Consider the following 72089-nt stretch of genomic DNA (forward strand, 5'->3'; position numbering starts at 1 on the left):
CTGCAAAATTTCAGATTGATCGGAGTACTGTAACTTGTGAAATGACTGAATTGCCCCTGACTGTTCATAGACCCTGTTTTATGGACAGTTTTCTGTCCTCTTCTAGATTTCGATATTTGACCCTGAAAATGTATAATTTGGCCTTGGAGGTCTTCATAAGAAATGTTGGTTTATGTTTTAGCTTCGTAACGCCATAAGATTTGTGTCCACCGGATAAGCGTAGTTTCACTTGTGATTAAAATGCCAAAAGGTGGCAGGAACTTGTTAAGTTAGAATTCCTTTTATTTGACCTGCTATTTGTAATTTAGGACTCCGACTTGAACAAGCCAATGAGGTACGATGGATGGTTCCTGAGCTGTGTTTGGGTGAGTGAACCTTAACTATTACTCCGAAAGTTACTTTTGAAATAATTCTTGCATTGGTTACACGACTGCATCTCATTGTGTATGTGTGTGTGCCATAACATTTTGGCTCCGATGAGATCTTGGGAAAATCTTGTGCTTAGAACCAATGTCTCCACTACTGTTTGCGCATTTCTTGGAGCACGATGGCTCCTTATACCTGTTTATCTGTTACTTGATCTAAGGGAGCGTTGGATATCTAAGTACAGGGATTTCACTGGCTTCAAAGAGCATCATACGTACATTTGATCGCTAGTTCATGATATCCATTAAATGCTTTATTGTGGAAAATATTTGATTACTGATTTTACTGTTCACTCGCTGAGCTTATAGCTCACCCCCAAATGTTTTTCTTCTCCCCACAGGGATCGAGGCCAAGGAAGCGCTTGTATTACGTTATATGTATGACCGGATGGCATGTAACTTGTATAGTTTAGATTTGGGTTCGTTTGTGTAATTGTTGGATTAGGGTGACTGTTTGGAAATTGGAATGGATGGATTATACCATGTACGATTTGAATTTGGATTGCCTCTTGTGTAATAGCTTAGTGTTAGGGTTTGTATTAATTGATTGGACTTGAATGGATGTACGTGTACATTCAGCTGCGTTTGTGATATGTAATTCTTGAAGGATTTAATGTAAAATACAAGATTTATATTATAATTTATTGGAGAACTGTAGTGATTGATCGAGTCCTGGCGAGAGCTGGGCAGGCGGCCCGTTGACCCCTCTGGTTCGCCTTAGGGGAAAATGGGGTCGTTACATTACTCATTTCCTTTATGGTATAATTGGAGATTATTACATGTGCTTAATACTTGGGAGTTTCTAGACTTTTATGATTATTACATGTGCTCAATTTTTTTGAAGATGTCAACGATCGAGTTCCTTGAACCTGTATAATTAGGAGCAAGAAAATTATTTTGAGTTTAAAGTAAACTTCAAGATTATGTTCATTTTCTTTTATCTTCATTTTTCATTTCTATGGGTTGAAATTAACTTGAAAGAACTATTTTAATATGTGTGATGCCCAGTGCTTTAAGATGCCTCCTTACAGTCCTGGAAGATACTTGTGATGGGTCACTCAAGGTATGCCAAGAGAGATTGTATGATAGATCATGATTCCCGGATGGCAACGAGCTAAGGGAGAAACCTAATGCTCTCTCCTTATAAGAAGAAAACTTCAACCAATCTTGGGAAAGCAGAGATATTCGAGCCATCAGAGGAGTCATTGATCCTTTGAATCTGGGTAAAGACAGACCAGCACTAATCTTATCATAGTAGTCCATTTTTTGTTAAAAGATTTTGTGTTTAGTTTATCTAACAACTTTGAATAGCTTGCTTGATGTGTAAGAAGAAAGGAAAGATAATCATCATGGACATCCGATGCTTTTGCAACATGAAATTTGCGCCTAACTAGGATTTTTTTGCCTTCTATTGGTAATTTTGGCAAGTCTAGCATTTTTATCTAGTTATTTGTGCTTTAAAATGTTGGTAGAATATAATTGTTGACTATTGTAATTTCATTCGAATTTCTCTCTTGTGTAAAATGTCTCTATAGAAAGATTGTGTGTACTGTATTAATTTGTCCATCCAAATAGGTGATAATTGAGTAAAAAGAAGGGAAAGATACTCATAATGGACTTTCTTCCTTCATCATTGCAAAATATTGTTTCTAATTGGTTCATTGCCTAATATTTGTCTTTAAATGGCTGTCTTGGTACTGTGGAATCCATTTTAGGATATCGTTCCCGGGGTAGCATCTTCAAAGTCCTTGCATTCTTCTAAAGTTGAAACTGAGAAGAAAGACACCAAGCAGAAAGCTACAAAGTAAGTTTCCTTGCCTCCCTTTTGTATGATTAATTGCTGTCTTTAAGGTATATTACAATTTATATAATTTAACTGTTTGTTGCAGCCATGTTTTTTGGGTGCTTGCTATAGAAAGTTGAACTTGCTTTCATTTGGAGAAGAAGCAGAAGAGGAGGAGAAGGAATTGGCTCATGTCAAGACCCAGATTAAGAGCATGGTTCAAAGTCGCGGTCGCGGTCATAGTCGCGGCCCAGAACGTTCCACATCGATCTCGATATATCAATCGCAGTCTCGCTGAGACGCAAATTTTTAAGCATTTAATATTTTAAAAATTGTTAATAATATAACAAAAAGTATGCTAAACAAAAATAATAAAAAAAGCAGAAGAAAATTTGTAAAATGTACTATTTTTATACATATTAAACACAATAAGTACTTTTAATCATTTAGTACAATGGCATCTAAAAAGAAATATATGACATCTAAAAATATCAAATATTAACTTTAATTATAAAGGTATTTTTATTTTATAAATATGCAACATAGTAATAATTAAAATTAGGATAAGAAATAACCTTTAATTAAATAATTTATAACATCACAAACCATCCGATTTGCACATTATGAGAAGATGCTCCAATATGTCATTTATGCAATATATATATGTGATATAAATATAAGTATTTTCAATTTCAAAAAAAAATGTAAATGTTATATTAACATACTTTGAAATGTCAACCTCTTTTCTTAAAACTAAAATGAATTTTACATTCTTTCATAGAACTAAATTCATTTATAATTGAATCAATGCTAAATTTTCTAGTAACTTTTTTCCTATGTACACAGTTAGATAGTCATTCAAGAAATTATCTTTCATTTTGTATTGGAATTTTGTCTTGATTATCTTCATAATTGGCAATGCCCCTTTTGTAGTTTTTTGATACAAGAAGAAGATTGAGAACAAATCTAATCAATAGGGCTAAGTTGTATATTTGTATATGGGCCAATAAAGTAATTATTATTTGTTTAGTTCATCGATAATTATGAATTGGGTCTTTTTATTATAATATATCAGATGGGATCAATTTATTATGGATCATCAAATTATATGTTTAATTTTTTGAAAGTTAAATAATTTGAACAATAAAAAATAAACAACTTTTTTTTGAAGAAAAAATAATTCAAAGGTAACTAATTCATATATATATATATATATATATACTTTCATTATATAAATTAAAATTATAAAAAATTAGGGAGAGCCAACTTTATTTTATACATATATTCACGTACTATGAATTAAAATTTTCAAAACTTAGAAGGGTCATGGCCCCCACTCACTCCCTCAACCCCCTTGGCTCCATCAGTGGGTGGATGAAGGGAGGGTAGGGTGGGGCAGTGTTGATGAAACACTGCATGAAAGTCAAAAGTAATAAAAATATATATATACACTTCCTTATACTATATAAGTATGAGTTTAGAGCAAAAATGGTTTTTGGATTTCAACCGCAAGGGTGGAGCTATTTTGAGAATATAAAAATATTTAAAGTGCAATTGGAGTATTGAATATGAGCCATTATATCTAATTTAGTTTTGTTGTAATTGCTTAGATGTCCTTTCAAACATTTAAACTTAGCGGTAAGTTTGATATATGACAGTATTCGATATCCGATTAAACATTGGGTACAACTGAATTCAGGTTGTGTTTTAGTGGAATTACATAAGAGCTCTTCTAATCATTTAATTGTATTAATATCCAAATCTCTTAATTTCCTAATGCCCATCTCATTAGTTATTTGCAAACTTATGATATATAGATGTTATTGGCAGAGGTGCCTGATATGAAAGAAGTTCGCCACCTGGTGTTCGCCATGGACGGGGAGAGTGCGGCTGGTCCGGACGGTTTCACAGGCAAGTTCTTCATGTTTGCATGGGATGTCATTGCTCAGGATATGCACAGAGCGATGGCGAGTTTCTTTTGTGGCAGTGAGCTGCCTAGGTTCATTACTTCCACTTCAATCGTGTTGCTTCCAAAAGTTTCGAATCCCCAAGATTTCTCAAAGTACTGATCGATTAGCCTCTGCAACTTCTTCAATAAACTGTTATCCAAAATTTTGGTGGGTCATCTGGCCTCGGTGGTGCCAAGAATTATCTCCCCCCAGCAATCGGGGTTTGTCAAAGGCTGCACTATAACGGACAACTATTTGTTGGCTCAGGAGCTGGTCTCGGGCATAGGCAAGAAGGCAAGAGGGGGGAATGTAGCATTGAAACTTGATATGACCAAGGCCTATGATCGGATGTCCTGGTGGCACATTATTTCCATGTTGCACGCATTTGGTTTTGGTGAGCGGTTTATTGACCTGGTCTGGAGGCTTATGTCGAACATCTGGTTTTCAATCATCATCAATGGTAAATCCCACGGGTATTTCAAATCTGGCAGGGGCTTACGTCAGGAGGATCCTTTGTCCCCAGTGCTTTTCATCATTGGTTCGGAGATGCTCTCGCAAGGTAGCAGAGTTTTGTAGGGTTTAAAATTCTAGCAAGATGCCCTGTCGTCACGCACCTGGCGTTTGCTAATGACGTGCTCATCTTTACGACTGGGTCTGCCGCTGCTTTAAAGCGCATTATGCAGGTGCTCAAGGCGTATCAGCAATCCTCGGGTCAACTGGTAAATGCTCAAAAGAGTGGCTACTTGGTCCATGAGGCGCTTCCATCAGCTCGAAGGAGGGTGATTGAGCGAGTTATACATTTCACTAGACTGTAATTTCCAATTCGCTATCTTGGCTTTCCTTTGTATACGGGTAGAAGCAAAGTTGCGTTCTTCGGAGAGGTGTGCCAGGCGGTCCTAGCTCGAATCATGTCTTGGAAGTCAAGGTTGATATCTCAGGGGAGGGAAGATAGTCCTGATAAAGCATGTGCTGTCGTCCATTCCGGTCGACTTACTTTCTGCTGCGGTATGTCCCGTCTCGGTCTTCAAGAGAATAGAGCAGGCATGTGCAAATTTTTTATGGAGTTCATCAGGGGAAAAGATGAAATTCCACTAAATCAGATTGTCTTAGTTGTGCCTCCCGGTTGAGAAGGGGGGAGTGGGTTTTAGGAGGCTCCAGGAGGTGTACTCGGCCTTCTTCTGTAAATTGTGGTGGAGTTTTCGAACTGGCACATCGCTCTGGGCAGAATTTATGCGAGCAAAGTACTGCAGGGGTCTTCATCCTTGCCAGGTGGAGCTGAGACAGTATGACTCGTTGACGTGGAGAAAAATGTTAAACATAAGTCGGCAAGTGGAACTAGCCATGGTATGGTTGGTGAACGGGGGGTCGTGTAATTTTTGGTATGACAACTGGCTGGATAGTGGAGCTCTATGTTTGAAAGCTATGGTGTACCCGGGCCTCACCTTCAAGGATTTCATGGAGATTAGGATGTCAATTTGCTTAGGCAACATGTTCCACAGGAGCTCATCTATCTGATACTATGACACCCAGTCCTATCAGGAGACTGCCGCGACGAGGTGATCTGGAGACTGACGACTTCAGGAAGATTCACATTAGCTTAGGCCTTTCATGAGGTCCGTCAGGCTTGAAACTCCTCTGTGATCCACTCTCAAGTTTGGCATCCTCAAATTACATTGAAAGTTTCCTTCTTCATGCTATGCTTGCTAGTGGGTAGGCTGCCTTTAACTGCCACTTTGTGGAGGGTGGGGGTCCAATTGGCCTCGAAGTGTCTGTGTTGCCAAGAGGGAGCAAATGAGTGGTTGAAGCATGTTTTCTCAGAAGGACAAGTTGCGAGGGGAGTTTGGAATTATTTTGGTCGGCTAGGTGGGGTTGTGTGCCGAGGCTCAACTCTACGGGCTTGGCTAACGGCTTGGTGGATGGCGTCGCCTAGGTTGGCGAAAAGATGGGTCCTTTGCTCTGTCTTTCCTAGTTTTATATGCTGGCACATCTGGAAGGCTTGGAATAAAGCATACTTTGACGGGAGCCAAATGCGAGTGGCGAAGGTTTGTCATGATGTGTTGTTAGACCCGATGGGGGTGAGGCTAAGTTTAATCAGAGACTTGGGGTGCAAATGTTTCTTCAGCTATATGAGTGGACTAATCATCTGCCATCTCGCTATAGTTTTCAGCTGGTGGGGTGGAAGGCGATGGGGGTTGGAATGCTAACGTTAAATACGGATAGATGCTCCAAAGGTAACCCGGGAGTGAGTGGGGATGGGGGAATACTTTGTGATGCATCGGGGTTTCCTATTTTTGCTTTCTCGGCATCATTCGGGGAAGCTTCGAGTCTGCGCGCAGAAGTATTGGCACTGGCTACGGGTCTCCGCTTGTGCCATCAAAAGGGGTTTACCAATGTCAGTAGTCAAGTCGATTCACTAGTCTTGGTTGGGATTCTTCATCGATAGCTACAGTGCCCGTGAGTGGTACGAAGGGAGGTCGAACAAATTTGGGGCATGGTTGCGGACGCAGCGCGGGTTACTCATTACTACAGAGACGCAAACAGGATGGCGGACAATCTGGATAATGTGGGCGCTTCTACTCGGGGCCAGGATCTCAACATTTATGACCAGTTCAGTGCAATTCCACGGTTGGCACGTGGGAAAATTCGCTTAGATAGGTCAGGTATACCTTCGGTCAGGAGGAGGAGGGTAGGCTAGCATAGGAGGATGATGTTTTAATCGGGAGTCTCGGACCTTATTTGTATCTGTGTTCGATCGTTTTGAATAAATAAAGGGGTTTTCGTTAAAAAAAAAAAAGAATGCCAATTAGTAGAGAAATTTGGTTTCTTGGCCGTTACCATAGTAACCCCATCTATTCAACTTCATTTCATTTACTTATAGCTTTGTTCCACCACAATCATGTAGCCTATTGAATTCGAATGTTGCTACATTAGCTACTCCTCTTCCCCATTTTGCAACACCTTTCTCAATAGGTATATTTTCTTTAGCCAATTGACTTTTTAGTTGTAAGAAATCTATAACCTTGCAAGTTATATGTGCAATATTTTTTTAGTATTTTAATTCAATTGTCCATGTTAGACACGCTTGATAGAGAGGAGATCACATTTGTTAATTGTTATTTGTGGTTTAAAATAAGTTTATCATCATAAATTTTTCCATTTATAGATTGCATCTACTTCTTTTGTTGTTTTAACCATTAGTTGCGGTGATTTTCAAATCGTTTGCTACTTTGTTGACGATTCCATTTAGACAATTTTTTCACTACATTTGATTTGTCAATATGTTTAACTATCTACTTAAAGCTATTTGGCTGCAAATCTAAAGTATGTATTTCATTACTTTTAATTGTTTTCTTGAATTGAGTGGACTAAGATGCTTTTGTACTTTTTTTGAGGTAATTATTCCTCTAAATTAGCATGTTAGTTGTTGTATATCTTTACAACTAGCTCAAAAACTGATATTTCTTTATTGTAACCCCTATCGAGAAGGAAATTCTTTGGTATATGTAATAAATAATACAATAAGTCATAATTGATTAATTGGTCAATATGGAGGTCTCATGATGATATGTCCTTAAAATCAATATAAATTCAATAATTTGGCTTGCAAGAACCAAAATTCCACTAGCAATGATTTCTTCAAGTATACTAATTGTTCAAATCTCATTTATATGACAAGATAATGTGGTGGATTACCCTCATATCAAGATCAAATTCAAACTAAACAGCAGATTTTAATATCCCTAAAGTGCATGAGCAGATATAAATAGATAATTTAATTCTACTAGGTTAGGCACAATGTGGTTGATCGTATTTTATAATTATGTTTCATTGCATATTATATTTTTTGACTCAATATGTAACTATGATTTTTCTGTTTAATATCACATAATGAAATTTTCATGCTTCAATTCTTATACAACAAAATACCAAATAATAATTATTAACCATTTTTAATTACAGGTACTAAACTCCTGCGCGTTGCGCTGGCTTTTCTCCCTAGTACTTAGAAGAGAAAAAGCTCATAAAAAGTCTTAGGAAAACAGCAGTAGTAGATGCAACTTGAACTATAAGATCTGCAATATCAATATCATGTCCACCTTCAACTAGACCCCAGCTGTCTATCTTTAGAAACACCATAAAGCAACAACAACTTGAGGTACTATGAATATTTGGAAGGGATGCAAGAGAATAAAACAAAACAACATAAACTAGAACCTGTAAATCTTTTTCTAGTCTAATAACCTCAATGGCTTTATCAATATTCAGTCTACCATGAAAGATTCCAATAACAATAACTAAAGATTGAGCACCGGCAGCAATTGCATTAATTGCAGCCAGTTCACAAGCATTTGTCTTTTTGAGCCAACTTTCAATGGCAGTTGTCGAACCTTCTTCCTGCTTACCATCAAAGAAACTGGAATATACAATAGGTTTACACCCAAACTCTGATTCCAACCATTTAAGCCACGAGTCTTCTCAACTTGACGTTCTACAAATTTTGTGGACAATTAAGAAACTCAGTAGTTTAAGCTTCTCTCTCCTATGAGAGCCTTTTCTCTCTCTACAAGAGCTTTTTCCCCTAATAGTTGGAGCGAAAAACCTTTTCAACTGTGCCAACTTTTTGAAACTTTCAAAAACCAAAAATCAGATCTTCCAGACAATCTTCGCACTAAAAGATACAATTGAACCAATCAACTTGAATCTGTCTTTACTCTCAAACAAGAACATGAGTTATTGCAGATGCATTTAATTTAGGAGCATTCCCAGACTTTAGGAAGTTCAGACATCTTAAAAGGAAGCAAAGTCCGGAGCTTGGAGTTTGGAACTTAACAACATGGATACTTGCAGCCATAAATGCTGACCTACTTAAAGCCAGGTTTCTCTACTCAGGTTACCTTCATTCTCATCTATTTTCACTGCATTCCTTTCATTTTTTCTTGTTTTTTCATTTCTTTAAATGTCTTCCAGGAAGGTATTTACCTAGAAGAAGGTGTTGATATGATAGCTAATCTGAACAAGCTTGGTTAGATCCTATTCATCCACTCTTAGAATTGGGATTCCTATAATAAATCATATTCCTACTATGTCGGAAGAGTTGATTGGGATCTTGCAAAAATTTGCTTTAAACAACCAAGAATGAAGTATCACTGACCTGCTGGGGAAAATTCGAGGGGACAAGGATGCCAATTTTACAGGGGTAAAAAACTTTGTGGCTAATGCTTGGGGTTACCCCAAAGACCTCAAAGTTATTGAGCTGGGGCCAAACTTTTTCCAGTTCGGTATAAAGGGGGAGGAGACCAGAGAAAGGATAGTTAATGGGGGTCCATGGATATTGGATAACTAGTTATTTGTGTTGAGCAAATGGTATGAGGGGATTGAGGATGACCCTAATGCCTTCAGAATAGCACCATTGTGGGTTCAGATGTGGAACCTTCCTATACACTGCATCTCCAAGGAGGTAGGAAAGAAAGTAGGTGCAGTGTTTAGGGAAGTAAGGGAGGTAGTAATCCCACAAACTGGAGGTAAAGAAGGGAAGCATTTAAGGTGCAGGTCATGGTTGACACCTCTCAACCTTTACTCCGTGGAACAACAATCAAAACGAATGGCACAATGAGATGGATTAAGTATGAAAGGTGCCCTGACTTTTGCTACACTTGTGGGATAATTGGCCACAGTGAAAAGGTCGCAAGACAAAGATAACAGTAGGAAATGGTTAGCAAGAGAACTAGTACGGGCCTTGGTTGAGAGTAAACAATGGGAAATCTTCACCTCAAAAGGAGTATAACAGCTACAGATCCCCTTCTAAAAGACAATACTGGGGAGTAGAAAATGGGGAATTGGTGAGAAAAGACCCTAAGGGGCAGGAATATGGATCTATTCCACAGTCCAAAGGGAAAAGAAAAAACAGGAAGGAAGCCATGAGGATGTAAACAGAATCAAGGAAAAAGTGGAATCTATCCCAAGAAAGTTGACTGAGAAACACCAGATACAAAGTTTGGTCAGTAATGAAAAAGAGGAAAGTAGCCATTCAATCTTTGGCAGTATGGAGAAAATACTAATTGAGGAAGTCCAGGAAGAAGTTCAGTTATCCAGCAAAAGCAAATTGTTGGAGCTCTTACAGGAAATGGAGAGTTGCAAATAGCTTGACCTCCAAGGACCTAATAAAGGTGACGAGGTAATGGTGGACTCACAATTGCAAGAACCAAACCAAAACCCTGTTCCAACTAGTCAAGAAGGAAGCTATTATAAGATTATCCCATGTGAGATACAAGGTCAACCAGCAAGTCAAAGTAGCAAAAACTCTCAACTAGAACATCATCAAAGGCAGGAAAGGAAAACAATAAGAGCAGCAAGGATACCAACAGGTAGGGAAAGAAAGGTTCTGCAACAGATTGATAGCAACTGTTTGAGCCAGACAGGAGTGACTAAGAGGAAACTGGAACTGGTGGATGAAAACATCACAGAAGCTGAGAACACTGAACATTTGCAGTAAGGGTGGAGGTCAAGACATAGAATTAGGACAAACTGAGGAAGGGGTGGGTGCCAGCCTGCACTGGCCCCCCAGTGATAAATGAAGATAATGGTGTGGAATTGTCAAGATGTCGGGAGCCTCTTAACAGTTCCCCATCTAAAGGAGTATAAGAAACTCCTCTCCCCAGATTTGATTTTCTTATGTGAAACCAAAAACAGAAAACAATATATGGAAAAAATTCAAAGGATCCTAAACTATTAACACAGTTACATAGTGGAAGCAATGGAGAGAGCAGGTGGAATGGTCCTATACTGGAATTCAAAAATCAAAGTAGTGCAAGTGCAACACACAGCTTTTACTATAGAGGCTCACATAGAGGATCAAGTCAATAACTGTGACTAGTGGATGGTTGGAATCTATGCAAGCTATGATGATTCAATAAGAAGACAACAGTGGTCAGCCATACAATGAAGGAAACACCTATGATGATCTTGATCCTTGTATTTTGATATTTACAAAATAATTGGATAATACTAATATCCTTTCAATAAGAAAACTTTTCAGCTCTGAAGCAATTTGATTCAAAGAATAATTGAAAGAAGATAAAGGAAGATGAAAGCTATCGGACACTCACAAAGACAATACCAGACATTCGATAGACAGTGCAGATTATATCGGACAGAGAACATCTTCACCGGACGTTCGATAGAATTGAGATGATCTTTCAAACTCTCTATCTACTATTGGACGCAAGCATCGGAAGTATCGGGCGTCCGATAGAATTGAGTTTATCCTTCAAACTCTCTGTCTACTATCGGACACAAGCAACGGTAGTACCGGACGTCCGATACTCCCAACGGCTAGTTGACTCTTCAACTACCTTCTATCCATCGGAAGCATTAATGAAGCACTTTCTTGGTCTCATATAAATAGAGTATGGTCAGAAACTTCAAACAACTTTTGCACACTGAAGATACAAAAGATATAGAGTAGTTTTAGTGAGAAAACACTCTCCAAAGAAGATTTGTAATCTTGGTGGTGTGAAGCTCATTGTAAACTTTTCATTTGTGAGTGAATACTTCAATAGTGTAGCTCTGTGAGGGTTGTCCTGAGGGATAGTAAAACTTCTTAACTTGACCCAGTGGAACTTGGGACAAGGAGGAAGTGACTCTTCCTTTGTACACAAGATTGGTTATATTTCATTAACTTGAAGAAGCTTGTTTGAATTGATCTTCAAGTTCAAGAGAAGCTTGATAGTCAATTGGTTTGCAATTCCTTTCTTCTCATTTACTTATTGTTATGTTGTGATCCTTAAATTGCTTATCTCTTCTACTTCTCTCAAGTGATATTGTTCCTTTATTGATTGATTCATTGGGTAATTACTTAGAAAAGAGGGTAAATTTCATATTGAGCAAAAAGTGCTTATAACTTGATTAGCTTTTTAATCAACCTAATTCACCCCTCCTCTTAGGTTGTCTTCAGACCTAACAACCTATGGGGCAGAAAAGCTGGGGATTTCAATGATATATGCTCCAATGAGAAGAAATTACGAGGAAGAATCAAAGAAGAGTGGACCTTCAATGACTTTAGAAACTTCATCAATGAAAATCAACCGATAGACATTGGGTGTGAAGGACAACCTTGGACCTGGAGCAATAATTGGGAGGGGGATGGTGAAATCAAACAAAGATTAGATAGAACACTCAATAGTGCACAATGGAACCAGAATTTTGAAAATGCTAAATGTACTCACGTTAAGACACATGCTTCTGATCACAGTGCTCTACTAGTCGATAATACCCCATTGGAAAGAAATAGAAGGAAGAGATTTTTCTTTGACAAGAGATGGCTTCAAAGGGATGGAATTTCAAATGTAATAAAGGAAGCTTGGAACAAGAGTGCTGAGGGTTCAAGAATGTTTCAGGTTAAGACAAAGGTGAGAAACTATAGAATAGCCCTCCTGAAATGGAGCAACAGAATCAATAAGAATTCCAGAAAAAGGATCAAGAACATCAAGGAGCAGTTGGACCAGATTAAAGGAGCATCACTAGAGAACAAAAGAAAGGAAAAGGCAATACTTAAAGTGCAACTGAGGGAAGTTTACAGGGATGAGGAAATGTTTTGGAGCCAAAAAGCTAGACTCAAATGGCTACAAGAAGGAAACAAGAATACTCATTTCTTTCATGCACAGGTGAATGGTAGGAGGAAGAATAATAGAATGCAAAAACTACCAAAGGAAGACGGGAGCTGGACAGAAACTAAGGCAGAACTAGGAGCTGAAATTGGTAACTACTACAGGCAACTTTTCACCAAATAAACTAATAGCAATCACGAGAGTTTAGATGGGATCCCAAAGTCTATTTCTGAAGACAAGAACTAGGATCTAATCAAGCCTGTAACAAAAAAGAATTAAACTAAAAGTTCAAAGGTCAAACGGATAATTTGGCCCCATATTTACAGCCTTCCTTCTCACCCAATCCCTTGATTTTAGCTAGATTTTTCTCCATCCTAATACAATCTAACAATGGTCATCGCTTGTCTTTTCATCATTCTCTGCATCATTGACTGTGCGTTTATCAAGAGCTTTTAGATTTGCTTCTAATCATGTTGTCCTATTTTTTTATTTTTAATTCACAGTCTAGTTGTGTTTGAATTTGCAGTTACAATTTTTTGCAGGCCCTAACAATGTTTTCGAGATAAAGTCTTATTCTCTTGTGCATTGAGAAATGGCCTTATATGATTTTTTCCTTTTTTGTTTAACTTTTTCAAGTAGAGTTTTTCTTAAGGGTGCTCAATTGACACTCATCAACCCACCTACATTTCACCTAATTTACCATGTATAGATGCACTCTAACAATTACCACCTTTCCTTGTATTTATACACTTTCTCTAATTAATCTTAATTTTTTTGAAAATCTAACACCTGAAATATATTTTAACGAGTGCCCATTTAGCACTCGTTAAATAGAACCTTTCAAGTAAGAGGCTACTCTATATTTGTGGAAGTTAATCATCCATTGAAAGGAAGATATTTGATAAGATATACAATAAAATGTAAATAGACTTTTGAAAGTGTTCCATTGGCTAAAATCTCTAATGTACTTCTATTTTCTCATTTGTGCCGGCTTTTTTTATAGGTTCAATGGTTTATGTTTTTAGTGACTCTATGTTTCTGTGGGTGAAGTACTCATAGAAGATGTAGACAAGTATTCTTCATCCTCTTTGCTTGCTATTGGTCAGAGTCACACACAAAAACTCTCCAGCAGCTGTAGTTGACAAGCACATACAATTCTATGTTGTATCTTCACTATAATCGTTCCAGAAAATTATCATGTACATAGCATGTAATAGTTCTTAATGGAGTTGACAGCTGTAGATGGAATTTTGTGTTGACATTTTCAATTATTGCATGAAAAATTCATATTTTTTGACTTTTATCACTACTAATAAAAGTTAATTTCCCTGATATAAATCCTATTGATTTATTGAGCAAACAATAAAATCATATCATAATATTTATGTACTAGAAGAGAATTAAGAAGCTATCATCTCAAAGCTTTTGGCTGATTTCCATTATTGCTAATCCCACTCTTTTTCTATCGATACTATACGCAACAAAATGATGAAGTTGTCGTTCAAAAAAATTAAACTACTATTGGGAAATTTGTTGCTTGAAATTCTAAGTAGAATAATGAACGTAGAGACAATGTCATATGCATTTTGTTTTGGTGAATATTTTGAACACTTCTGATCTTTAGTCAACCTATCAAATTGTGCACTTGTCTTCCTTCATTTTTTCTTTGCCATAGAAGTGCTCAGGATCTAGGGTTTGGTTATGACTGAAAAGATGAATACTGTGGAATCGAAAAAAAGTAATATGGCCTTACTGGTAATTAGGATTTCATGAAATGATTGAGTTCGAATGAAGTATATCATTAATTTTGTATTTTCTTTTTCTTTCTAAAGATAGTTTGGTAATTCAAGAAGATTTTTGTCATATACCTAAAATGCTTGGTAACTTAGGATATAGCATGGATTGCCAATGACAGAATGGCAAATGCCATTAGTCCTTAGCATCTTTTGTCTTTTTTAATTTATATATATACATATATATATATATATATACATATATATATATATATAAATATAACATACGTAGAAGCTCCAAAACAATAAATCATTGCAGTCCAATAGATTTGTGCATATTTTCTAACAATCATCTGATAAAAATGCTTAAAACTCAAAGAGAAATTTAGTTGTCATAGGAGATGTGAGAAATTCCAAAACTAGTAAATAATATGAAATCTCAATCTATCTATTGAGCAAATAGATATTAATGAATATGAAAAACATTAAATCTCGAAAACATCTTCCCTGCATCCAGGTGAATCACTATAACTCAAAAGATTTGTGCATGTTTTTAAAAATGACATTTGCTAAAAAATGATTGAAGCCCAAGGAGAAATTCAGCTAACATGGTAGATGTTAAAATTTTCAAATCTAGCAAACCATATGAAATCTCAAATCTCATAGAAAAAGAGAAAAAAAGGAAAAAATTTCTTACAAGGGAAATCCTAGGATAGAATAAAATTTTCACTAGAAAAAATTAGGAGAGAAGAAATACTTACCAAGAAATGCTAGCAAAGAAAATTCCTCGCTAGAGGGAATTTATTTTAAAAAAGCAAATAAAAGGTATAAAAAACGGTTCCCTCCTATGGAGAAAGATTAGATCTGAAGGCCATTTTCGTTAGAGGAGCCTTAAAGAGAAGAAAGAGAGAATGAATTTTAGAGAGAAATACACTAACACACAATTACTGAAATATTGGATTCCACAGATTAAATATTAGAAGATGTGCATTACAAACATATATCTTAATGACTTTCATGACATATGTTGTATCCAAAAACACATTTGTGAATTTTTACGCATATCAAGTGAAAATTATGCATGAAGTACGATTAATAAAATTATGCATATCAAGTGAATTTTTTTTTTTTAAAAACATGAATAAATGGGAAGACTAGGACGGACTTGGAAGTCTTTCCTTGACAGCTTCATTATGTCATAGACTTGTAGCATGAGCAACCCCTTGAAGACGTCCGAGGCTACTGTGACAACTTCTACAGTAAACACCATACGCAAATCATGCTCGAAATCATAGACCAACAAACAGTTCTTCATTTCTTGTGTTAGCAAAAAGAATCAATTTTCATCAGAGGATACAGTAGCAATCATGTATTAGCCAATAGTTCAATTTCAGTTGTATCAATTGGTTAGGTTTCTTGTTATAGCAGTTAGTTAGTGTTAGGCTCTGCGAGAGCCAAACTAGGGGAGAATTTAACCATGAGCTAGAATGGGAACCACAACCATGGACTTGACACCACATCCAACCCAAAATCTTAAGGCATTGGGCCTATGGATCATTCCCACTTATATGTTTCTCATTTTACTCATCTCTTTCCGATGTGGGATATTGATTCACACTTGATATCCCAACAATCTCCCCCTCAATTGTGAATCTCTTCCACATCGGATCTTTCTCCCTAGCCCATCCACTCCATCAAACCCACTTCAATTTGGAGTGTACGATTCTTGCTCAAGAGCCCACATGCCCTTGCCTTACTGCAGGTCTGCATGATTCTTTTTTTTTCCCTGCTCTTATAACCATCGGCTCTGATACCACTTGTTGGGCTCTGCGAGAGCCAAACTAGGGGAGAATTTAACCATGAGCTAGAATGGGAACCACAACCATGGGTTTGACACCACATCCAACCCAAAACCTTAAGGCATTGGGCCTATGGATCATTCCCACTTATATGTTCCTCATTTTACTCATCTCTTTCCGATGTGGGATATTGATTCACACTTGATATCCCAACAGTTAGATCCTACTAATGGAAGAGAGTATACTAGCCTATAAATAGCCATTGTATGAGGAAGTTGTAATCAGCAACGGAGTGAATGAAAGCCCCAATCCTTTTGCATTGAATATTCTTCCATCTCTGTTTCTTTCTTTCATCTTCTTCTTCCTTTCTTCATTCCCTATTATTCTTGCTTTTTGCTTCTTGCTTCTTGCTTCTTGCTTCTATCTCTTCCTTTCATTCTTTCAACAGTCTATCTAATTATTCTCAATAATGCCCATAGAGATAACTAAAATCCAATTGAAATCTTGAAAACTGTGTTCAATTGCATGTCAACCATCCTAAGTATTTAGAGTGCTTCACATGCCCTCAGCTAATGCATGTGCAGGCTACATTTATGCACAAGGTTAGCAGTCTTTATGAGACTAGAATGTCCAAGAACACTAGTTTATTCACGATTGCATCAACTAATTAAGATGTGGTGAACCAACTTAGGGTTATTTCATACTGATAGGAAAAGGAAAAAAAATAAAGTTTTAGTCCCTAGTGTTTCGCACTTGTGTGAATTTAGTCCTCTCCAATGTTTGGCACCAGTGTAATTTTGGTTCCTAACTTTCAGCAAAAATAAATATGGTTCCCAATATTTCCAATTGAAGCAAATTTAGTGTAATTGACGGATTTTCCCTAATTACTAACGAAATAATGTTATTTGCAGTCACATGTTCACTAGATTGAATTAAAAAAAGAGAATAAAAAAGCACCTGACTTTAGACAATAAGAATATTAACTTATGTGATGACACATGACTAATTAATTAACCACAAAAATGGAAATAAAATAAAGAAATTTGTGGTTAATCTTAAGGTTATTTTGTTCATCTACTATAATTGCAATTCTTCGTTCATTTGTTTGGTAGTGGTGGTAGTAGAGTACATGCTGGGAAACTAATGGGACAAAAAAACCAAGTTTTCTACTGGCGATTTTTCTATTATCTAGAGAGGTGATAGAGGGAAAAGTCAATCATCTGATCTCTTCTTGATTCCACAATTTTCAACACAGAAAAGTTGATAAAATTCCGTTCCCTCGACCACGATGACTGGAGTTTCGTGCTCATATGAATTGATGTTGCAATTGTAGCACAAATGATGAAAAAAAAGTAAAGAGTCCACACACAGAAGATGGCGTAGTGTTAAAAAAGGAAATAGCGCTGAAATGCAATTAGTAACGGTCAGGAACCCATACCACACGGTATCAGAATAAGTCAAGTGAACTTGCCAAGTCAATTTGAGGATGAGTGACTTTCTAATGTTGGGGTGGCTTTGCTCAGGGAAGGATCTATATATTGAAATATGGCCTCCTCCAAGAACACCAAAAAAAACTCATCATCCCAAAATTAAATAGTCATCACAGTCCAAAGTTTCCCCAGTGATGAAGCTTGTTCAAATGATACTTTTCGTGTTGACGGTGTCCTTGAAGCCAGCTATCACACCAGCAGCAACATACCCTCCTGTAGCCAAGGATGGCTGCATTGATACCTCTGGAAAAGTAAAGATCCCATACCCATTTGGCATGACACAAGATTGTTATCTTTGAGTCGAGATTTTCAGTCAATCCTAACTCCTCTTTAATCCTCCCATTCTAAGCATATATATTTTTTATTTTTTTTTAAATTTTTTTATAGTAGAAGAGGAATGAAATTTAAAAAGCGGGGGAAGAGAGGAGAGATTTCAACCCAAGCCCTCTAAATCTTGGAATCTCAATCCTAGGCCTCCGTTTGATAACTAGATTCAACATTTAAATTAAATAAGTTCAAATTTTAATATATTCAAACGCATTTGATAACAAAAATTAGAACTTTTGAATTAATTGAGTGGCACCAACTATTCTAGACAAAATTTACTCTAAAAAATAATTAATAAACTAACCACATATCAGTTAATATGATATACACTCAAATGCATCAAATATGGTATTTAACAATTTAATAATTTAATGAATTTCGCCTTCAGATTTCAAATTTCAATTTTATCAAATACACTCTAAGCAGACTAAAACCTCATCGGCCGAAGCACACATCGTAATTACTTTCATGACATACATTACATCCAAAAACACATTTATGATTTTTTTTCTCATATCAAGTGGAAAAAATTTATCGGTTCCCTTATTGTTTTTCACGTAAATAAATGGAAACAGTAGGGTGGACTTGAAAGTCTTCCCTTACAGAGTCTTTATGTCGTTAGCATAAGCAACCCCGTAAAGACGTGGACCCCATGGTCGTCAGAGACTAGTGTGAACAAATGCTCCTTTATATCTTGACTGCATTCATTTGAAGTTAACCGTCCTATTTGGGGTCTACAGAAGAAGTTTCAATGGTAAAATGCGTAGGCCTTTTGTGCGTTTACTGGCTAAGTCTTCCCTTTACTTGGAATGCCTATAAAACGTCCCTATTTGGGGTCTACAGAAGAAGCTTCAATCTTAAAATGCGTAGGCCTTCTTTGGGTTTACTAACCAAGTCTTCCCTATCGTAAGTATAAAGTCCTTAGAAGTGCACAATTAACAATTGCAACTCTCTTCCGTATAAGGAAACTTGCAACTCTCTTTGAAAAACAATTCCAATGGGCTTCAATCGGTTCATTTTACCGATGCTCTTGCATTTGGTAATTGCCTTAATGCTTTCTTCCGCTTCAACTTTGACACCCCCAACATTTCCTATAGCGATGCCCGGCTGCAAAGATCATTGTGGAAATGTAAGCATTCCATTTCCATTCGGTATTACGGAAGATTGTTACCTTAACAAATATTTTTTTATCAACTGCACCAACTCTTCAACCTCTGTCCCTCAAACAGTTCTGCAGAACGCAGTCGATGTCACAGAAATATCTCTGGAAGGTCAGGTACACCTTATGCAGGATATAGCATCTGATTGCTATGATAAAAACGGAAGTTTATTGGACAACATTTCACCATGGACGAGATTATCTAAACGCTTTACCTTCAGTAGTACAGCTAATAAATTCATTGTCGTTGGCTGTGATGCCTTGGCCTTAGTTAAAGGCTTTGGTCAAAACCGGAGCTACGCAACTGGATGTATCCCTTCCTGTGATTATAAGGAAGATGTAATTGATGGCTCTTGTTCTGGCATCGGTTGCTGCCAGACTGATATCCCACCAGGGGCATGGAATATTAATGTGAGCTTGACCAGTCTTAATAACCACACCAAGGTGTGGGATTTCAATCCTTGCAGCTACGCTTTTGTGGTCGAAGAGAAGGCTTTCAATTTTTCTGCAAGTAACCTCACCAACTTAAGCAATGATTTAAGTCTTCCCGTCGTGGTGGATTGGACCATTGAGGAGGGGTCATGTGAAGTTGCCCAAAGAAACACGACCTCTTATGCATGCTCTGGTAAAAACAGTCACTGTTACGAACCTTTTAAGGGGTTGGGATACCGTTGTTCTTGCGATCAAGGATACGAAGGCAACCCATATCTCCCTGATGGTTGCCAAGGTATGTGCGAAAATTTTGTTAAACTCGTCTAATTAACCAGTATGTATATGTGTGTTTCAATTCACATTTCAAATTATGCTTCTGCTTTCTATTTTTTATTGAATTCGACAGATATTAATGAATGCCAAGATCCAACTCTACACAATTGTACGAAGAATAGTGTTTGTCACAACACATTGGGCAACTACACATGTCCTTGTCTCAAAGGGTATCATGGTGATGGGAGAGGTGGAGATGGCTGCAGTCCTGACCAAATAAATTGGTCTATGATTGTTTCAGGTTAGTCTACACTTTGAAATGATTGGAGAAGCAAAGGAGAATTTATCACTATGGATTGAACCATCTCTTAAGTGGTGTGATAAATATGTGCTGTATCATGAGAGTATTAAAACAAAATGAAGATTTCTTGAAACCCGTTCCATTTGGTTTAAGATGGCAACTAATCATAGTATAAGAGAGAAAGAAACCTAATTCTTTTCTTTACCAGGTAGTGAAAGAACATGAAACTTGATAATCACTTGCAAAATTAGAGTCTTTAGCTGCAAAGCATCCGATAGATCTCATCATTTGCTAATTTTTCAGTCAAATTTGTCAACAGGTGTTGGCATAGGCACAGCAATTCTACTTTTCTGCTGCTTTTATTTGTGTTTGGAATTGAGGAAAAGAAGGGAAAACAGATTGAAGGAGGAGTTTTTCCGGAAAAATGGTGGATTAATGCTACAGCAACGACTGGCTCAAGAAGGAAGAAACACAAATGTTGCTAGAATTTTCACTCTTGAAGAACTACGAAAGGCAACCAATAATTTCGAGGAAACTCGAATTATTGGTCGTGGAGGATACGGCACAGTTTTCAAAGGAATCTTAGTAGACCATAATTCTTGTACTGTTGCCATTAAGAGGTCCAGAGAAGTTAACGAAAATCAAGTTGATCAATTTATTAATGAGGTGATTATGCTTTCCCAAGTTAATAGTAGAAATGTCGTTAAACTTCTAGGATGTTGCTTAGAGACGGAAGTGCCATTACTTGTTTATGAGTTCATCGACAATGGTACTCTCTCCGAGCATTTAAGCAGCACAACAAAATCACAGCATCTTTCTTGGAATATCCGATTAAGAATAGCATCAGAAATTGCTGGAGTTCTCTCATATTTGCACTCAGTAGCTTCACCACCGATTATCCATAGAGATATCAAATCGGCAAACATACTTCTAGATCAAAACTACACTGCAAAAGTCACAGACTTTGGAATATCAAAATTGGCTCCTTTAGATGAAAATCAAGTATCTACAATGGTGCAAGGAACATTTGGCTACTTGGACCCCGAGTACATGCTAACAGGATTGTTGACAGAGAAAAGTGATGTTTACAGCTTTGGGGTAGTTCTTATAGAGCTACTGACAAGTGAGAAGGCATTATCATTGGATAGAGTGGAGGAAGAGAAGTTTCTTGCGAATTACTTCATTTCTTCACTGAAAAGTGGTCACTTGGTCCAGGTTCTTGATCGCAACATTATGTTCGATGTAAGTATTGAGCTTTTGAAAGAAGTTGCAATGATTGCGAAATCTTGCTTGAGTATAAAAGGTGATGATAGACCATCTATGAAGAATATAGCAAGAGAACTTGAGGTATTGGAAATAAGAGCAAAGCAATCTCCAATTCAAGTTTCTAAGATTGATTTCACCGACACTGAGGCCTCCTTGCTTGGTATGCAATCAACAAAAGCATATATCGACAGTGGTGATTCTAGCTGCATACATACTGAGAGTCATAGCATAATGGAGCATATGATGGTACCAATTGCTGGTGGGAGATGAATGATAGGGTGTTCTGGAGCTGCAAGTTTCGACTTTCGAGTTCTGGTGCACTTCTTCATTTATTATTACGAGTTCCTCCTAGAAATGTCAAATGGAGTTGAATTTTCAGCAGTTTTCTTGCAATTAATTTTGATTGTGTGCGAGTAGATTATTTGATCCAAGGCCTCTCAAGTTGAATTGTAGTTCAGTTCTGCTGGGTAATGTAACTCTTACAATATTTAGTGTAAAATGGTATAAATTTGGTCTAAGCATAAATTTTGTCACTCATACGGCTGAGTTGGTGTAAAAATCACGATTAAATCAAAACCATATGAGTTTACACTGGAAGTTATAAGAATTAATCAACTGAACCTAACTACAGAGACCTCAACTTGAGGGCACCACTTCAGCAGATAATGATAATTATTTTTACATGACTGATTAAACAAATAAAAAGTGGTACTATTGAGATAAGGAGAATAAAAAGCACCAGCAACCTGTTGGATGCTGCACCTTCTCACTATTAGCCTAAACCTCCATTCCCGCTGTACTGATATGACAGCTTTCTCCTTGAAGTTTATTTATTGAAAGCTCTTAAAAATATCCAGAAAGCTCTTAACTAAATTAAAACTGATTTATATTGAATGAGTAGTGGAAATTGAGAACAAAAAAAAAAAACCCAATTGCAAGAGGTAGTGCCCAACCCAGTGAAGGACGTCTGGAGGGAAAAGATGAGGAAATTGCGAACTTTTGAAGTAGAAGAAAAATAAGGGGTTAGGTGCTGGGGCTAGTTACGGGAGGCAAAGGACGGGCAGGGGACAAAAAATAGAACTACTGGTACGAGGAAGATGGGCAGCGGATGTAGGGAAGGTGGCGATTTGTGGCAATGAATTGAGACGTTTCATAATATCATATTCTCAGGAGCACCGTAGCAAAACTTGTGCTACGGTTTTAAGATGTAGGCGGGATGTAGGCGGCGATTTATGGTTTTAAAATGTAAGAAAAAATCTAGTAAAGTTAACTCACAGGTAGGAAGAAGAATTTAGGAAAGGGATAATATGATCTCATCAAAATAAAAATGAGATAATGGAAGTGCAAATAACATTACTCAAAAAAAATTGCAGTTGTGTCAACAACTCCATCAAACATTTTTTTTGTAAATCTCAGAATCGTAAATTTGTTTTATGGCGTCACTAACATGAAAAGTCATTATAATTTAGACATATGTAGGGAGTAGAAAATTTCTATAATTTCTTAATATAGGGTATCATTTTTTCACTTTGCATCTTTCAATAAAGATACGCTTTATAGTTTAAATCATTTACACACAGCTACTATCCAAGGATCAAATATACTTTTAGATTAACTAATCGTTTTAGAGACAAATAGACAAATTAAGAGAAAAATGATATTAGAAGGTAATGTGCAAAAATGGCCATATCTTAAAGGGATTTATTGTAATTAACCCTTAGGAGTATCAATATCTTTTTGATATTTCCATTATGCAATATAGGAATTGACTAACAATTTAGGAGGTAAAGTGAAAAAAAAAATAACATTAAGGGATAAAGTGCAAAACTAGTTAGGCCTTAAGAGGAATATTTTTTAACCAACCCTATTTTTCAAGAGAATCATTAGTGATACCCTACTTAACCCTAGTTTGTTTTTATAATTGTATAGCTACATATTCTGTTTCGTAAATTTTGTGATAGGCTCCTATTGGCTGGAAGTTAACGTTGCAACCAAGTTGTAACCATTCTTTTCTTATCTTGATCAATTAATGATACATGGACTTACAAAAATGAGAAAATAGAAACCTTTCGTACATTTTGTGATAGGCTCCAACTGGCTGGAAGTTAACGCTGCAACCAAGTTATAACCATTCTTTTCTTATCTTGATCAATGACACATGGACTTACAAAAATGAAAAAATAGAAACCTTTGTATAATAGTTAGGTAACTAATCACGTGCGTGGAAATCCCTTGAGGTTTTTGTTTGTGTCATGGGACGAATTTGGCACAATAATACCAAGAGGAACTAGCTTCACATCCAGGATAAGAATAGGGAATTGTTCTTCTATATGGCTCTTGAATTAGGAGTTCACATGCCAGGCTAATGTAAGTTCTTGGAAAATAAAAAAAAACCAAAAGTTAAAGAAAAAAAAGTACTACTGCAGTGCATAAGATAGAAGTACTTGGAAACTTGAGAATCAACAACATATCAAAGGGTTTCACGTTTTTGCCTTGCATTTGTTTCTTTTTTCCTTTTAATGTTATTTTATTTTGTCAAATGAGTACAAAGCATCTAGGGTTTACTTATGAAGGGAAATCAGACAAAAATTATGGAATGGGCAAAAAAAATATATAAAAAAAACAGGCCTTTCCTGTAATTAGGATTTTGTCAAATAATGTTGCTATTATCAAGTGTATACTTGATTAGTAAAAGGTTGCCTTTTTACTTAAAAATAAAGTAGATAGTCTTATAATTCATCAAGCTTTCCGTTATACATCTAAAAAAGCCATCATCGTACAAACAGGATGTAGCATTCGACTGTCAAGACTGAGGGATAGACCTGGAAGTCTTCCCTTGGCAGTCTAATATTCTCTTGGAGCAAGGGCAACCCCTCGAAGACGTTGACGTCAAGGTCAGAAGCTACAGCGATAGCATCATGCATGGAACTCAACCACTTTGATTAATCAGGAAAATGCCCCAGATTTTGTTAGAGATTCTTGGGATGAAGAAGTTGATGACAAAAAGGGGGGAAAAAAAGGAAGTTATTTGAGAGATGTGTGTCTGACTAAGCACTTAATGTATTCCACTATTTTTTCTTCTATTTTATGGTCCTTAAAGATGAACAAGAGCTCGTTTGCTCTTGCTCTAGATGGGTAGAGAGTGAAATGTTTAGCACCTCATGTATCATCCAAGATGCCTTCAGTTTCATAGAGGTCTTCTTAGTTGTGTGGTTGTTGTCGGGAAAGAGTACACTGTACACTACTGCTGCCTATGCAAATAGTTTTTCCTGGCACTGTTGTCTTTTTGACTGCTTTCTAGATCTAAGAATTTGGGTTTATTACAAATTTTGATATTTAGATGGTCAATTGACATTAGGATTTTTTGGCTTTTCTAGATTTGTTTTGCATCTGGGTTATTGTTAGTTTCAGGTTTTCTCTATTGAAAATTAGCATTAAAACCACAGGGAAGAAATAGAGGAAAAGAGAACCTCAGAAATTGGATAATCAGATATTTCCAAGCTGACGAAATTACTACGATGAGTCAAGATTTATTCCTTTATTTCCTCTTGTGAAAAGGCAAACTCTGTCCTTTGGAGAATTCCCGATAATGGTGGCAATAGGATTGGAGATATCAGTGGTGGCAGATGACGGAAGAAGAAGAATAGGAAAACTAAAAAATAAAAAAAAAGGAAGGGAGAAAATGGGGTAAATTTTCATTTATATCCCTACTTTTCTGGTTTATAACAATTCCACATACATACTAATGAAGCGTGTCTCCACGTCCTTAAGACACCATCAATTTTTTGGATTATGTCATGGATTTTATTTAAGTAGGACAAAATTTTTAGTTTAGGGATTTAAATCTTCTATTTTGAAGTTCAGGAATTGAAGTGGAATTTTGTGTGTAATTTGAGGAGACAAAGTGAATTTATCCCGGGAACTTTAAAGGTAGGAAAAGACCAACTTTTCCATTGGCAATTTCTCATAGGACCAATTACACTTTGCAGCCGCTAACTTGTAGTTGATTTTCCCTTTGCATCATAAATTTTAATTTTAGATATATGGCGCTTCTAACTCTTGTATTTGTTAAATTTGAGCCCTGCCGTTAACATTATACGCAAAAGTAACGAAAAAGCATAGCCAATATGGGGACAAGAGGAGCAGCCACCATTCCCTCCCCTAAAATTTTAGAATTTTCTTTTGGCCCCAAAGAAATTTTGGAAAATTTCATTGAAAATCTTTTTCTTGTGCCCCCCACCCCTCCCTTAAATTTGAATAAAATTTCATTGCCCTCTCCCTTTAACTTTTGCTTCTTGACTCTTTAATTTTTTTTTTACTTGGCTATTACGTTAATTACTGTATGAAGTTCAACTTGTTATTAATTAATATTACATGCTGACTTGTTAAAACCATGTCTATTGTGCCAAGAAAAAATTGTTCAAAACTAAAGAGCGTACAACTTTAATTAATTATTTCATGTTTTAATTAGCCAAATTTTAAATTTAAGTACCTCTTCTTGCTTGCATTTGATCTTTTGCATGTGACTTTGAAACTAATAATCAAGTTTGTACATTTTGAAAAGTTCTCTTCTTAAACATATAAAATGAGTGTATACATATAATTAGCAATATTAAATGAGTATTTCGCACTTATATTTCGAGGTATGATTGCTTTTCAAAGTTTGAGATTAGAGAGAATAATCAAACTATTAAGTTTTGCACCTGAGATTGTAAGAATGGGAAGACATACGAATGAACAGTCGTTTTAATAAATAACTAATGCATATGTTGATTTAGTAATGAATATGCGATTTCTTATTGTGTTTCATACACTTAAGTTTATTTTTGCTTCGTTAAAATAATGTAGCGATAAAAGGATTAGAAAATTTGACAGCAAAATCAGGATTCGACTAAATGCATACTTAGTTCGATTATTAGAGATTTTATTATTTCTCAGATGTTAAGACACCATTTCACAGCAAAGTAACTACCCTTGCGTATAAAATGTTGCCACAATATAATTATGAAAATTCGTGGATCCGACCCCAGAACCATTCGAATGCTGAATGAGATCCATTTACGAATCCCCAGCAACAAAGAATCTGGCACCGAATTTCTTGAGCATTCTGACTTGAATTCGAATATGGATCTGATCCAGGATCCTTATGAGGCCTAGGCCGGATCTTCAATATAGAAGCCCATTGATTTTCTTAACATATCTCACATTTCCAACTGAATATCAGGAAGATAGCATTCTAAGCATATATCTTTTTTTTTAAAAAAAAAAATATTTTTTTTTGTACTGGGGGAGGGAGGAGATATTTGAACCCAAGCCCTCTAAATCTTGGGTCTTCAATCCTATGCTTACGTTTGATAACCCAATTTAGCAGTTAAACTAAATGAGTTCAGGTCTTTAATATGTTTAAATGCGTTTGAAAAAAAAATAGAACATCTGAATTAATTAAGTAATATTAAAATTTTTAGACAAAATTTGAAAATAAGTGATAAACTATCTACATATTACTTAATATGATATGCATTCAAATATATCAAATATAGTATTTAACAATTCAATAATTTAACGAATTCAGTCTTCAAATTATAAATCTGATATTTCAGTTTTATCAAATGCACTCTTAGCCACTAGACTAAAACTTCATCGGCCGAAGCGTATGTCTTAATTACTTGCATGACATACATTGCATCCAAAAACACATTTATGAATTTTTTCTCATATCAAGTGGAAAAAATTTATGGGTTCCCTTATTGTTTTTCACGTAAATAAATGGAAACAGCAGGGTGGACTTGAAAGTCTTCCCTTACAGAGTCTTTATGTCCTTAGCATAAGCAACCCCGCAAAGCCGTGGACCTCATGGTCGTCACAGACTAGTGTGACAGCTTCCCAGAAGATTATTGCCCAACAAATACACAAATCAAGCTCAAAATTATTGCCCAACAAATACTCCTTTATACCTTGACTGCAGTGGCCTTCTGTGCGTTTACTAACTAAGTCTTCCCTATCGTAAGTTTAAAGTCCTTAGAAGTGCACAATTAACAATTGCAACTCTCTGCTGGAAAGGAAACTTGCTTCTTTGAAAAACAATTCCAATGGGGTTCAATCGGTTCATTTTACCGATGCTCTTGCATTTGGTAATTGCCTTCATGCTCTCTTCCGCTTCAACTTTGACACCCCCAATGCAGAGGCCCCATTCTGGACCCAGACACGTGGCAGCCCAGGAATGGCCGAGCTGGGTCTTGGCCCTCAGACCCCTGGGAGCGGCCCCGGGCCGTACCGACTAGGGCTCCCAGGGGAGGCGAAGGTCCTCCCCGAAGAGGTCGGGGGTAATCCCCCTGAGTGCGGGATACTATCTATACTGGGCAAGTCCCGCGTCGTGCGGAGGTCGGGCTCCCTTGCAGGTATAAATAATAACACACATCCACTGTACAAGATACGCTCACTATTGACAATTTACTCTGGACAGTTACTACTTCCCGTGAACCTCACTCACCGGAAAACTAACTTGGCCGTCGGAGTGCCCTCGGGGACAACCCTCGGGCCCCCTTTGTTAGCTCATCCTTTCTGTTTTGCAGGCTTGGAGTCAGCTCTGCCATCAGCGACCCGAGCTGATCAGGTCAGCTCTCCTAGGGGAAGTCCCGTGCTTCTTCAGTTGGCGCCGTCTGTGTGAACGTAAGGTAAGTAAGATTGTGTTGATGGCCAGGACGCGATCCAAGCGCACGGCAGAGAGCACCGGCCCTGGGGGCGGTGAGGGGTTCCAGCAGAAAGAGGCTGGGGCGTCCCAGGGCGCCGGGGGCTCAGCCCTTTCAGGGGAGCGGAGGCAGCAGATCTTCCAGTTTGTGACGGAGAACCTCCCCATGCTGGAGGATATAATCCGGCAGGCGAAAAAGGGAGAGGGGGCTGGGGGTGCGCAGACCTCCAAGGCCAAGGGGAAGGAGAAGGAGTTACCCCCTGATCCTTCGGAGGATGAGTCGCGAGACCAACCTCCTAGGAGGAAGCGCCCCCGGACTCCTCCCCGCCCCCGAGCCTCGGTGGTCGGGGACAGCGAGAGGTATTCCCGCGACAGGTCCGCGAGGAGCCATCCCAGAGACCCCTCTCCGAGGAAGCCCACACGGAATGGGTTCGAGCGTTCCACGGCTCGGTCTGTCAAGAGCCGGCCCCGCGACCCCATTTATCTGGACCCTGCTCGGGATGAGCTCGAGCAGATCTTGAGGCCCCGGCCATACGAGGACAACTATGCAACCTCGCCTTTTACCCGGGAGATAGAGGACTACCCCCTACCCCGGAGGTTTAAGATCCCGAGCATCGAGATGTACGATGCCTCTACGGACCCAGAGGACCACCTCTCGGTCTTCTTGACGCATATGCGCCTGCAAACCGCCGTGGATGAGGTCCGCTGCAAGACCTTCCCCATGTTCCTAAAGGGGAAGGCGCGGCTCTGGTTCCAGGGGTTGAAACCGGGGTCTATACGGAGCTTTCCCGAGTTGGCTCGGCAGTTTGCAGCCCAGTTTGTCTCCTCGAAAGTCTACGCGAGGAACGCAACCCACCTGATGTCCATCAGACAGAGGCCTGAGGAGTCGCTGAGGAATTTCATGACCCGCTTCAATGCGGAGAGCTTGCAGGTCAGGGACAAAAATGAAAAAGTGGTCATGGTCGCCTTCACAAATGGGCTCAGGGTGGAGGAGCTCTTCTATGACCTGGCCAAGAAGCCTCCCGTAAACCTGGAGGAACTCTTACGCAGGGCGCACGAGGCCGCTAATGCGGAGGAGGCAGGTCGTCTGAAGAAAGAATCAGATCGGGAGCTCGGAAATCGGAAAGGTCGGACGAACCCCCCGGAGGGCAAGGACGTCCCGTCCAAGAAAAACGTCTTCGACCGGCTCTCGAAGGAGAAGGCCCCTGCTCTGCCGCCACTCCCAGAGAAGACCTACACCCCTCTAACACGGCCCAAAGCTCAGATCTTGGCCGTTATGGAGGCGGAAGGACTAGGAGATCGGCCGCCAAAAATGGGGACGCCCCGAAACAAAAGGAACCAGGACAGGTACTGCGCCTTTCACCGCGACGTGGGACACGACACGGAGGGATGCTGGGCCCTGCGTAAGGAGATAGAAGACCTGATCCAGCGCGGCTTTTTAGGGCGGTTCGTGCGCCGACCAGGCCAGGAGCCCGGGCGCAGCCACTACGGAGACAGGCACGAGGGACGGCGTCGGGACCGCCCAGAGCGGCGCGACGCTCCTCAGGGCCACTCTCCCGACCAGGACACCCAGAACCTGGCGGGGGTGATAAACACCATTGCCGGAGGTCCCACAGGGGGGAACAGCCATGCAGCTCGGAAGAACAAGCGACCACCCCCCGAAGGGGACGATTCCTTGAAGCGCTTGCGCATGGACGAGAAGATCACCTTCGGGCCAAGGGATGCGGTCCCCCTGGCTTCTGGGAACCATGAGGCCATCGTGATAGACATTGTCACCAACAACTATCGGGTGAAAAAGGTATATGTCGACCAGGGTAGTGCGGTCGACATCATGTTCTACAGGGTGTTCAAGGTGCTCGGATTAAGGGATGACCAGCTCACCCCGGTTCGGACATCTCTGGTGGGATTTACCGGACCACCCATCAGGTCGGAAGGGATGATCATCCTGATGGTCACAGTAGGACAGGCTCCCAAATGCCGGACTGTTCCCGTCAACTTCGTGGTGGTCAGGCAGCCGTCCCCGTACAATGTGTTCCTGGGGAGGCCTGCTTTGAACGCCCTCCGGGCTGTCTCCTCCACTTACCACCTCAGCGTCAAGTTCTCTACCCCGGGAGGGATAGCCGAGGTGCACGGCGACCCGGAGGTAGCCAGGGCTTGTTACCTAGCCACACTCCGGGGGCAGGAAAAGGTGGTCGCCCAGACAACCTGTCTGGAGCCCTACATCCCAGGGGACGAGGCCCAACAGCTGGGCACAGGATGAGACTGAGGAATTCCCCTTAAGGGAGGATCGGCCCAACCAGGTCCTCCGCATCGGAGCCTTGTTGCCCGCCAGAGAGAAGGAGGACTTGAAAGCTCTGCTAAGAGAGTACTCCCAGGTCTTCGCTTGGTCGGTTGATGACATGCCTGGGATCCCAACGGACCTGGCAGTCCACCACCTTGACGTCGACCCTCACTTCAAGCCGGTGAAGCAGAAGAAAAGGAGTTTTGCCCCTGAGAGGAACGAGGTGATCAAGGCGAAGGTCGGCAAGCTGTTGGAGTCCAAGATCATCCTGGAGGTCTACTACCCGACCTGGTTGGCCAATCCGGTCCTAGTCAAGAAGGAGGACCAGACCTGGAGGATGTGCGTAGACTTCACGGATCTTAACAAAGCCTACCCGAAGGATTGCTTTCCCCTGCCTAGAATCGACAGGTTAGTAGACTCTACTGTGGGTTTTGATGTTTTATGCTTCTTGGATGCTTTTAAGGGATACCACCAGATAGAGATGGATGAGGAGGATCGGGATAAGACCTCCTTCATCACTGAAGAAGGGACCTACTGCTACAGAACCATGCCGTTCGGACTTAAGAACGCGGGGGCCACTTACCAGCGCCTGGTCAACAAGCTATTCCGAGGCCAGATCGGCAGGAACATGGAGGTCTATGTGGACGACATGATCGTCAAAAGTCGGACTGACCAGCGGCTCATACCCGACCTGAGGGAGATCTTGAACATCCTGCTGCAAAGCCGGATGCGCCTAAATCCAAAGAAGTGCACCTTTGGGGTCAGGTCGGGAAGGTTCCTTGGTTTCTTGGTGTCACGAGACGGAATCAGGGCCAACCCGGACAAGCTCCAGGCCATCGTGGACATGGCCCCCCCAAGGAACGTGAAGGAAGTCCAGCGGCTCACGGGGAGAATGGCAGCCCTGAGCAGGTTCCTCTCGCGTTCCGCGGTTCGGGGACTACCCTTCTGGCGTCCAAGGACTTTCGTTGGACCGAGGAGTGTCAAAAAGCGTTCGCCGACCTGAAAGCGTATCTGGCCGAGCTGCCAACTCTGACCGCCCCAGAGTTAGGGGAGACCCTATTCCTATATCTGTCCACCTGCAACGAGGCCGTTAGTGCGGTCTTGGTACGGGAGGACAAGGGGGCTCAGAGGCCGGTGTATTACGTCAGCCGAGCTCTGCAGGGACCAGAGACGCGATACTCGCCCGCCGAGAAGCTGGTCCTTGTCTTGGTACATGCTGCTCGCAAGCTCCGCCCTTACTTCCAGGCTCACCGCGTTGTAGTACTGACCGACCAGCCCCTACGGCAGATACTCACCAAGCCCGAAGTGTCGGGCAGGATGACCAAGTGGGTCGTCGAGCTGGCCGAGCACGACCTTAGCTATCGGCCCCGCACCGCGATCAAGGCCCAGGCCTTAGCAGACTTCCTTGCGGAGGGGGCTAACTTAAACCAAACCGATTTGACCCCGACACCCACGGACACCCCGGCGGAGCAGCCTTGGGTGCTGTTCGTGGACGGTGCCTCGAGCAGGGAAGGGAGCGGAGCTGGCCTACTGCTCACCTCGCCAACCGGAAAAGAACTGACCTACGCGCTTAGGTTCGATTTTCCGGCATCCAACAACGAGGCAGAATATGAGGCCCTCCTGACGGGGCTGCGGATAGCCCACCAGATGGGCGTCACCACAGTCAGAGTTCGGAGCGACTCTCAGCTCGTCGTCCTCCAGGTCCGCGGGGAGTACGAGGCCAAGGATGAGGTCATGAAGAAATACCTGGCTAAGGTACGGGAGGCGATGGCCCTGTTCAGAACATTTGAAATAGAGCGGGTGCCGAGGTCCCAGAACAAGCGGGCAGACGCCCTCTCGAAGTTGGCGTCTTCCTCATTTGCCCACCTGAGCAAGGAGGTCTTAGTAGAGGTGGTAAAACAAAAAAGTATCGATCAGGCTCAGGTCCTGGCTATAGACAGCTCGGCCACCTGGATGACGCCCCTCATAGATTTCCTCAGCTCGGGTGCCCTCCCCGAAAACAAAGCCGAGGCACGCCGAATCCAGCTCCGGGCTGCCAAGTACGCCTACACCGGGGGTACCCTCTATAGGAGATCGTATCTGTCCCCCTGGTTAAAGTGCGTGACTCCCGAAGAAGGTGATTACGTCCTGCGCGAAGTCCATGAAGGAATATGTGCGGCACACGTGGGATCTCGGGTATTGGCCAAAAAGTGCCTCCTTCTGGGCTACTACTGGCCCTCTGTCTTCCGAGACGCAGCAGATCTGGTCCAGAAATGCCGAGCTTGCCAGGTACACGCCTCGCTGCGTCATCAGCTAGTTCAGGAGATGATTCCCATCCATAGTCCTTGGCCCTTCGCTCAATGGGGGATAGACCTCCTGGGTCCCTTCCCCCGAGCCCCGGGGAGATATGAGCATCTCGTGGTGGCCATTGACTACTTCACAAAATGGGTGGAGGCGGAGCCCCTGGTCTGTATCTCGGGGAAGGCAATTCGGAGATTCTTCTGGAAGAGCATAGTTTGCCGGTTTGGGATTCCGCATGTCCTGGTATCCGACAACGGCCGCCAGTTCGCCGAGAACCCTTTCCGGAGCTGGTACGCTGAGCTTGGAATCAACCAACACTTCACGTCGGTTGGTCATCCCCATGCCAATGGTCAGGTGGAGAACGCTAACCGAACTGTTCTGCAAGGGTTGAAGACTAAACTGGAGTCCGCCCAATCGAGCTGGCTGGATGAGCTTCCCAGCGTCCTCTGGGCTTACCGTACTACGCCCCGGACGGCTACCCAAGAGACCCCGTTCTCCCTAACTTACGGAGTAGAGGCGGTGGTGCCAGCGGAAGTCGGACTTCCCTCACCCAGAACACAGAATTTCGTGGCAACCTCCAACGAGGAAGAGCTTCGGTGCAGCTTGGACATGCTCGAAGCCAGGCGTGAGGAAGCGGCTGTTCGGATGGCTAAGTATAAAAGCCAGCTCGCCCGCTATCACAACGCCAAAGTGAGGACGGTACAGTACCAGCCTGGGGACCTCGTCCTAAGGAAGAACTCGATCAGCCGAACTCACAGTTCCAACAAGCTCGACCCAAATTGGGAGGGCCCCTACAAGGTCATTGAGGTAGGTCGGGCCGGTTACTGCAGGTTCGCCAGCATGGATGGATCCGAGGTACCCCGTACTTGGCACTTCTCCAATCTGCGATTGTTTATAGCATAGGGTGGCCTAGAAATTCGAGTCTGTACTCTGGAATCAGAATTCTTGTTTTCTCAATCAATAAAAGCCTGAATTTACAATCTGCTTGTACTTGTTTCATGGTCACATTTTTAACGAGTCTGCACCTCACACTAGCACACTAAGCGATCTCTCGCTCAATGTCCTAGTGGGGGGCTAGGGGTACGGAGCGGGTCAAGTGTGAAGTGTTCGACCCAGGAGGTCGGCACGAACGCAATTAATGTTTAAAGTGTGAAGTGTTCGACCCAGGGGGTCGGCACGAACGCACTTAGTGTTTAAAGTGTGAAGTGTTCGACCCAAGAGGTCGGCACGAATGCACTTAAGGTTTAAAGTATGAAGTGGTCGACCCAGGAGGTCGGCACGAGCGCACTTAATGTTTATGAACTGTTCGACCCAGGAGGTCGGATCGACAGAATGGGAGCCGGCAAGAAATGCAGAATAGTCCTCAAGTTTTATACATGCATTCGAGGCCTATCTATTACAAGGCTTACAGAGTCTCTGAGCCGCCTATCTATTACAAGGTATTCCACCTATCTACCGCAAAATTCCCGAGTTGGCGGCCCCCTTCGGTGTCTGTTCTACCCGCTGGTGGCCCGACCGGGATAGGAGCTGAAGGTACATCTTAATCATGTTGAGAGGCGTATGGTGGAAGCCATTCAGGAGCCCGGGAGCAGGGGAGCCCTTCCGTCTCGGATGGACCTCCAAGAGCATTTTCAACTGGAGCACGGTCACATCCTTATAAGAAGACAGAAAGGGTCCCTGGGGTGGCTGCCGCCCTAGACCACCGGCTCCTTCCCGGCAGCTCGGCCAGGAGACCCGTCCTCCTCCAAGGGAACTTCCTCCAGCTCGGCCCCAGTGTCAGCCCGGGTCGCCAGCTCCTTCAGGGAGTGCCCCTTGCGATACCCGTCGAAGAGCCAGTCCAGCCTCGCCTCGGCTGCAGGGTTGTAGTCCTTGAATCTCGCCAAGTCGAGACCAGGAGGATTGAGCTTCTTCACCTTGTCCAGGGCCCGGGTGCAGCCGACCTGGAGGATGGGCAGGTTGAGGTGGGCGATGTCCTCCTCAAACTGGTCGGACGTAAGGAACTCCCGAACAGCCCTCTTCCGCTCCCGGCTGACGGTGCCGGAGAGCTCGAGGACATGCTCCTCCTTCAGCTTGGCCACACCGGCCTTCTCCTGGTCGAGCTCCGACCTGGTAGAGGCGAGCTGGACCTGAGCAGCGTCCAGCTCCTTCTCGGCCTTGTCCAGTTTGGCCTTGAGGGAGCTTGCCTCCTTGAGGGCCTGGGACAGATTCTTCTCCGCCTCCAGGTTCTTTTTCCGAATCTTCTCCAGGTCGGGTGACAGCTCGGAGAAGCAGGTCACCAGGGCGGCACCAGCGGCGTTGGCCTGAAGGAGAAAGAAAGCAGTTCAACGCGTCACACTACCTAGCCCAGACACGGAGGCCAAATCATCCCAGGGGCAGAAAACTTACTTGGGCCTGGGAGGTGAAGTACATATCCTGGAGCTCGGCTGGGTCGGCGAGCTCCATCCACCTCTTGTCCCGCGGAAGGACCGAGCCCACCATCAGCTCCCGAGCTGCCTCAGGGAATTGGACCCGGTCGTTGATGGAGAGCTTCCAGGAGGGGCAGAAGTGGCGGGGATCGTGCATAGTGGAGGCCTGGCCCGGCTTCTGGGGGAGGATGTGGCGGAAGTGCCACAAGCTCGGAGGAGGGGACTCCAGAGCATGCTCCTCAGCGGAGCCAACGCCCACGTGGACGGGACCCCCAGATGGCACAAGGGGGAGCGGCGAGGGAACAGCCGGCGCGGGCCTCTTTTGCCCGACCTGTGGGGCCTCCTCAGCCCTGCCCCTCTTCTGCCCGGCCACTTTCTTCTTGTTGGCGGCCTGCTTGGAGGGGTAGGGTTGTGACGTCTCTTTCTGGGGGGCTGAGCCGCCCCCCGGGGTGGACGCCCCACCTGGGGCCCCCCGAGCAGCCTCAGGCTGGGGGTCGGGAGTGGCCTCCTCGAGGGGTGCGCCCAGTAGCTGGGAGAGCTTCCTCACTGCAATGAACACCACCAGATCAGCCAAACGCAAGACAGTTAAGGGTAAAAAAAAAGGAAAACTATATACTACAAATGCGACAGGGGCAAAGCCAGCGTTACAGGTGTCGAGTTTGGACTGGGGGGTAGCCACCTCCCCAGAGGATCCGGACACCGTCCCCATCAGCCCGGCTGCGGAGATCTGCTCAGTGGAGATCTTGGTGACATCGAGCTTCACCTTGGAACCCAACAGCTGGCCGAGGGTCTCGTAGTCCAGGTCCTCCGGGTAGGGGTCGGCCTTGACTCCCCCAACCTTCCACACATTGGGGGGAAAATGTGTGGACCTGACAAAGAAGAAGTCCTCCTTCCAGTCCTTCACGGAGGAGGGGAGCCCGTAGAACAACTCTTGGGCCCCTTTTCCCCCCTTGGTCTGGGGGCCACGGCGGGAGAAGTAGTACCACCCCGGGAGGGCGGCCTTAAGAATGAAGGCAGCTCGGAAGAGGGAGAGAGAGTAAGGGATGTCGCAGAGAAGGCAGTAGATCAGGAATCCGGTGATGATCCTGATAGAGGTGGGATGAAACTGTGTGATTCTGAGCCCCCAGTGGTTCAGAATCTCGGTTAGAGCTGGATGGATGGGGAGACGGAGCCCTGCGATGAGTTGCTCCCTATAGATGGCTACAAAGCCAGGAGGAGGCCGGCAGGCCCGGTCGTCGGGCCCGGCCAACCTCGGCTCGTAGGCTCGAGGGATGGAGTACGACCTAGCCAGTTCGGCCAAATCCTGGGGAGAGAGGGTGGCCTCCTGCAGGTCGGGATAGCCATAGGAGAATTCAGGATCATTCCCCTGCTCGGGAGCAGGGGACCCCCCCGATGAGTCCCTATCCTCCCCGGCTCCCTCCTGGGCTCCGCCAGGGGAATCATGGGGGGATTTGGGGGAGGGAGTGGAGGTAGCCTGCCGCGCGATGAGCGCGTCGAGCTCGGCTGCCTCCTCAAGGGCTTGGGCCGAAGGGGAGTGGGCAGACGGAGAACTCATGGTATCGGTAGGCTCAAGTAGGTTTGAGGTGTGGAAGCTGGGGTTAGAGAAAGAAGAAGAGGAAGGGGGAGGAGGAGAAGATGGTGATGAAGATGAGGGGGAAGGCGAGGAGAGAACGGTGATCCGGGGGGCTCTGCGGCGGACGGAAATTATAGCAACAGAGGAAGAGGCGCCGGAATGATCCGACATAAAAAATGGGAGGCGGCAGAAGGCAAAAGAGACACTGCAAAGAGGGAGGATGAATCGCAAAAAGGACTTACTGATGACGGCAGGAGAAGGACTGAAGGCTCGCCGGAATCTGGGCACAGGACGCCGGAAGTTGCTGGAAAACGGAAATGTGGGTGCACAGGGGGAGTGATAACTTGAAATGCACAAGAAGAAGCGGAAATGGCAAATGGGACAGAGGAGAATTTGGCATCCCCTATTTATGGGGGGAAGAGTGGAGGGAGAACGGTTGCGTGAATTTGAACCGACCCCCATGTGAACGCATTTAATGCTGACACGAAAACCGAGGAGGCGGGACAGCTGAAAGGACGCGGGCGCAGCGTCCCTGTGACAGCCCTGTACCAGAAGTGACCTCGGCAGAGTAGTGTGCGGCTCTGGCCTCCCACGTGGCGGAGGTAGATTAGGTCTGCCTGACAGTCCTACCTAATCTAGGGGGCTAGTGCAGAGGCCCCATTCTGGGCCCAGACACGTGGCAGCCCAGGAATGGCCGAGCTGGGCCTTGGCCCTCAGACCCCTGGGAGCGGCCCCGGGCCGTACCGACTAGGGCTCCCAGGGGAGGCGAAGGTCCTCCCCGAAGAGGTCGGGGGTAATCCCCCTGAGTGCGGGATACTATCTATACTGGGCAAGTCCCGCGTCGTGCGGAGGTCGGGCTCCCTTGCAGGTATAAATAATAACACACATCCACTGTACAAGGTACGCTCACTATTGACAATTTACTCTGGACAGTTACTACTTCCCGTGAACCTCACTCACCGGAAAACTAACTTGGCCGTCGGAGTGCCCTCGGGGACAACCCTCGGGCCCCCTTTGTTAGCTCATCCTTTCTGTTTTGCAGGCTTGGAGTCAGCTCTGCCATCAGCGACCCGAGCTGATCAGGTCAGCTCTCCTAGGGGAAGTCCCGTGCTTCTTCACCCAACATTTTCTATAGCAAGGCCTGGCTGCCAAGATCATTGTGGAAATGTAAGCATTCCATTTCCATTCGGTATTACAGAAGGTTGTTACCTTAACGAAAAATTCTTTATCAACTGCATCAACTCTTCAACATCTGTCCCTCAACCAGTTCTGCGCAACAGTACAATCAATGTCACAGAAATATCTCTGGAAGGTCAGGTGCACCTTATGCAGTATATAGCAATTGATTGCTATAATGAAAACAGAAGTTTATTTTCCCACAATTCACCATGGATGAGATTATCTAAACGCTTTACCTTTAACAGTACAGCTAATAAATTCATTGTCGTTGGCTGTGATGCCTACGGTATAGTTTATGGTTTTGGTCAACACCGGAGCTACGCAACTGGATGTGTCCCTTCCTGTTATTATAAGGAAGATGTAATTGATGGCTCTTGTTCTGGCATCGGTTGCTGCCGGACAGATATCCCACCAGGGGCATGGAATATTAATGTGAGGTTGACCAGTCTTAGTAGACACACCAAGGTGTGGGATTTCAATCCTTGCAGCTATGCTTTTGTGGTCGAAGAGAAGGCTTTCAATTTTTCTGCAGATAACCTCACCAACTTGAGCGTTGATTTAAGTCTTCCCGTCGTGGCCGATTGGACCATTGAGGACGGGTCATGTGAAGTTGCCCAAAGAAACACGACCTCTTATGCATGCTCTGGTAAAAACAGTCACTGTTACGAACCTTTTAAGGGGTTGGGGTACCGTTGTTCTTGCGATCAAGGATACGAAGGCAACCCATATCTCCCTGATGGTTGCCAAGGTATGTGTGGAAAAAATTGTTTCATTTATCTAATTAATCCATATATGTATGTGTGTTTCAATTCACATTTGAAATTATGCTTCTGCTTTCTATTTTTTTATTGAATTCTATAGCTATTAATGAATGCCAAGATCCAGGTCTTTACAATTGTGCGAAGAATAATGTTTGTTACAACACAGTGGACAACTACACATGTCCTTGTCTCAAATAAATTTTTTCCCAAAGAACTTTCAATCCAAACAAACACGGTCTGGTGTACTTTTGAAAAATGATTTTTACTTGAACAAATCCTTGATAGATCCAACATGATTTTTTTTTTGGGGTAACATTATGCAGATATTGATGAATGTCAAAAAGAAGAGACCAATAATTGCAGATTCGGAGAACTTTGCATAAACGTCGAAGGAGGCTACAATTGCTCTTGCCCGAAGGGGTACCTTAAGAAAGATGATGGAAAAGGGCGTGAAGGTTGCACTAAGAAAAGCCATCAAGCACTTGTGGCTGGTATTCTTGCAGGTAATAGTTTGTCTTTTGTGTTACCGAAGTGTTCCCAAGTATTATACAGATAGGCACAAAGACCAAGCTTGGTCAAAAAGCAAATTACTGTTCTCAGATCAGCTTAATTTGCATTTTGTTTAGGATAAATTTCACTTTATTCCCTGTGATTTAGTATTTTTTACATAACTCCCTATGATTTCAAAAACTATATATAATCCCCTCATGATTTGGATTAAAGTGTCAAAGTGACGGGAATGATAATTTGTAATGGAATCACCTAAAATGTCAAAAATAACCTTATATAAAGTTGAAAATTATTAATTAACCAAGGGAGGTTATGTGTATATTTTGAAACCATAAGGGGGTTATATGGTAAAGTATTAAACCATAAGGGAGTTAGTGTGTCATGTATTTATAAGGGTAATTTCGACATTTTTAGAAGTTCCGTTACGAATGATTATTTCCGTCACTTTGACACTTTAATCCAAATCATAAAGGGGTTATGTATAGTTTTTGAAACCATATGAGAGTTATGTATAAAAACGCTAAATCACAAGGAGGTAAAATGTAATTTGTCCTTTTGTTTATAAACACACATACGCATACGATCAACCCAAACTCCACTTTTTAAATTTTTTGCATTTCTTAAGGAATTATTGTTAGAAAGCCAAAACTACCTAGCTGAGTCAATGTCAACCCAAAGCTCGACCACCTCTTAATCAGGTTTACTTTTGACCTCGAATTTAGCCAAACCAAAGTCAACATATATGTAAACTAAAGAGAGTTAAGAGTATGAAGCACAAGACCAATTCGATGATTAGCCGCATTAATCAAGTGACGTTATCTTTTTTATTCGAATTCAAAGTCTTTTCTTTTTTTTTTGCTCCCTTATTGTACGGTTTGAAGTCTCCATTAAAGTGAAAAGAAAAAAAAAATTCTAGGGTATACATTTTCTCACATTGCCTATCAGTTAAAAGCATCACATATAGAGAAGCATTCTATTATTGCCGAAGCAATAAACTCAGGGACAAACTCTTGCTTAAATCTTGATCAGAAATATAATCGACAATTTCACTAATATAAACTTGATAATAATCACTTGTATTATACTTCGAAGTTGATATTGCTTTACCCCTGCGCAGTTCAACATGTTCCTTCTCGTTCCTTCCTTTTCTGGGATTTTTCTTCCTCTAAATATTGTAAAAAAAACACTGTCTTAGGTGTTGCTGTGGGCACTATGGTTCTGCTAGTGGTCTGTTCTTGGTGCTTGTACGTGTCCAAGAAAAGAAAGATGATGTGGTTGAAGGAAAAATTCTTTCGAGAAAATGGAGGGCTACTCCTACAAAAGCGACTCAACGGACAAGAAGAATCCTCAAATAGCCCAAGAATTTTCAGTGCCAGAGATCTTGAGAAGGCAACAAACAACTTCCATGAAGGTAACATTATTGGTCAAGGAGGTTTTGGGATAGTCTACAAAGGTCGTCTAATAGACAACAAAGAAGTCGCTATCAAGAAGTCAAAAACAGTTGATCCCAACCAAATTGAGCAATTCATCAATGAGGTTGTGATTCTGTCACAAATTAACCACAAAAATGTAGTTAAGCTCTTTGGTTGTTGTCTCGAGACAGAGGTACCTTTACTCGTTTATGAATTTATCAACAATGACACTCTTTTTAACCATTTACACAACAAGAAGCGGGCACGTGAAATTAGTTGGGACATCCGACTGAAAATAGGTGCAGAAACTGCAGAAGCCCTCTCATATTTGCACTCCGCTGCTTCACCTCCAATCATCCATAGGGACATAAAGACCACGAACATACTTCTGGATGAGGAATTTACAGCAAAAGTATCCGATTTCGGTGCTTCAAGATTGGGCCTTCTTGATCAAGATCAACTATCTACAGTGGTGCAAGGAACTCGTGGATATCTGGACCCTGAATTCTTCCAAACATTTCAGTTGACAGAGAAAAGTGATGTTTATAGCTTTGGAGTCGTTCTTGTGGAGCTACTAACAGGGGAAAAGCCCGTATGCTTCAATAGATCAGAGGGTGAGATAAGTTTAAGCAATCATTTCCTTTCTTCGATGAAAGAAAATCGACTGTTTCAAATTCTTGAAGATTCTGTCGCGTCTGATGATAATATTGACCAATTGAGACAAGTTGCTGTGCTTGCCGAACGATGCCTAAATGTAAAAGGCGCCGACAGGCCTTCCATGAAAGAAGCAGCAATGGAACTGGTAGGGTTGCGAATCACATCAAAGCATAGTTGGACTCAAGGTTCTCAAGCTTTAAACCAAGAAGAGATTGAGCCCCTGATTGATCATCAAGAACAATCCAATCCCTCCCGTGGCGGTGATATTATGTTGACAACTACATATTATAGCCTCCAAAATCAAGAAATACAGCCAATTGCCCATGGGAGATGATCATTTGATCCTGCGGTCATGGGAAGGACTGGATTGCATTTTTACGTCATCCTTACTTGTGTTTTTGATATTACTAGTGATTATGTTATCACGATATGTTAACATCTTTTTAACGCTAAAGTTCGCAATTATATTTTTATTGTCAACCTCACAACAACATATTAGTATGTTTTTAATTTTCTTTAACCAAGTTCTTTGAAAAAGGTATTGTGTACGATTAATCACCAAACTTTTCTGAAATCTCATCTTACTCCATTGAGCTATATTGATGGATCCAATGGATCCAAATTGATAATCACACATAAACCCACAGGAACAATCTCAAGAATTTGATATATGAGTAAAGGAAAGAAATTTTTTTCTGTTACTCAAAGAAGGCTGCGGCTCCAGAAGAACGAAAAACACAGAGGCTATGCACAAAGACCAAAAACAAAAGGCAACTGCTACTTTGTACAATAGCTAGACACAAAACTTCTAATTCTACTATGACTAACATTATGGGATTTGATCCCATGTAGCCAACTTTAGACTTGCCAAGAAAACTAGCTAATAAACAAATGACATGCGGTCAATAAATAAAACTAACCAATCAATCATAGTTTGGTTTATATTTCTACATTGACTCCCTTAAACCAAACTCCTGTAATTTGGACATGCCCAACAACTTCTTCAACTTGATAAAAATCTCCGTCTTCAATGCTTTGGTGAAAATGTCAGTCACTTGCTCTTTAGTTCTGCAATAATCAATTTCAATCTCTCTCTGTCGAACTAACTCCTGTATGAAGTGATATTTGATGTCAATATGTTTGCTACGCCCATGAAGTACTAGATTCTTGAACAACTCAATTGTTGACTTACTATGACAATAAATTTTCGTAGGATCAACCTGCTTGTACTGTAGAATACCAAGTACACGACGTAACCACAAAACTTGAATAACACTGTTAGCTACTGCAATATACTCCGCTTCCACTGTAGACAATGCAGTCACCTGTTGTTTTTTCGAACTCCAAAAAAGCACTCCAGAACCAATAAAAAATACATAGCTTGAAGTACTCTTTCTCTCTATTGTATCACCTCCCCAATCACTATCTGTGTAGCCAAACAACTCAATTGGATCATTTCCTAAATAAAAAATGCTATCACTGCAAGTACCTCCAATATATCTCAAATGCCTGCAAATGTGACTAACGTAAATTTTTTATGAACCTACTAATCAGACCAATAGCAAAATTGACATCTGGCCTTGTAAATGTAAAATATTTCAAACTCCCTACCAAACTTTTAAAATATATGGGATTCACATATCCACCAGCACACTCCTTGGTCAATCTCAATTTTTCTTCAACTGGTGTCATAATTGGTTTTGCTGTATCCGTTTTGAACTTCTTTAAATGCCACTTACATATTTCTTTTGAGATATAAAAGTTCCACTATCAGATTGAAAGATTTAAATTCTCAAAAAACATGACATGAGTCCCATATCTATCATCTCAAACTGTTTAATCATGGCCACCCTGAATTCTGCAATCATCTCTGGATTATTTCTTGTAAAAATTAAATCATCTATGTACAAGCACACAATAAGAATATCACCACGAGCATAAGATTTAATATATAATGTGTGCTCATATGGACACCTCTGAAAATCACGAGTCAGAAAATAGGAATCAATTCTTGTATACCACGCTCTTGGGGCTTGTTTCAATCCATATAAGGCTCTCTTCAATCTATATACCTTATTTTCCTGATCTCTTCTGACAAATCCTGCTGGCTACTCCACATATACTTCTTCAATAAGAACTCCATTTAGGAAAGTTGCCTTGACATCCATTTGATAAATTCTTCAGTTATTTTGGGCAGTTAGAGAAATTGGACTGTATCAAACCTAGCAACGGGTGCAAATATTTCAAAATAGTCAATCCCGGATTTCTACTTGTATCTTTTCACCACTAATCTCGCTTTGTATCTATCAATTTCTCCATTGGGTTTGAATTTTTTCTTGTACACTCACTTCACTCCAATGACTTTTTTACCAATTAAAAGAAAAGTAAGTTCCCAGGTGTCATGTTTTTCTATTGTATTAATTTCTTCCTCTATTGCTTTCACCCAATGATCATCACTGGCTGCCTCCTCATACACAACTAGATCACAATCTACAAACAAAACAAAATTAATAATATTTTCGTCAGAAGGAACATCATCTAGTGTAGTAAGTTGACTAGTCCCAAATTCCTCTTTCATCAAAAGTCACATCTGTACTCATTATATCACCTTTTTCTGTCACAAGAATATACAACATGTAAGTACGGGAGACTTCACTATAACCAAAAAATACACACTTCTCCCTCTTGTCATTAAGTTTCTTTCTTAATTGATCAGGAATATGGAAATAGGCAATACACCCAAAAACTCTGAAATGACCAACAAATGGCCTTCTACCACTCCAAATTTCTTCAAGAGTTTTTTTGAAAATACTTTTGGTAGGACTCCTGTTTAACAGATAAATTGCACAAGAAACTGCTTCTGCCTAAAAAACCTTTGGCATATTTTTCAATTTCAACATACACCTCACCATATCCATAACTATCATATTCTTTCTCTCTGTCACCCCATTTTATTGGGGAGTGTACTTGTTAGTCAATTGATGCTTCATCCCATTTTCCTCAAAAAAAATCATCACACCAAATATTCCTGACCCCTATCTATTCTCAAAATTTTAATTTGACACCCACTTTGCCTTTCAACGAAAGTTTTTAAAATTTTAAAAGTGTCACAGGCATCAGATTTTTGTTTCAAAAAATACACCCAAGCTTTTCTACTAAAGCATCAATAAAGGTAATAAAATACCTACAACCACCATTAGAAGGAACCTCCACAGTACATAAATCTGAATGAATAATTTCTAATGGTCTTCTGGCCCTTCATGATTTGTCAGTTTGAAAAGTATCTGATATGAACATGATTCTCCAAGGACCGCTCAAGAGAAATGCTTACATAAATCTGAATGAATAATTTCTAATGGTCTTGTGGCCCTCCAAGATTTGTCAGTTTGTGCATATTTTCTAACAATCATCTAATAAAAATGCTTAAAACTCAAAGAGAAATTTAGCTGTCATAGGAGATGTGAGAAATTCCAAAACTAGTAAATAATATGAAATCTTAGTCTATCTATTGAGCAAATAGATATTTTTTAATGGGTTAAATACCAAAAACCCCCCTGTGGTTTGCCAAATGTTCACTTTACCTCCCTATGGTTTGGAAACCTACAATTTGACTCCCTGTCATTTCAACTAAAGTAAAAGTCTAACGGAAAGCATCAAAACTAACGTCTGAAAGGAAAATGTCAAAATTGCCCCTCTATAAGGGTTTTGGGTTAAGTACCAAAAACCCCCCTGTGGTTTGTCAAATGTACACTTTACCTCCCTATGGTTTGAAAATATACAATTTAACTCCCTGTCGTTTCACCTAAAGTGAAAATCTAACAGAAATTCTGTTAAATACACTTTAGTTAAAACGACAGGGAGTCAAATTGTAGGTTTCCAAACCATAGGGAGGTAAAGTGAACATTAGGCAAACCATAGGGGGGTTTTTGGTATTTAACCCTTTTTTAATTTACTGTTTTTTTATTAAAAAATTTTGGCAGAGTTTCCCCTTATAAATGGACGAAACTCCCTGTCAACAAACCCAATCTCATGAAAATATTCACATGACAGTTATTTAATACAAATTTTTAGCTAAGCTATAGTAATTTTCTACGAAAATCAGGGAAACCTAAAGTGTCCATGATGATCTCCCTACGGACAGTAGCCAGCAAAGAACGAAAGTTGTCAAAAACATCCTCTTGCTCCGAATTTGTGCCAAGGTTAGCTAGATAATCAGCAGGTTTGTTCACCTCTCTATAGCAATGGGTTATCTCACGGAAATGATGCTTGAAACTGAGTAATTCATCCACCTCCCGTTGGAGTCTCCAAGGGCAACCATGTGTCCCTTGGAGTATTTGAACCAAGACAAGTGAGTCAGATTCAACATGGAAGTCTTGTAAGCCTCGAGCAACAAAGAGCAGCACCCCAAAGAGTGTGGCCTTGAGCTCCGCGTGTAAACTGGTCAATGACCCAAAAAAACAGGAATAACCGACGATAAATCTCCCTTCCCCATCTCGCACAACTCCCCCACCCCCACTAACTCCTGGGTTCCCCTTTGCACAACCATCCAAATTCAACTTATACCCTGCCCTAGGAGCCGACCATGTAATCGGTAAATAGAAACCGTTCTTTTCAAAGCTACCACTGAAGAGTGAAGAACATCCCAAGAGACGAAAGAACATGCTATTTTCGGAAAATTACAATGTAGTAACTCACATAACTATTGAAATACCTGATCTGCCACCTCCGTCCACCCCACCTTCCTTCCATCAAACAGTCCCCTGTTTCTCGCTTTCCATAACTCCCAACAGACGAGCATAGGTAATGTACTATAAATGAACCTGAGATACACGTTGTGCCCCTTACGCAGTTACCACCGTAACAGCACATGTCTCAATGTGGACACCATATCCAAATATCCCAAGACACCCTCAAATCTATTCCTGACCACCTTAGCTAAATCCCCTGTTAAAAATATGTGATTAACCTCGTCATCTGCTGGCTTAGAACAACAATGACACTTAGACGGACCCTGTACCCCAAATCTATGTAGCAGGTCCATTAGGGGAAGATGCAAACGTAGCAACCGTAACATAAAGAAGGAGATTTTGATAGGAAACCCCTTCAGCCACACATGCGAAACCACCCAGGAATAATTAGAAGCCTGCGAAACAAGCGTGTAAGCCGAAGAAACCGAGAATGAACCATTCTGTGTTAAAGCCCACATCATCCTATCAGAGCTATGAGTGGATGAAGGGGGAATCTTCACAACTTGCCTAACTAACTCAGGCTCTAGAACTTGATTAAGGAGTCGCATATTCCATTGCGCTTGGAAGACAAAATCTGACAGAACACGATCTTGAAAATTTTCCACCTGATGACATATAGCCCCAGTTCCCATCCAATTGTCATGCCAGAAATCCATTGATCCCTCACCGATGACCCAACAAATATGCTCTTCTGCCAACTATTGAATCGAACATAACCTCTTCCAAGTGTAAGAAATTGAATAGCCCTCTTCTGCCAAACAAGGGTGCACCTCTCTACTATATTTTGTTGTTAAAATTCAGCCCATAGGGATCTCCTTTTCCGAAAGTTCCACCAAAACTTAATGGAAAGAGCATCATATACCTTCGTCAAACTACGAACTCCAATCCCACCCTCCTGATGTGGGCAGCACAACTCCCCCCAACTTAACCAATGAAATTTCTGGCCCATATCCGTCTAGCTCCACAAAAACATTAAATATCCAAAACATCTTCCATGCATCCAGGTGAATCACTATAACTCAAAAGATTTGTGCTTGTTTTTAAAAATAACATTTGTTAAAAAATGATTGAAGCCCAAGGAGAAATTTAGCTAACATGGTAGATGTGAAAATTTTCAAATCTAGGAAACCATATGAAATCTCAAATCTCATAGCAAAAAAAGAGAAAAAAATGAAAATATTTCTTACAAGGGAAATCCTAGGATAGAATAAAATTTTCACTAGAAAAAATTAGGAGAGAAGAAATACTTACCAAGAAATGCTAGCAAAGAAAATTCCTTGCTAGAGGGAATTTATTTTAAAAAGGCAAATAAAAGGTATAGAAAAAGGTTCCCTCCTATGGAGAAAGATCAGATCTGAAGGCCATTTTTGTTAGAGAGCCTTAAAGAGAAGAAAGAGAGAATGAATTTTAGAGAGAAATACACTGACACACAATCACTAAAATATTGGTTTCCACAGACTAAATATTAGAAGATGTGCATTACAAACATATATCTTAATTACTTTCATGACATACATTGCATCCAAAAACAGATTTGTGAATTTTCACGCATATCAAGTGAAAATCATGTACAAAGTATGGTTAATAATTTTAAAAAAAAACATGAATAAATAGGAAGACTAGGGTGGACTTGGAAATCTTTCCTTGATAGCTTTGTTATGTCGTAGACTTGTAGCATGAGCAACCAACAGATTTGGGGTAGGGACAGTTATCAAAAAGACCGTCCCTTAACGGTCCCCTCACAAAACTGAAGAAGTGGCCATTATCAATCCACATTGACAAGGTTCACAACGGTGTCACTTTGATTAGTGAGCAGGGAAAAAATTACTAAAAAGCATGTGTGAGCTAACGCCTCCGTTACCAACCATTGAAACTCTATTCCACAAAATCCCGCCCAAATTGACTCGCTATGACTATTCATTTCAATTCTTCAAACGAAGAACTCTTTTTAGTCTCCCTCCAAAAAGTTGTCAATATTCATCCACAACTTTAGAACTAAGGCAAAATACAATCAGTGAGTAGGAAAGTGGTAGACAAGGGACGGAAGAAAAGCAGTCAAAATATACTTAGGAAAAGGAAGAACTACCTATTGAAGGAGAAAGTCTTGGAGGCCTAATGTCTATAAAGGCTTGTGGAAGATCAGGACCGAACAATGAAGCTAAAGATGATGGAGTCCGAAGCAATGACAACCAATTGCATCTACGTAAACCCTTCAAGTAACAATATTGCAAGCCAATGACATAATTTTCATTGTTTGGTGAATGGCATCCCATGATTTTATATCATGGTTGTGGAAACCCTATGTATGTTAGAAATCAGATCTAGTCATGGCCCATATGGGAGAGTAAAGTAGAGAAAAATTTTCCACACCAAGTGTTTGCAAAAAAGAAAAGGATAACTTCCAAACCAATTAGTAGAAGGAGTTGTTAGGACGGGATAAACAGGGGTCGTAACTCTCTCATTAATAGCAATAGTGTAATCATTATATGAACTAAATGGGTACGGGAGATTTTAGTTGATAAAATAACAAGGAAATTTTGAAGTCAAAAATTTTTTTGTTCTGTATGGGTGGATAAGCAGGGACGCCTTATGATGTGCATAGCATTACTGGGTGTTTATGACAGATTACATTGAAGTAGTATGAGATATACATTAAGAGTAAAGGTAAGAAAAGTGAAAAAGTTATGATAAATTACAAGATGGCCTACCGACTATGCATATAAGCTAGAAGAGGGAGGAAAGTGCATACACTATTAGACTTCGATGGGTAGTACCTCATGTTTGAAAATTACTAGTCAATCATACTATAGCAGTGTAGTAGTTGAAGTAAATTACTTCAAACTTGATTGGTATGAATGTAAATGTCAATTTGTATGTGTTAGGTCAAATGTACATCTTGTTGAATGTGACCCACTTAGTGTAATAAAAGAGTTACAAGATGTTTTATTAGCAGTGTGTCCTTACATTATGTTGGACACCTATTACTTTTTGTGAATACATAGTGATAGTGAAAAATATATTCATGTAATAATTAGTAATCAATTAACATAATGATGTTAAAGAAAGGTCACAATGAAGGGAAAAAAATAAAAGGAAGGCAGGGAGGAAAGTGCACATATTGAACATTAATAGTGGTTGTTATCTTGTGTTTGAAAGTTGGTACCTGTTCATACAATAGCAGTCTAGTAGTTGGAGTGGATTGTTTAAAAGTCAATTGGTATAAGTATAGATTCTAATTTATGTGTTAGACTGAATGTCCATAGTGTTTACTGTGCCTTAGTTGTAGAAAATGGTTACAAGATCTGTATATCATGTTGGATAACTATTATTATCAGTGAATAAATAGTGACACTAGACAAACACTTTCATTCAATTGTAACTTAATAATCAATTAACATAATCATGTTAAAGCAAGGTTGGTGGGATTTACAGTGGAAGGGAAATAAATAAAAGAAAGAGAAAAGTGCACACACTATTAAATTGATAGTTTGTTATCCCATGTTTGTAAACTAGTACCTATTTCTATAGTACCAATCTATGGGATTAAAATTGATTGGATTAATGTAGGTTTTAATATGTATGTATTAGGTTAAATGTACTTATCATGATTTTATAGTGTTTTATGAATGCTGGGTAAAAATCTTAAGCAATTAAACAAATTATCTTATTTTTGGTCCAAAATTGTTACGGATGACGTGAAGAAGATTGAGATTGGAGAAGTGCTAGCTTAGGAGTTGTTTAATTTGGCTACCAAATGTCATAGAGGATTCTAAAGATTGAAGATACTTTGCATACCAAGGCCAAAGCATCATCCAACAAGCCCAAATCAACGAATAAAGGGAAAAAATCACTACAGGAAACAAAGGTTGTAAATCTAGAATCAAGGGACAAAAATTCTGAATATGAATATGAAAAAGAAGGGGATGATGACAAAGATGCCGAAGAAGATGATTCTGATGAAAACGATGATAAGGGCATAGATGTGGGAGCATCTGGAGCCAAGCAATTTAGGATTCCTAATTTAAAATGAAATAAATTGTTTCTGATCATTGTAACATTACCTAAACAAGTTGTAACTCCTTATTAATTGCTTGTACAAATTCACAATATAAGTGTGATAAATTTAGCAGCTGTTTCTGTGGGTTTCATGCATAATAATCACGTATCTATTATGTACTTATACAAATAGTTGACATTATCTTACAATCAGTTCAGACAATGTTACATTCATTCTTTGTCCACTTTCTACAATTTGCAAATTCAATCAATATGAATATGAATAATATTTAATAATTTGTAACAATTTTTTAATTCTCTCTAAATTCTATATGGTTGATTTACCGATGCCTCAAACAACAACTTTGGCCAACATGTACATAGTGGCCGAACGCCATTCTCATCAGATTGTTATCGATGAGTCGATTTCTAGTTCATCATGCTAACTCATGGTTATATATTATGCATATTTTCTACTACTGTAAATATGGTTAGACTCAGCATTTCTCAAATTCTGTTGGAAGATGAGGACTGGTAGCCATCTTTGATGGGGATCTTGGGCACCAACAGTTGTCAGTAACAACCATTCTAAACGATATAATATTTTTTGAACAAGGTATAACTTTATGTAAACTACTTGTAAAACTTAACAACAAAGACACAATTATTACATATGAGACCCATATGAACAATAACAAAGTATCACATCTCTGTTATAAAGATGTATAAGTAGTTAAGGAGGAGTTACAATTTGTGCAAAGAGAGTTATGCCGTTCAAGGACGGTTGATTTGACAACTATCCCTACTCCAGATCTCTTTAGAGGATGTTCTAGTTTTGTAACAGGTAGTAACTCAATTTCAACTGCTTGTATGTTTAAGTGACATAGATGTTATATACAATTATTACTTGTACATCTCAATTATTATTGACTCATAGTCACGTGGCACTTTCTTATCCTTACATATCTTATGAAAATCATTACTGGCAAAGGTTGTATGCCATTGAGTACAATCATTCCTCAAAGGTGTAATGGCTTACCAATAAGTTATAAGACATAGGTAACTATTTGTAATTTCTCATAACAGTGATGCAATTACTATGTCTGTGACCCATATCAACACTAGATAGAACTTCACATAGTTATTGTTTAGTTGTACATGTCATGCACTGTGTCTAACAACTTATTGAAATAGCATTATACTATCCATGACACGATTCGCTAATTTAATCAACAATCTGAAAAGTAAACAGTGGGCAGGAAAGTGAATAATAGCAATATTGCCCAGCATTCACATAGTTTACTCTATAATTTGTATGGTTACAGCAAACATGCTGAATAATAATTGACCTCTACCAATTGGGAACTGTCCAATTTTTTTTATATATTATAACAGTTTGTGAAATTTTTGAATACAGATATAAAAGTGCTAAAATCAACTAAATTCTAAGAATGCAGGAAATGGTCTCAATTTTGGAATCAAATAGTACATTTGTCCGAAGAATTACAAATGCTTGGAGCACTACCTTTAAAATTTTGAACTTAACGCCCGAACTCCATACAACTTGTTTTGTTCTCTTTCTCCCAAGATGGTGCCGGCAATTGAGAGCCATCTTAGCAACACATAGTTATGCTCCAACTTTAGCTCCAACATGTGGTAACTACATTCTTGTCTTTGTTTAAGTAGTCCTATCGAACACTAAATTTCGTGGCAAATCTATATTTATTGTAGAAATTATACGCTTTGTCTTCTATATGAAACTCCATTCCAATTTGCCAAGGCTCGTCTTTTGTCCATTTCAAGTATTCCACTACATGAATTTCATTTGTTTAGAGTGTATAAATTCATCAACATTATGTAAACATTCCATAACAGAGTGTATAATTGCATGCATATCTTGTACATGCTATCTTAGACCATGTAGAATCAAAACTCTAAAATAAGTTATAGTGCATTGCAGTTAAGGACTCATGACAACTGAATCAAAACTATCAATTAAGAAATTGGACATCCTAAGAATCTAAATCCGACTAGAATCAAAAGAGATAAGCCCAAATAAACCAAAACAGGATGCAGAAGAAATGAGGACTATAATTCATTCCTCAAAAACTGCTTTACTCTTGAGCTACTAGTGTATGCTACCTCTTTCAGCCATCAAGAAGAATAGGCGAAAAAAAACTACTGCTCTCTGTTCAGATCTACTCTTCTCATGCCTAATTAATATGCCAAATCATGCAGGGGAAAATTCTAACAATTAGAGTTTAATTTTGTACCCGTAATATTAAATATATATAATTGGAAGAATCTTTCCAAAGGACAAGCAAACTTGCATAGAGGCAACTACAGATGATTGTTATGCATTACAAAAGAAACTATCTAGCAAAGAATATCCAAACATGTGGCATATATATATAGGAACAACGAGATAATAGAATCACAAAAGAACTGTTGTATAATAAAATAAAAATTTTTCATAGAAAACACAAGTAAGAGAAGAGGCAACTATAATGTACAAATTATGGTGTCTCTCAATCCGATTATGCAACAGAATACCCTAGTATGTACAACGTAACCATTATTATAATAATTCTAACCACGTGTGTTGCTCTTAAAATTATCATATAGCAACATGATGACTAAATAGTGCTCTAACAAGACATACTTGTACATATACCAAAACTCAATGTAATACTCATGAAACACATTGTGAATATTTTCTAACGTTGCATATAGACACCACATGTATATATTTGCTATTTGTTATCTTACAGCTACATATCTAGGATTTAATCCCATTAACAACACTTATATATTAACTATTATGATAGCAATGATTTTTCCACTTGTACATACAAATGAGCGCACTGTTCTTCCTGGGTAACAATGTCTACAATCAGACAGACATGCTGAAAAAACAGAGCATAACTTCTTTTTCATTAAAATATTAGTTTCTGCTAACATTGCTACCACTACAATTTCTATCCAATTCATATGATAATCAACATCATTACCTTCATCAATCTCCGCCGCATTGTTGTAACTATTTGCTCACCCCGTTATAATGTCTACTGTCTTGGCCATTATTGTATGCTACAACTGCAATAGCCTTTTCTAGTTTAAATCACTTCTTGGAAGCGATGTCAATGCAAATACTATGATTGCTTCGGTGTTTATATTTGCTTGTACCCTTGCCGTCCCAGATATGGGTGGAGGTCCAAATTATCAACATTTAAAACCCACCACAGCAAGACTTTCTAACCCTAATTTGGTACACAAATCTGTATTTGCTATTTTTGCCCTCTCTTCTCTGGAGATAGATAGTTATTTCTTACCATTCTTCTCTTTCCACTATACCTTCGAAGAACTAAAATGAAAGCCTTTTTTTTGTCAAGGTTTTCCCGGGATTGTTTTCAAAATCAGTTTTGAATTCAAATTTCATATTTTAACAATCCTGTTCCCATATAACACCATTTATATTGGTGTTTCCGAAATTGATATTTTTTTTTTTTGAAACTTGCTAATTAGATGGTGTCGTTTTGATGCCTTCTTTCTGCCTGTCGACGTGTATGCATAATAACCACTTCTTAAGTTTTGTGAGGGAACCATTCAGGGACAGTCTTTGTAATGACCGTCCCTGCCCCAAATCCCAACGAACCACTCGAAGACGTCCGAGGCTACTGTGACAACTTCTACAGTAAACACCATAAGCAAATCATGCTCGAAATCATAGACCAACAACCAGTTTTTCATTTGTTGTGTTAGCAAAAAGAATCAAGCTTCATCAGAGGATACAGTAGCAATCATATATTAGCCAATAGTTAAATTTCAATTGTATCAATTGGTTAGGTTTGTTGTTACAGCAGTTAGTTCTTCCATATAAATGGAAGAGAGTATACTAGCCTATAAATATCCATTGTATGAGGAAGTTGTAATCAGCTACGGAGTGAATGAATGTCCCAATCCTTTTGCATTGAATGTTCTTCCATATCTGTTTCTTTCTTTCATCTTCTTCTTCCTTTCTTCCTTCCCTATTATTCTTGCTTCTTGCTTCTGCTTCTATCACTTCCTTTCATTCTTTCTGCAATTAGCAATCTATCTAATTATTCTCAATAATTCCCATAGAGATATCTACAATCCAATTGGAATCTTGACGACTGCGTTCAATTGTATGTCAACCATCCTAGGTATTAAGAGTGCTTCACATGCCCTCAGCTAATGCATGTGCAGGCTACATTTATGCACAAGGTTAGCAGTCTTTATGAGACTAGAGTGTCCAAGAACACAAGTTTATTCACGATTGCATCGACTAATTAAGATGTGGTGAACCAACTTAGGGTTATTTCATACTGATAGGAAAAGGAAAAAAAAGTTTTAGTTCCTAGTGTTTCGCACTTGTGTGAATTTAGACCTCTCCAATGTTTGGCACCAGTGTAATTTTAGTTCCTAACTTTCAGCAAAAATAAATATGGTTCCCAATATTTCCAATTGAAGCAAATTTAGTGTAATTGACGGATTTTCCCTAATTACTAACGAAATCATGTTATTTGCAGTCACATGTTCACTAGATTGAATTAAAAAAAGAGAATAAAAAAGCACCTGACTTTAGACAATAAGAATATTAACTTATGTGATGACACGTGAGTAATTAATTAACCACAAAAATAGAAATAAAATAAAGAAATTTGTGAAATTATATACAAAAACCTGTAGGGATTTTTTTGCTTAAGGGGGAGTGGGGTTGGAATAGAGAGTGAAAATGAGTTCTGGATATATGAGTTAGGTACTTTGATTGGTTTGAACTGTGTAGTTTAACTAATTTCTTCTCTCTTTTTTTTTTCCCTTTGTTGTGATTAATTAGTTACTCCAGTGTTAGTAGATGAGTTATTAGTTCATAATGTTCTTATGTAAAGTTATTTGTTACTTTCCTTTTTCATTTTTGAATTCAATTTAACGGACATGTGACTGTGCGTTATTAGTTTTATTGAAATCTTACGGACTAAAATTGTCCAAATTCTACATATTGAAAACCAGATTTATTTTTATCGAAAATTTTAGATATCAAAATCACACAGGTGCTAAACATTTAGGACCAAAACTATATTTCTTCTCTGGGTAAAAACAACTCTTCCATTGGAAATTTTCATATTGTCTCGAGAGGTGATAGATGAAAAAGTCAATCAATTTTTCTCTTTGGATTTATTCATCTTCAAAACAGAAAAGTTGGTAGAAGTCCCAGAAAGAGACTGACTAGACTTATGGTAATACTTGGGATCGAGAGAATAAGTCATCCTATGTTCCTAGAGTGCTTCACACGGCCCGATCAGCCAATGCACGAGCAGCCAAGGTAGAGTGGCAAAGAACATAAGTTCATTCACGATTGCAACAGCCAAGACGTGGTAAATCTTAAGGTTATTTTGTTCATCTACTATAATTGCAATTCTTCGTTCATTTGTTTGGTAGTGGTGGTAGTAGGGTACATGCTGGGAAACTAATGGGACAAAAAACCCAAGTTTTCTACTGGCGATTTTTCTATTATCTAGAGAGGTGATACAGGGAAAAGTCAATCATCTGATCTCTTCTTGATTCCACAATTTTCAACAGAGAAAAGTTGATAAAATTCCGTTCCCTCGACCACGATGACTGGAGTTTCGTGCTCATATGAATTGATATTGCAATTGTAGCGCAAATGACGAAAAAAAAAGTAAAGAGTCCACATACAGAAGATGGAGTAGTGTTAAAAAGGAAATAGTGCTGAAATGCAATTAGTAACGTTCAGGATCCCATACCACACGGTATCAGAATAATTCAAGTGAACTTGCCAAGTCAATTTGAGGATGAGTGACTTTCTAATGTTGGGGTGGCTTTGCTCAGGGAAGGATCTATATATTGAAATATGGCCTCCTCCAAGAACACCAGAAAAAACTCATCATCCCAAAATTAAATAGCCATCACAGTCCAAAGTTTCCCCAGTGATGAAGCTTGTTCAAATGATACATTTCGTGTTGACGGTGTCCTTAAAGCCAGCTATCACACCAGCAGCAACATACCCTCCTATAGCCAAGGATGGCTGCATTGATACCTCTGGAAAAGTAAAGATCCATTACCCCTTTGGCATGACAGAAGATTGTTATCTTGAGTCGAGACTTTCAGTCAATTGTAACTACTCTTTAATCCTACCATTCTAAGCATATATTTTTTATTTTTTAAAAATTTTTTCTAGTAAAAGAGAATGAAATTTAAGAAGCGGGTGTAGGGAGGAGAGATTTGAACCCAAGCCCTCTAAATCCTGGAACCTCAATCCTAGACCCCTATTTGATAACCCAATTCAATATTTAAACTAAGTGAGTTCATATCTTAACATGTTCAAACGTGTTTGATAAAAAAAAATCGAACTTCTGATTTAATTAAGTGGCATCGAATTTTCTAGATAATTTTTTTTAAAAAAATATAAGTGATAAACTAACCACGTATTACTTAATATAATATATACTCAAATATATCAAATATGGTACTTAACAATTCAATAATTTAACGAATTCTGCCTTCAAAGTTTAAATTTCATATTTTAGTTTTCAAATTTTAATTTTATCTAATACACTCTTAGTCACTAGACTAAAACCTCATAGGCTGAAGCATATATCTTAATTACTTTCATGACATACATTACATCCAAAAACACATTTATGAATTTTTTCTCATATCAAGTGGAAAAAATTTATCGGTTCCCTTATTGTTTTTCACGTGAATAAATGGAAAGACCAGGGTGGACTTGAAAGTCTTCCCTTGCGGAGTCATTATGTCTTTAGCATGAGCAGCCCCGTAAAGACGTGGACCTCAATGTCATCAGCGACTACTGTGACAGCTTCCCCAGTAAACTCCATACACAAATGAAGCTGAAAATTATTGCCCAACAAATAGTCCTTTACGTCTTGACTGCATTCATTTGAAGTCAACCGTCCTATTTGGGGTCTACAGAAGAAGTTTCAATTGTAAAATGCGTAGGCCTTCTGCGCGTTTACTGACTAAGTCTTCCCTTTACTTTTTTTTTTTTTTTTTTTCGTCGAAACGTTAGCTTTTTATATAAATAACCGTAACCTTTACAGTATTTGGACAAAGGTCCAAACAAACGGGCAAGCTGCCCCGCAAGATCACTGATGCCTAGCATCAAGATTGGGATTCACCCATTCTTCATCTATCCAGATGTTTAGAGCATAAATGCTTAGCTTAATACATTCTTGACAGGTGTCGTGCCTGTGCAATAATAAATACCTGTTTAAGAAAAATAAATTTTCTGTGTATAGTAGTAAACAGGGTCGAATCCACAGGGATTGGAAAAAATTCGATTCTTTTTAAATTCGAGACACGGGGGATTTTTATCAGATAAAACTAAAAATAAATAATTAAACAATTTAACTAAAAAATAATTAAACAATTTAACCAAAAATAAATAAATAATTAATACGAATGTAAATGGCAATTAAATAAATAATAAATAAATTCTAGCCAAGGATACAACTACGTAGACACAGTCCATTCATCCGATCATTGATGCAAAGAAGGTTCACTTAATTTTATTAACAGGTTAGTTATAGTCGTCGATAAACTCTAACAACCAGCTTTTCCTTAATTTATTGATAACCAAGGTACGACTATTGATTACCCCTAACCAGGAAATACTCCTAGGTACGACCGTAGAAATTAATTTCCTAATTGCATTAAAAACTAGAAAAGCCTAACCCAAATTAATAACACGCTACGAGGGTTATTTAAATCAGATTGCATGTTCCCCTAGTATGTGAAAATACTAATTGTCACTAATATTAACCAACTAAACAATTACGGATTTAATTGATTAATTTGACAAGAGATTAATAAGTCAAATTGCACATCGGGCCCTTGATATCCAATTAACAAAATAATCCCATGGAAATTAAAATAGAAAACATGCAAATATTAACAAATTAAGGAACACGTAAAATTAATTAGATCTCACAGATATATGGGACTGCGTCGTCGCGTTGATCCTTGACTAGATGAGAAAATTAGCCACGCCTCATAAGAAAATCTTCACACAATTCAATTGAATTTAAAGACATCATCTTTCTTCGATAATTGAGAGAGTGAATAACAAAGCTTTCGGAAGAGAATAAGAAAATTGCACACTAGAATTCAACAAGCCAAAACAACTCCCTATTCTCTCCTCCGGAACATCCCTCGGAGAGAAAACTAAAACTCCTCTTCCCAGACGGAAGAGAAGAAGAAAAACTAACTCCGGAAATGTGCGGCTCTCCCACGCATAAAAACAAGCCAATTCGAAACTTCACTCCACGCTCACAAAAGAAAACATTCCTTCCCTACCTAATCAACTCCACCGAAAACAAAAGCAAAGCCAACTATGGTTTGTCGGTTTCCTTTGACCAAGTGCACAAGTTCACAAATAAGAGAGCAAACCAAAAATGTGTCTTTACACAATGGTCAAGTCTTCACGGTCCCCACCTAATTGAGATGCTGGCCAGTCAAATGCAATTCAATTCCTTTTCATCATAGAAAGAAATGGACGTTGGTTTACACCATGCATGTGGGCCAATTGTATAGAGTTTCACAATAATCTTTTCAGGAAGGTTTCTGCTCCACTTTAATTTGCGGTCCCCACCAATTTTGATATGTTGTCTAGTCAAATTGAATTCCCAAATGCAATTCCATTCTTTCTCGTTGGTTTGCACCCGAATTGTGTAAAGCTTCACAATAATCTTCTCAAGAGGTTTCTGCTCCAATTTCTGAAATTATATCCAAATACCAAATATAAATATATATTGACAATTAAAGCAAATTAAAGCAATATTTGGCAAGAATAAAAAGGAAAATTAACAATAAAATTACTAACAATTAACATCCTATCAATTCCCCCCACACTTAAATCATGCTTGTCCTCAAGCATGAGAACAACTAAATTCAATAATGGCTAACTCTCATTTCATTTACTGCCAAGTTGCGTTTATCCCAAAATCAAGTTTTAGTAGTTAAGTGTCAAGACATATTTCTCCCGGTTAGCTCCTGAAATCATAGACTCGTCCAATTCATAGCTAAGTCGTTTAAGAAATCAAAATATTAAACTAGCAAAAGTTAGCAATTGGGTCAACTGACAACCAAAATCTCAACATTGAAGAACAAGGATCGGCAGGCCAACATGATCATAAGCTTACATATTATTCTTTTTATATATATATATATATATATATATATATATCTTTTTTTTTCTTTTTTTTTTTTGAATAAATGCTCAGTCCCAAGCTATTCAAGTCTTTTGACGTGAACTCTGACATTTTTAGATGAAAGAGCCCAGTTACTCAACTTTTCACAGCTTCAGGACTACCTACTCATAGATATCACCACTTTTTGACGCGAAAGTCGACACTTGTGGTGAAGACTCCCGGTTACTGGGTGATGACACTAGCGGAGTAGAGCCATTTATTAACCACAATTAAAGCACCAGAATACCAGATAATTAAAGATCATGGCCCACGTCATCTCCTAATATGGAGAACTAAGATCAACAATCGCCCAATCCACACAACAATTGCTAGTAAAATATTTATATTGCCTAAACAATTTAACCACAATTTGCACCAAGTCCTTAAACTCATGATATTCACCAAGATAATATGCTTTTACTTGCCATCTAAACAAAATTCATAGGATAAATCACAACTAGCAATAGAAGAGCGAGTTGCCACATTTATTCATCAAGACAACAATAAGAAAAGCAACAATTTAAAGAAACTCCAATCAAATCCAAATCCCCCCCACACTTAAAATATACATTGCCCTCAATGTAACAAATATATAGAAAAAGTAAGAAGAAGGGCAACGAAACTCCCCTGAAATCGTCAAGACATCGGTGGATTAGCCCCTGGGGTTGATCTGAGTCTCACCATAAAAAGAAACAAGCAAAGTAACACAGAAGTACCCAACTAAGGAGGAATAGAAATGTCAGGTAGTCCAAACACGCAAAACTTTCAAAAATGTACTGTAATAAAAATAATAAAAACATGCTGCAATAATAAAATAAGAAAATTAAAAAAAATAATAAAAAGAGATTGAAGCAGACGCGTGCATACGAAGCCAGTGGTGCGATGAAGGTGGTGGCTGTGAGAGAGAAGAGTTTGCGGCAGCTGGATCTGGTGGTGCTCAGCGACTGCGGGTGGTGGGCGACGGGTTGGGGTAGCGCGCGCGAGGGAGCGGCGGGCTCCAGGTGGCGCGCGAGGAGCGGCGATGGCGTCGGTGGAGCAGGAGGAAGGGAGGAGACCTGGGGCGGCGGCGGCTCTGGTTGAAGGAACCAGAGAAAAGGGGAAAGCAGGGAAAGAAGAAAGAAAGAAAGAAAGAAAGAAAGAAGAAAGAAAAAGAAAAGAAGAAAAAGAAGGGTTTATTTTTTTTTTTTAGGTCGTCAAACACCGCGTGGGCATGCCAAGATTATAAAACATCCACTGACCTCAGGAGACACCAACGCCGCGTGGGCACGCCAAGATCTCACTTCCTGATTTCAGTAAAGGAAATATGAGTACTGATACTACCCAACGAGTAAATGACCCAATGCAAAAGAACCAACTAGAAAGAACAAAACAACTAGAAATAACAAAACTAATATTTGGGTTGCCTCCCAAACTAGCGCCTTTCTTTAATGTCTTTGGCTAGACATAGCCCATAATTTGCTTAAACCAAGCAAATTGGGTCCTCCAAATGCGTCATCTCTACTCGCTCAACTGGAGCCTCATCATAATAAGGCTTGAGACGATGACCATTCACCACAAATTTCTTCTCCGTCTTCAGACTCTGGATCTCCACTGCACCATAATCAAAGACATTAGTTACAACAAAGGGACCAATCCAACGAGAACGTAGCTTACCTGGAAATAACTTCAATTTGGAGTGGTATAGTAAAACTTTTTGCCCGCAGACGAATGTCTTCCTAGAGATCTGTTGGTCATGAAAGATCCGATTCTTCTCTTTATAGATCATTGCATTCTCGTATGCTTCATTTCGGATTTCTTCCAACTCTTGTAATTGCAACTTCCTTTGAATTCCGCCCTCCTCGATATCCATATTGCATTGCTTGACCGCCCAAAACGCTCTATGCTCAAACTCTACCGGGAGATGACATGGCTTTCCAAATACCAATCGGTAAGGGGACATGCCAATGGGTGTCTTGTATGCCGTCCTATATGCCCATAGTGCATCCTCTAGTCTCACACTCCAATCCTTCCTATCGGGTCGGACCATCTTTTCTAGAATTGATTTGATCTCTCGGTTCGATACTTCCGCCTGACCATTTGTCTGAGGATGGTAGGATGTAGAGACTTTGTGCAAGACACCGTATCTCCTAAACATTGCAGCGATCGTTTTGTTGCAGAAATGAGTACCCCGATCACTTACAATTGCTCGTGGCATCCCAAAGCGGACAAAAATATTAGACTTAACGAATTCTGCAACCACTTTGGAATCATTAGTGCGGGTGGCCTTTGCTTCTACCCACTTCGAAACATAATCTACAGCAAGCAATATATACAAAAAACCACAGGACGAAGGAAAAGGACCCATAAAATCAATGCCCCAAACGTAAAAAATTTCAACAAAAATCATTGGGGTTTGAGTCATTTGACCCCTACGAGAGATATTACCCACTCTTTGACACTTATCACATGACTTACAAAATGAGTAGGCATCTTTGAATAGAGTTGGCCAATAGAATCCACTCTCTAGCACCTTACGAGCCGTTCTCTTTGGTCCAAAGTGACCTCCACATGCAAAAGAATGACAATAGGCTAGAATGGATTGAAATTCAGCTTCACTTACACATCTACGGATGATTTGATCGGCACCCCGCTTCCAGAGGTAAGGATCATCCCACATGTAGAATTTTGCATCGCTCCTCAACTTATCTCTCTTTGCCTTAGGCCATCCTGTAGGAAATTTGTCAGTGACTAGAAAATTAACAATATCTGCATACCAAGGCAAGGATGAATTAATAGAAAATAAATGCTCCTCAGGAAATGCTTCTCTCAATGGGAGGTCCTCTTCGACGACTTGTACTCGACTCAAGTGATCTGCTACCAGGTTCTCTGCCCCTTTCTTATCTCGGATCTCCAGGTTGAACTCTTGTAACAACAATATCCACCGTATCAATCGCGGTTTTGCCTCTTTCTTGGTCAACAGATACCGCAAAGCTGCATGATCAGAAAAAATAATAACTTTAGCACCAAGTAAATAAGACCGAAATTTCTCTAAGGCAAAAACAACTGCTAAAAGCTCCTTTTCGGTGGTTGAATAGTTCAATTGAGCTCCGTTCAAGGCTCGAGATGCGTAGTAGATAGCATGAGCTGCCTTTCCTACTCTTTGACCCAATACCGCACCCACTGCATAGTCGCTGGCGTCACACATGATTTCGAATGGGAGGTTCCAGTCAGGGGGTTGGATAATAGGTGAGGTGGTCAATAACTCCTTTAACTTATTGAATGCCCCCTTACATGTTTCATCAAATTTGAAGGATACATCTTTTTGCAAAAGTTGGAACAAGGGTGCTCCAATTTTCGAGAAGTCCTTGATGAACCTTCTATAGAAACCTGCGTGACCCAAGAAAGAACGAACTTCCCGCACACTCGCGGGGTAAGGTAAAGTAGATATAACATCTATTTTTGCCTTATCAACCTCAATACCTGTAGATGATACAACATGACCCAAAACTATCCCGTGTTCAACCATAAAATGACATTTTTCCCAATTAAGCACGAGATTAGTTTCTATACACCTTACTAAGATCAATTTCAAGTTATCTAGACAGTTTTCAAAACTTTCACCATATACACTGAAATCGTCCATGAAAACCTCAATAATCTTCTCAACATATTCTGAAAAGATACTTACCATGCATCTTTGGAAGGTAGCAGGTGCATTGCACAATCCAAACAGGAATAACCGACGATAAATCTCCCTTCCCCATCTCGCACAACTCCCCCACCCCCACTAACTCCTGGGTTCCCCTTTGCACAACCATCCAAATTCAACTTATACCCTGCCCTAGGAGCCGACCATGTAATCGGTAAATAGAAACCGTTCTTTTCAAAGCTACCACTGAAGAGTGAAGAACATCCCAAGAGACGAAAGAACATGCTATTTTCGGAAAATTACAATGTAGTAACTCACATAACTATTGAAATACCTGATCTGCCACCTCCGTCCACCCCACCTTCCTTCCATCAAACAGTCCCCTGTTTCTCGCTTTCCATAACTCCCAACAGACGAGCATAGGTAATGTACTATAAATGAACCTGAGATACACGTTGTGCCCCTTACGCAGTTACCACCGTAACAGCACATGTCTCAATGTGGACACCATATCCAAATATCCCAAGACACCCTCAAATCTATTCCTGACCACCTTAGCTAAATCCCCTGTTAAAAATATGTGATTAACCTCGTCATCTGCTGGCTTAGAACAACAATGACACTTAGACGGACCCTGTACCCCAAATCTATGTAGCAGGTCCATTAGGGGAAGATGCAAACGTAGCAACCGTAACATAAAGAAGGAGATTTTGATAGGAAACCCCTTCAGCCACACATGCGAAACCACCCAGGAATAATTAGAAGCCTGCGAAACAAGCGTGTAAGCCGAAGAAACCGAGAATGAACCATTCTGTGTTAAAGCCCACATCATCCTATCAGAGCTATGAGTGGATGAAGGGGGAATCTTCACAACTTGCCTAACTAACTCAGGCTCTAGAACTTGATTAAGGAGTCGCATATTCCATTGCGCTTGGAAGACAAAATCTGACAGAACACGATCTTGAAAATTTTCCACCTGATGACATATAGCCCCAGTTCCCATCCAATTGTCATGCCAGAAATCCATTGATCCCTCACCGATGACCCAACAAATATGCTCTTCTGCCAACTATTGAATCGAACATAACCTCTTCCAAGTGTAAGAAATTGAATAGCCCTCTTCTGCCAAACAAGGGTGCACCTCTCTACTATATTTTGTTGTTAAAATTCAGCCCATAGGGATCTCCTTTTCCGAAAGTTCCACCAAAACTTAATGGAAAGAGCATCATATACCTTCGTCAAACTACGAACTCCAATCCCACCCTCCTGATGTGGGCAGCACAACTCCCCCCAACTTAACCAATGAAATTTCTGGCCCATATCCGTCTAGCTCCACAAAAACATTAAATATCCAAAACATCTTCCATGCATCCAGGTGAATCACTATAACTCAAAAGATTTGTGCTTGTTTTTAAAAATAACATTTGTTAAAAAATGATTGAAGCCCAAGGAGAAATTTAGCTAACATGGTAGATGTGAAAATTTTCAAATCTAGGAAACCATATGAAATCTCAAATCTCATAGCAAAAAAAGAGAAAAAAATGAAAATATTTCTTACAAGGGAAATCCTAGGATAGAATAAAATTTTCACTAGAAAAAATTAGGAGAGAAGAAATACTTACCAAGAAATGCTAGCAAAGAAAATTCCTTGCTAGAGGGAATTTATTTTAAAAAGGCAAATAAAAGGTATAGAAAAAGGTTCCCTCCTATGGAGAAAGATCAGATCTGAAGGCCATTTTTGTTAGAGAGCCTTAAAGAGAAGAAAGAGAGAATGAATTTTAGAGAGAAATACACTGACACACAATCACTAAAATATTGGTTTCCACAGACTAAATATTAGAAGATGTGCATTACAAACATATATCTTAATTACTTTCATGACATACATTGCATCCAAAAACAGATTTGTGAATTTTCACGCATATCAAGTGAAAATCATGTACAAAGTATGGTTAATAATTTTAAAAAAAAACATGAATAAATAGGAAGACTAGGGTGGACTTGGAAATCTTTCCTTGATAGCTTTGTTATGTCGTAGACTTGTAGCATGAGCAACCAACAGATTTGGGGTAGGGACAGTTATCAAAAAGACCGTCCCTTAACGGTCCCCTCACAAAACTGAAGAAGTGGCCATTATCAATCCACATTGACAAGGTTCACAACGGTGTCACTTTGATTAGTGAGCAGGGAAAAAATTACTAAAAAGCATGTGTGAGCTAACGCCTCCGTTACCAACCATTGAAACTCTATTCCACAAAATCCCGCCCAAATTGACTCGCTATGACTATTCATTTCAATTCTTCAAACGAAGAACTCTTTTTAGTCTCCCTCCAAAAAGTTGTCAATATTCATCCACAACTTTAGAACTAAGGCAAAATACAATCAGTGAGTAGGAAAGTGGTAGACAAGGGACGGAAGAAAAGCAGTCAAAATATACTTAGGAAAAGGAAGAACTACCTATTGAAGGAGAAAGTCTTGGAGGCCTAATGTCTATAAAGGCTTGTGGAAGATCAGGACCGAACAATGAAGCTAAAGATGATGGAGTCCGAAGCAATGACAACCAATTGCATCTACGTAAACCCTTCAAGTAACAATATTGCAAGCCAATGACATAATTTTCATTGTTTGGTGAATGGCATCCCATGATTTTATATCATGGTTGTGGAAACCCTATGTATGTTAGAAATCAGATCTAGTCATGGCCCATATGGGAGAGTAAAGTAGAGAAAAATTTTCCACACCAAGTGTTTGCAAAAAAGAAAAGGATAACTTCCAAACCAATTAGTAGAAGGAGTTGTTAGGACGGGATAAACAGGGGTCGTAACTCTCTCATTAATAGCAATAGTGTAATCATTATATGAACTAAATGGGTACGGGAGATTTTAGTTGATAAAATAACAAGGAAATTTTGAAGTCAAAAATTTTTTTTGTTCTGTATGGGTGGATAAGCAGGGACGCCTTATGATGTGCATAGCATTACTGGGTGTTTATGACAGATTACATTGAAGTAGTATGAGATATACATTAAGAGTAAAGGTAAGAAAAGTGAAAAAGTTATGATAAATTACAAGATGGCCTACCGACTATGCATATAAGCTAGAAGAGGGAGGAAAGTGCATACACTATTAGACTTCGATGGGTAGTACCTCATGTTTGAAAATTACTAGTCAATCATACTATAGCAGTGTAGTAGTTGAAGTAAATTACTTCAAACTTGATTGGTATGAATGTAAATGTCAATTTGTATGTGTTAGGTCAAATGTACATCTTGTTGAATGTGACCCACTTAGTGTAATAAAAGAGTTACAAGATGTTTTATTAGCAGTGTGTCCTTACATTATGTTGGACACCTATTACTTTTTGTGAATACATAGTGATAGTGAAAAATATATTCATGTAATAATTAGTAATCAATTAACATAATGATGTTAAAGAAAGGTCACAATGAAGGGAAAAAAATAAAAGGAAGGCAGGGAGGAAAGTGCACATATTGAACATTAATAGTGGTTGTTATCTTGTGTTTGAAAGTTGGTACCTGTTCATACAATAGCAGTCTAGTAGTTGGAGTGGATTGTTTAAAAGTCAATTGGTATAAGTATAGATTCTAATTTATGTGTTAGACTGAATGTCCATAGTGTTTACTGTGCCTTAGTTGTAGAAAATGGTTACAAGATCTGTATATCATGTTGGATAACTATTATTATCAGTGAATAAATAGTGACACTAGACAAACACTTTCATTCAATTGTAACTTAATAATCAATTAACATAATCATGTTAAAGCAAGGTTGGTGGGATTTACAGTGGAAGGGAAATAAATAAAAGAAAGAGAAAAGTGCACACACTATTAAATTGATAGTTTGTTATCCCATGTTTGTAAACTAGTACCTATTTCTATAGTACCAATCTATGGGATTAAAATTGATTGGATTAATGTAGGTTTTAATATGTATGTATTAGGTTAAATGTACTTATCATGATTTTATAGTGTATTATGAATGCTGGGTAAAAATCTTAAGCAATTAAACAAATTATCTTATTTTTGGTCCAAAATTGTTACGGATGACGTGAAGAAGATTGAGATTGGAGAAGTGCTAGCTTAGGAGTTGTTTAATTTGGCTACCAAATGTCATAGAGGATTCTAAAGATTGAAGATACTTTGCATACCAAGGCCAAAGCATCATCCAACAAGCCCAAATCAACGAATAAAGGGAAAAAATCACTACAGGAAACAAAGGTTGTAAATCTAGAATCAAGGGACAAAAATTCTGAATATGAATATGAAAAAGAAGGGGATGATGACAAAGATGCCGAAGAAGATGATTCTGATGAAAACGATGATAAGGGCATAGATGTGGGAGCATCTGGAGCCAAGCAATTTAGGATTCCTAATTTAAAATGAAATAAATTGTTTCTGATCATTGTAACATTACCTAAACAAGTTGTAACTCCTTATTAATTGCTTGTACAAATTCACAATATAAGTGTGATAAATTTAGCAGCTGTTTCTGTGGGTTTCATGCATAATAATCACGTATCTATTATGTACTTATACAAATAGTTGACATTATCTTACAATCAGTTCAGACAATGTTACATTCATTCTTTGTCCACTTTCTACAATTTGCAAATTCAATCAATATGAATATGAATAATATTTAATAATTTGTAACAATTTTTTAATTCTCTCTAAATTCTATATGGTTGATTTACCGATGCCTCAAACAACAACTTTGGCCAACATGTACATAGTGGCCGAACGCCATTCTCATCAGATTGTTATCGATGAGTCGATTTCTAGTTCATCATGCTAACTCATGGTTATATATTATGCATATTTTCTACTACTGTAAATATGGTTAGACTCAGCATTTCTCAAATTCTGTTGGAAGATGAGGACTGGTAGCCATCTTTGATGGGGATCTTGGGCACCAACAGTTGTCAGTAACAACCATTCTAAACGATATAATATTTTTTGAACAAGGTATAACTTTATGTAAACTACTTGTAAAACTTAACAACAAAGACACAATTATTACATATGAGACCCATATGAACAATAACAAAGTATCACATCTCTGTTATAAAGATGTATAAGTAGTTAAGGAGGAGTTACAATTTGTGCAAAGAGAGTTATGCCGTTCAAGGACGGTTGATTTGACAACTATCCCTACTCCAGATCTCTTTAGAGGATGTTCTAGTTTTGTAACAGGTAGTAACTCAATTTCAACTGCTTGTATGTTTAAGTGACATAGATGTTATATACAATTATTACTTGTACATCTCAATTATTATTGACTCATAGTCACGTGGCACTTTCTTATCCTTACATATCTTATGAAAATCATTACTGGCAAAGGTTGTATGCCATTGAGTACAATCATTCCTCAAAGGTGTAATGGCTTACCAATAAGTTATAAGACATAGGTAACTATTTGTAATTTCTCATAACAGTGATGCAATTACTATGTCTGTGACCCATATCAACACTAGATAGAACTTCACATAGTTATTGTTTAGTTGTACATGTCATGCACTGTGTCTAACAACTTATTGAAATAGCATTATACTATCCATGACACGATTCGCTAATTTAATCAACAATCTGAAAAGTAAACAGTGGGCAGGAAAGTGAATAATAGCAATATTGCCCAGCATTCACATAGTTTACTCTATAATTTGTATGGTTACAGCAAACATGCTGAATAATAATTGACCTCTACCAATTGGGAACTGTCCAATTTTTTTTATATATTATAACAGTTTGTGAAATTTTTGAATACAGATATAAAAGTGCTAAAATCAACTAAATTCTAAGAATGCAGGAAATGGTCTCAATTTTGGAATCAAATAGTACATTTGTCCGAAGAATTACAAATGCTTGGAGCACTACCTTTAAAATTTTGAACTTAACGCCCGAACTCCATACAACTTGTTTTGTTCTCTTTCTCCCAAGATGGTGCCGGCAATTGAGAGCCATCTTAGCAACACATAGTTATGCTCCAACTTTAGCTCCAACATGTGGTAACTACATTCTTGTCTTTGTTTAAGTAGTCCTATCGAACACTAAATTTCGTGGCAAATCTATATTTATTGTAGAAATTATACGCTTTGTCTTCTATATGAAACTCCATTCCAATTTGCCAAGGCTCGTCTTTTGTCCATTTCAAGTATTCCACTACATGAATTTCATTTGTTTAGAGTGTATAAATTCATCAACATTATGTAAACATTCCATAACAGAGTGTATAATTGCATGCATATCTTGTACATGCTATCTTAGACCATGTAGAATCAAAACTCTAAAATAAGTTATAGTGCATTGCAGTTAAGGACTCATGACAACTGAATCAAAACTATCAATTAAGAAATTGGACATCCTAAGAATCTAAATCCGACTAGAATCAAAAGAGATAAGCCCAAATAAACCAAAACAGGATGCAGAAGAAATGAGGACTATAATTCATTCCTCAAAAACTGCTTTACTCTTGAGCTACTAGTGTATGCTACCTCTTTCAGCCATCAAGAAGAATAGGCGAAAAAAAACTACTGCTCTCTGTTCAGATCTACTCTTCTCATGCCTAATTAATATGCCAAATCATGCAGGGGAAAATTCTAACAATTAGAGTTTAATTTTGTACCCGTAATATTAAATATATATAATTGGAAGAATCTTTCCAAAGGACAAGCAAACTTGCATAGAGGCAACTACAGATGATTGTTATGCATTACAAAAGAAACTATCTAGCAAAGAATATCCAAACATGTGGCATATATATATAGGAACAACGAGATAATAGAATCACAAAAGAACTGTTGTATAATAAAATAAAAATTTTTCATAGAAAACACAAGTAAGAGAAGAGGCAACTATAATGTACAAATTATGGTGTCTCTCAATCCGATTATGCAACAGAATACCCTAGTATGTACAACGTAACCATTATTATAATAATTCTAACCACGTGTGTTGCTCTTAAAATTATCATATAGCAACATGATGACTAAATAGTGCTCTAACAAGACATACTTGTACATATACCAAAACTCAATGTAATACTCATGAAACACATTGTGAATATTTTCTAACGTTGCATATAGACACCACATGTATATATTTGCTATTTGTTATCTTACAGCTACATATCTAGGATTTAATCCCATTAACAACACTTATATATTAACTATTATGATAGCAATGATTTTTCCACTTGTACATACAAATGAGCGCACTGTTCTTCCTGGGTAACAATGTCTACAATCAGACAGACATGCTGAAAAAACAGAGCATAACTTCTTTTTCATTAAAATATTAGTTTCTGCTAACATTGCTACCACTACAATTTCTATCCAATTCATATGATAATCAACATCATTACCTTCATCAATCTCCGCCGCATTGTTGTAACTATTTGCTCACCCCGTTATAATGTCTACTGTCTTGGCCATTATTGTATGCTACAACTGCAATAGCCTTTTCTAGTTTAAATCACTTCTTGGAAGCGATGTCAATGCAAATACTATGATTGCTTCGGTGTTTATATTTGCTTGTACCCTTGCCGTCCCAGATATGGGTGGAGGTCCAAATTATCAACATTTAAAACCCACCACAGCAAGACTTTCTAACCCTAATTTGGTACACAAATCTGTATTTGCTATTTTTGCCCTCTCTTCTCTGGAGATAGATAGTTATTTCTTACCATTCTTCTCTTTCCACTATACCTTCGAAGAACTAAAATGAAAGCCTTTTTTTTGTCAAGGTTTTCCCGGGATTGTTTTCAAAATCAGTTTTGAATTCAAATTTCATATTTTAACAATCCTGTTCCCATATAACACCATTTATATTGGTGTTTCCGAAATTGATATTTTTTTTTTTTGAAACTTGCTAATTAGATGGTGTCGTTTTGATGCCTTCTTTCTGCCTGTCGACGTGTATGCATAATAACCACTTCTTAAGTTTTGTGAGGGAACCATTCAGGGACAGTCTTTGTAATGACCGTCCCTGCCCCAAATCCCAACGAACCACTCGAAGACGTCCGAGGCTACTGTGACAACTTCTACAGTAAACACCATAAGCAAATCATGCTCGAAATCATAGACCAACAACCAGTTTTTCATTTGTTGTGTTAGCAAAAAGAATCAAGCTTCATCAGAGGATACAGTAGCAATCATATATTAGCCAATAGTTAAATTTCAATTGTATCAATTGGTTAGGTTTGTTGTTACAGCAGTTAGTTCTTCCATATAAATGGAAGAGAGTATACTAGCCTATAAATATCCATTGTATGAGGAAGTTGTAATCAGCTACGGAGTGAATGAATGTCCCAATCCTTTTGCATTGAATGTTCTTCCATATCTGTTTCTTTCTTTCATCTTCTTCTTCCTTTCTTCCTTCCCTATTATTCTTGCTTCTTGCTTCTGCTTCTATCACTTCCTTTCATTCTTTCTGCAATTAGCAATCTATCTAATTATTCTCAATAATTCCCATAGAGATATCTACAATCCAATTGGAATCTTGACGACTGCGTTCAATTGTATGTCAACCATCCTAGGTATTAAGAGTGCTTCACATGCCCTCAGCTAATGCATGTGCAGGCTACATTTATGCACAAGGTTAGCAGTCTTTATGAGACTAGAGTGTCCAAGAACACAAGTTTATTCACGATTGCATCGACTAATTAAGATGTGGTGAACCAACTTAGGGTTATTTCATACTGATAGGAAAAGGAAAAAAAAGTTTTAGTTCCTAGTGTTTCGCACTTGTGTGAATTTAGACCTCTCCAATGTTTGGCACCAGTGTAATTTTAGTTCCTAACTTTCAGCAAAAATAAATATGGTTCCCAATATTTCCAATTGAAGCAAATTTAGTGTAATTGACGGATTTTCCCTAATTACTAACGAAATCATGTTATTTGCAGTCACATGTTCACTAGATTGAATTAAAAAAAGAGAATAAAAAAGCACCTGACTTTAGACAATAAGAATATTAACTTATGTGATGACACGTGAGTAATTAATTAACCACAAAAATAGAAATAAAATAAAGAAATTTGTGAAATTATATACAAAAACCTGTAGGGATTTTTTTGCTTAAGGGGGAGTGGGGTTGGAATAGAGAGTGAAAATGAGTTCTGGATATATGAGTTAGGTACTTTGATTGGTTTGAACTGTGTAGTT

At 39.3% G+C, this 72089-nt stretch overlaps 4 protein-coding genes across 4 annotated transcripts; 3 read left to right on the plus strand and 1 right to left on the minus strand.

Annotated features, from left to right (window-relative positions):
• Positions 1-19078: 19078 nt before the first annotated feature.
• On the plus strand, positions 19079-22080 carry LOC140015689 (wall-associated receptor kinase 2-like). The gene is made up of 3 exons (XM_072068451.1): positions 19079-19998; positions 20110-20277; positions 20597-22080. The coding sequence occupies exons 1-3, from the start codon at positions 19110-19112 to the stop codon at positions 21811-21813; spliced, it is 2274 nt and encodes a 757-aa protein (XP_071924552.1). The 5' UTR covers positions 19079-19109; the 3' UTR covers positions 21814-22080.
• Positions 22081-27763: 5683 nt separating this feature from the next.
• Positions 27764-34490, plus strand: LOC140015752 (uncharacterized). Its single transcript, XM_072068568.1, has 6 exons — positions 27764-27941; positions 28116-28200; positions 28244-30374; positions 30460-31272; positions 31323-33599; positions 34317-34490. The coding sequence occupies exons 1-6, from the start codon at positions 27764-27766 to the stop codon at positions 34488-34490; spliced, it is 5658 nt and encodes a 1885-aa protein (XP_071924669.1).
• A 2970-nt stretch (positions 34491-37460) lies between these two features.
• On the plus strand, positions 37461-41751 carry LOC140015753 (wall-associated receptor kinase 2-like). The gene is made up of 3 exons (XM_072068569.1): positions 37461-38697; positions 39034-39213; positions 40416-41751. The coding sequence occupies exons 1-3, from the start codon at positions 37461-37463 to the stop codon at positions 41621-41623; spliced, it is 2625 nt and encodes an 874-aa protein (XP_071924670.1). The 3' UTR covers positions 41624-41751.
• A 3614-nt stretch (positions 41752-45365) lies between these two features.
• Positions 45366-46693, minus strand: LOC140015754 (uncharacterized). The gene is made up of 2 exons (XM_072068570.1): positions 46143-46693; positions 45366-45912 (listed from the first exon to the last, which is right to left on the minus strand). Exons 1-2 carry the CDS (start codon positions 46691-46693, stop codon positions 45366-45368), a joined length of 1098 nt encoding a protein of 365 aa, XP_071924671.1.
• Between the last annotated feature and the right edge of the window lie 25396 nt (positions 46694-72089).

Source organism: Coffea arabica, chromosome 10c (assembly GCF_036785885.1).
Source record: "Coffea arabica cultivar ET-39 chromosome 10c, Coffea Arabica ET-39 HiFi, whole genome shotgun sequence".
In the NCBI taxonomy this organism is placed as follows: domain Eukaryota; kingdom Viridiplantae; phylum Streptophyta; class Magnoliopsida; order Gentianales; family Rubiaceae; genus Coffea; species Coffea arabica.

Coding starts and splice junctions, on each gene's coding strand:
- LOC140015689 (XM_072068451.1), top strand. CDS start 19,110: ATGGGCTTCAATCGGTTCATTTTACCGATGCTCTTGCATTTGGTAATT. Junction 19,999..20,109: donor TCTCCCTGATGGTTGCCAAG/GTATGTGCGAAA, acceptor TGAATTCGACAG/ATATTAATGAATGCCAAGAT. Junction 20,278..20,596: donor TTGGTCTATGATTGTTTCAG/GTTAGTCTACAC, acceptor ATTTGTCAACAG/GTGTTGGCATAGGCACAGCA.
- LOC140015752 (XM_072068568.1), top strand. CDS start 27,764: ATGGCCGAGCTGGGTCTTGGCCCTCAGACCCCTGGGAGCGGCCCCGGG. Junction 28,201..28,243: donor GTGCTTCTTCAGTTGGCGCC/GTCTGTGTGAAC, acceptor GTTGATGGCCAG/GACGCGATCCAAGCGCACGG. Junction 31,273..31,322: donor CAAAGAAGTGCACCTTTGGG/GTCAGGTCGGGA, acceptor AGACGGAATCAG/GGCCAACCCGGACAAGCTCC.
- LOC140015753 (XM_072068569.1), top strand. CDS start 37,461: ATGGCCGAGCTGGGCCTTGGCCCTCAGACCCCTGGGAGCGGCCCCGGG. Junction 38,698..39,033: donor TCTCCCTGATGGTTGCCAAG/GTATGTGTGGAA, acceptor AACATTATGCAG/ATATTGATGAATGTCAAAAA. Junction 39,214..40,415: donor TGTGGCTGGTATTCTTGCAG/GTAATAGTTTGT, acceptor ACACTGTCTTAG/GTGTTGCTGTGGGCACTATG.
- LOC140015754 (XM_072068570.1), bottom strand. CDS start 46,693: ATGGATTTCTGGCATGACAATTGGATGGGAACTGGGGCTATATGTCAT. Junction 45,913..46,142: donor AGACATGTGCTGTTACGGTG/GTAACTGCGTAA, acceptor TTCACTCTTCAG/TGGTAGCTTTGAAAAGAACG.